The 72,089-nt window shown below is 41.0% G+C and overlaps 2 protein-coding genes across 3 annotated transcripts; one reads left to right on the plus strand and one right to left on the minus strand.

The window, feature by feature from the left end:
* Window positions 1-11,212: 11,212 nt before the first annotated feature.
* LOC132365100 (P2Y purinoceptor 4-like) lies at window positions 11,213-12,400 on the plus strand. Its single transcript, XM_059921800.1, is given in 3 exon segments — window positions 11,213-11,884; window positions 11,887-12,188; window positions 12,190-12,400. Coding segments are annotated over 3 exon segments (1,185 nt in total).
* A 9,743-nt stretch (window positions 12,401-22,143) lies between these two features.
* Window positions 22,144-45,281, minus strand: MFSD1 (major facilitator superfamily domain containing 1). 2 transcript variants are annotated; one of them, XM_059920033.1, is made up of 16 exons: window positions 45,001-45,281; window positions 42,785-42,837; window positions 41,730-41,842; window positions 39,901-39,943; window positions 39,521-39,588; window positions 37,931-38,039; window positions 33,786-33,888; window positions 31,546-31,644; window positions 30,914-31,025; window positions 29,935-29,991; window positions 29,430-29,586; window positions 28,045-28,142; window positions 27,306-27,418; window positions 25,261-25,308; window positions 23,931-23,988; window positions 22,144-22,781 (listed from the first exon to the last, which is right to left on the minus strand). In XM_059920033.1, exons 1-16 carry the CDS (start codon window positions 45,275-45,277, stop codon window positions 22,778-22,780), a joined length of 1,512 nt encoding a protein of 503 aa, XP_059776016.1. In that variant the 5' UTR covers window positions 45,278-45,281; the 3' UTR covers window positions 22,144-22,777. The 2 variants fall into 2 exon arrangements, with proteins under 2 accessions (XP_059776016.1, XP_059776017.1); XM_059920034.1 differs by lacking the exon at window positions 22,144-22,781 and having other exon boundaries at window positions 23,927-23,988.
* Window positions 45,282-72,089: the final 26,808 nt, after the last annotated feature.

Here is a 72,089-nt window from a genome sequence, read left to right on the forward strand (position 1 = left end):
AAGATTGTAGTCCATAGATGATTACAATAAACCTCTATAATAAGGAAGGGAAATATCCCAGGAGAATTCTTTACCTTCTCAGCAAACATGCCAGAAATTCAATTTCACAAGAAGAAGAGCAAGTATTTATAGATCTAACCTTAACAAGACTTTTAACCCACCTGGCAAATACACTTTATGTTTTGTGCCTTTATGGTAACTACTTGTAAATATTCCCCAACCTTATCCCTTATCTTTGGAGCAAAGGATAAGGAGTAGCTCAGTGCTTTGCTTTCTCAGGTACACTTGTGTCAACAGTCTTCCTTCCTCTTAAGATTTCCCATTTAAATACTGTTTCTCATTAAATTCCATGGCCTACAGTCTCAACTACCATGTGAGCCAAGGTTGACTCAAAGTGCCTTGGGCTATGTCCATCTTCTTTCACAATGGACTGAATGAAATCGCCTTGAGAACAAGTATAGCCATGGAAGGTTAGAAGCTCTGGAGCTGGGCCCTGGGGATATCCAACATGAGAGATCAAGTTGAAGTGGATGACACAATGAGTGAGACTGAAAAGAGAGAAGTAGGAGGCATATTAGGAAAGTGTGGTATCAGAGAAATTGCTCTGGGCATTTGTTATTTTTGCTGTCTAGTATTCAGTCCCTTTCTTGTGGTAACAGGACCCCAAATATGCTTTAGGGGAACCACCCTTTCCTCACTCTAATACATGTGATTTGGGTGAAGCCAATTCTCCCTTAGGTCCTAGGGGTGGAACACTTAACCAAGGCCTGGGCCAATCAGTGCATCCCATACCCTGGCCATAGTGGTTGGTTCAGGGATGGACACTGAGCTTAGGACAAGACAACAGGACCAATCATTGCTAATCCCAGGACTTTCTGGTTGAGGCATAATTTTTCCTGCCAGATTTGCATATAATTAAATGGAAGAGTGGAGTTCATGGCAGCCGTCTTGTCACTATGAGGGGAGAGTATGTATGAGAATGGAGCCAATTTGGAGAAAATGCAACCAAGAAATATATATAAAGAAAGCAGTCTTAGTAACCCTATCTGAGCTCCTGCATCAGACCGTGCCTAAAGCCAGCCTCCCCAGGACAGTGATTACATGAGCGAATCAATTATCGTTTAGTTTTGTCACTTTTGGCATGGGTTTCTCTCACCAGCAACGAATCTTAACTAATGGAGAAAGCAAGAGAAGAGATGCTTCAAGGAGTGCTCAACTGCAGTATGCTGATTAGAAGTTTAAATTGAGTCAGAAAAGTATGCAGAGAATTTGGCAGCATGGGGACCATAGGGAACCTTGAAAAGACCAGTTCAGTGCACTGGTAGGTTTGCAACCAGATTCAGGTGGTTCTGTGGAATATCCTCCAAGCATGTGTGTTATCAGTCATGGTTCCTAATTGATAAAATGGAGCAGAAAGAGCCCTGCATAGAGAACTGGGAGATCTGGACCTCAGATACAGTGCAGCCACTAACCAGCTGTGTCTCCTTGGGCAAACTGCTCACTTAATCTCTTGGGGTTTTACAGCTGCCTCATCTATCAAGTGATTACCCCTGCCTTGCACCCGGGGGCCCTCTAGCTTTAAAATTCTCAGTATTTTGTTATTTTCAGCAAACTTGTTCTGTTCTGAAACTTAGTGGAAGTCATCCAAATTGGCCCCAGCCCCATTAGCATTCTCTACTATGCTGCTAAATTAAATTCTCCTTGGCTTGGTTTTCATTTCATAGAATCATTTCACTGAAGTCCACATCACTGATGTGATTGGCTTGAGCACAGCACTGGAGTGTGCTCCCTGCCTCTGGCATTCCAGACAGAGTCTCTTCTCTGTGACCATCCAAGGCTGACACTGTCCCCACATGTTCTCTCTGTTTTGGGGTCTCCATGCCGCTTCTGCTCTCACTGTTGCTCTCATACAGAAGACACAAGTTATGGCTCCACAATATCTGTCCAGGAGAGTTTCACAGTCCTTCTGACCTTCTAAAATGAAAAGATATTTGCTGATTGGCTTCTGTGCTTGGCAGAGTCTTTTCTGGAATGTTGAATATGCCCTGCTCTTTACTTCACACCATGGGCCAATCCCATCGCAAACTGGACATTGGCCGGGAAGCAAAACATGCACCAAAGGTCAGTGGCTATTAAAATGAATCCCTCTTACTTAGCTCAGTCGGGAACAGGACAGGAGAGGTTAATTTTTCCACAGAGTAACATACCGTATATATCAGGACTAACAATGAGGTTTTATTTCCCTGAGTCAGCTTTAAAAATAATGTTGACTTTTATGGTCGATACATTATAGATCACCATATTTATGTCAGAACATATTGGCATAAAAATATATCAATGAAGATATTAATACATGAGGCTTGTGTTTAAATGCAACTCCACACCTTCCCCTCGTATTTCACTGTAGTGTTTTCTGAGACTTCACCTCTGATGTGTTTTACTGAACATGACATCAAGGCCTGTTTTCACTCTCTACAACTCCTGTTTTTAATATGTCTTGCATATAATGAGGTTCAAAAAATATCCAGTTGGTTCTTTTACCATAAGCATACATAACAGCATTCCTTCATTAATAGGACTGTCAATTCAAATGTATGGTTTATGCATGAACAAAATATCTCAGAGTCAAAACTCTGACTGGTATACTATTAATAAATGAAACTCTGTGTTGGAGACCATCTTCAAATATTATGTTTGCTATCTACAATCGCTTTAAGAGTCATGAGAAGTTTCTAATATAAGTATGTGTTTTAGCAAGCAAGTTCATAATTTAGACATCATTAAAGAAAAATCGGGTTTAGTGAAAAAGAAAATCCATTCTCTTAGGTGTATCTTCTCTTTCTAATGCTCTTCTGTACTCAGAGAAAACACACCAAGTGCCAGCTGCTCACAGCCCTCCTCTGAGGGGAACTGTCTTTCTCAAAACCTCCACAGAAAAAGCAACCCTTAGTGCTCATCCATCAAGTGTGGCCCTGCTCCTAACTCTGTGATCCCATCACAGCAGCCCCTGGCCATAATGAAGGGGCCACCCAGGCAGCCCATGTCTGTGCAGACCCACAGCATGCCAGAGGCCTGGCTGTGGCAGTCCTATCCAAACAGGAATAATGGTGAATACCTGGGTCAATCAGAGCCTCTTGGGAAATTTTCTATGGCTCTGTGGGCAGAGTTAGCCATCTGCAACAGTACTAGAAGCCGAAGGAAGCCCAGAGGGAAAGCCAAGTCAGGAGAAGCAAGGAGGAAGCACAAACTGAATGGAGAAGCAATGAAATCGAGAAAAAAAGAAAAGGGTGAGTGCATTGGTTAGAGCAGCAGAAAAAGGGTTCACTAGGGGTAGTCCTCAGCCCCTCCCCCATATGTAATTCACACCAAGTCACACTCATTTCCCTCCTAAATGTCCACTGAATACACCCATTTCTCTCTGTTCCCACCCTCACCACTCAGGTCAAAGCTACCATGATGTCCCTTCTAGACTAGAGGAAATGCTCCCTCACCTGTTTCCAATACTCCCTGCTCTCCACACAGCATTTAATCTAATCATCTTTCTCTGTGTTTCTTAGATACACACACACACACACACACACACACATTAAACCCTTTAGTAGGAAAAATCAAATAGACCTAAATGGGAAAGTCTTTCATATGCTAATCCAGAAGAATATCCTTATGACCTCAGGGTAGAGAAAGAGTCTTAAACCAGATACAAAAAGCACAAACAAAAGGAATATTGATCATTTCAACTATGTTAAAATTAAAAACTTCATTCCTTAAAAAAAACTAAAATATATATATATATATATATATATATATATATATATATATGCAGTTAAGTCAGGGAAAGCCAGAGTAGGAAAACAAATAGTTGTAACATGAGTAACAGAAAATATTTTTATTGAAAATACGTAAAGATCTCCTAAAACTCAATAACAAAAAGACAGACAACTCAATAGAAAAAATGAGCAAGAAGAAACTAGAAGAATCACTTCATACAAAAGGATTCCAGTCCAGGTACAGCAGGAGCCCCTCATCTCCCACGTAGAAGCAGCACAGAAGTGTGTGGGGAGGAAGGGGGAACACCTCACAGGGCAAAAAAAACTGGGGTTTGGTGAGAAAACCTGATGCCTGAGGGTAAGAGTGGATGAAGGCAGGGTCCCTCCTTCGCCGGTCACTCCCCGTGCCCCTCACCCTGCTCCCTGGGATTGCACTCCCAAACATGATGGTAGCACACCCTCCTGCCTCTCACCCCCTGTGCTGAATGTCCAAAGCCATCGTGGATTCCTCTCCCCTACCCTAGCAACACCCTAGCAACAGGAAAGACTCTTGACAGTGGACCGCACATCCATCAGCGTGTTACTGCTGTAAAGGGCACTTTAGGGAAGCTGTGGGCGGAACCTGATGCCTAAGGGGAAGAGTGGATGAAGATAGGGTCTTAAAATACAAGCCCTCTACTCTGCAGATGCCTTGGGCAACTTTACCATTAGTCCTCAAGCCCCAGACTCGACCACTGATCTCCTCTCTTGCCCCAAACCAAACCAGCTTTCTACATTTCTGCACAGAGCACACAGGCAAAGACTCAGTCGTGACGCGTTTAAATATCTTTGATGCCAAATGAAAGGAAAAGGAAAAAGTTTCATAAAGATCTCCTTTCAGGGTCGTGAGCCCAGAGGCAATGATGGACTTCCAGAGCCACAGGATGTTGTAGCCAAGATTATTTTTACTGCACCATTAATGCTAAAAATTCTGATTTCAAAGTCAGTGGAGGGGTGGTATTACACATTTGTATAGATGAAGTAAAAAGATTATTTTTTCAGTAGTGATTATTTTTCCAGACAGAGTAACGTCAGTTTCAGGGCAGCCACCTTCTCTGTTGTGACAATACAATGTCAGAGTGATGTTTCCCAATCCCTCCCTGTGTTTACACTAATTTGAAGCTGCCAATTATGTCAGATCCTTGTCAACAGAAAACAAAAATGTGCAAGCTGCTAAATTAATTATTGAAATTAAGCACTCACTGTCTCTCGACAGTCTTCTAAATTATTTAAAGGATCCAATTTGCTTTTCCTTGTGAAAAATAAAAGCCCTTGGGCTCTTAGGTTTGGAGACAATTCACACATGGAAGAGGGATCTAGGTACACAGCAGGCGTAAGCCCACACTGGAAAAATATAATACAAAATCATTAAAAGGCTAACGAGTGCCTTTTATCTTAAGACTCAAGGTACACTTTAAAACGGGGTTGCTGGACTTCCCTGGTGGCACGGTGGTTAAGAATCTGCCTGCCAATGCAGGGGGCACGGGTTTGAGCCCTCGTCTGGGAAAATCCCACATGCCGCGGAGCAACTAAGGCCGTGAGCCACAACTACTGAGCCCGCGCACCGCAACTACCAAAGCCCGCGCGCCTAGAGCCCGTGCTCCGCAACGAGAAGCCACCGCAATGAGAAGCCCACGCACCACAACAAAGAGTAGCCCCCGCTCACCGCAACTAGAGAAAGCCCACGTGCAGCAATGAAGACCCAATGCAGCCATAAATAAATAAATTAATTTAAAAAAAAAACTGGGTTGCTAGGTAGATCTCGTTCTTGACAGTTTTTTAAAACTCCGTTTTGTCCTCTTTCTCTTTACCATTATCTCTAGACCATGCTTTTTGAGCTAGGGTTCAGTTATCTATAACAAAGGCACTACATCTAGTGACTTCAGGGATGACCTGCTCTTTTATTTCCTTGTCTTCTTTCTTTGTTATGTGGTTAGGGGGGTGAGAAGGGGGAAGGTAGCTAAAAAAAAAAAAAAAAAACATTCCCTGGAAATCTGGAAATTTGCTGAGTCTCTGCTTTGTAAAAGAAGCCCAGGCTTTTCCCAAATCTTTGCAGATAAGACTTCCACTGAACCTCAGTTTGCTCAGCTGTATAATGGGGGAAATAATGCTGGCCATGCCTATCTCACAAGATCTTTTTAAAAATCAATCCCAGCAAGGCTGCTTTCAGCTGATTGCAACACCATTTCATTGTGTGAACCTAACATAGTAACTTTGGACAAAAGACCAATAGGAGGTGGTTTGGTTGCTGTGATTTTCTGTATGTCCTCAATGAATTATATCTTATCCACAGCTGCTATGGCTGGACCTGAGCCCAGTCCCAATTTCTGCTTCCTCCTGGAGGAAAAAATTGTAACCTGTCTGTCAGTCTTCATCGCCACCCAGTGGTCTATTGGCCAAATAACACCAAACGATCTAGTGGATTTGAAACACATAGGAAAAGTAATTCAAAGTAAACCACTGACTATTGTAATCCACCACCTAATTAAATGTACCTTGGGGCTCTATTTTTTAAAACTTATTGAAAAATAAAAAAATTATGTTGTGAATATGAGTATGAATAATAAATTTCTAATTCATCTTTGGAAATTAAGAAATGCATATATTACAGTGGCTTTTTGAGAAACCTCCATACTGTTTTCCACACCACTGTGGGCGGGGCATATAGGGGTGGGGAGTGGGAGGTACAAGCTATTGGGTGTAAGAGAGGCTCAGGGATGTATTATACAACACGGGGAATATAGCCAATATTTTGTAATAACTGTTAATGGAGTGTAACCTTTAAAATGTGTATTAAAAATTAAAGGTAAAAGTAAAAATTTTAAAGAAATGCATATATTTATCAACAGTTTTAAGGAATAACTTGTAAAAACAAATTTACTGTCTGAAGGCATTTATGAGACTCCATTAAATAGCTCCATTTCTCTAAGAAAGGTCTCTAGATACAAGTAAAATATTAAATATTAAAATCAATTTATAGATTTAAACACATTTATAATACAATAGTGGCATTTTAAAAATGAAAATAAGCAATGCCTACTCCTTTGACCCAAAATCTTTTTTAAAGGGGATCTTATTTTCTCAATTCAACAACCACTCCTCCACAACTGAAAGGCAGTTAACATTTCGTTGCTACTCAAATTTATTCATAACTTTTCCCTTTTCTGAACTCTTGAAATATGTATCTTACAAATACTTATTAAAGGAGAGAGAATACCTCTTTCTTCATCTTAGCTGAGTCATTCCTCTGGGTAGTAATAACTATTTCAAACCATGAAAATGATAAAGACTTCCCTGTCCCCTTGGGAAGATGTCCACCATGGTACTCAGAGGTCATTGCTGCTCCGGGGATGACTAGCTGAGACCCCTGTTTAGCAGGGAGCCAGAAACAGGCCCAGGCTCTTGGAGACCCACAGTGGGAAGAACTCTAGGCTGAAGATCAGAAGTCATGGTACCCATTTAACCCACATTCAGGATTCTCACTTCATTATTTTCTCAAGGCCCAAATCCCCACTGAGTCCAACAGTGAAACAAATTCCAACTCTAAACCATGTCAGTCTTTTTGAAAGCTTGTGAAGAAATGCTGACAAAGAGGGAAAACTACATGTTACAACATACACTCACTTTCTAGAAGTGAGGACATCTCTCTTCTGAGAATTCCATTCATCACAGCAACCGTCCCCCAACTTCTCTTCTCTCTATTGTAAAATTCCAGCCTGCTTCTCTTCCACTGAGTCTTTTCCTTTGTTCTGTGAATAGCTAATAGCCCCTCAATGCTGCATCCCAATGAATGGAGGAAGCTAGGAGTTCTAGGGAGACAGGAGAAAAGTCAGGGGATTGCAGAGGCTAGAAAAGAGGCTTCAAGGAGGAGGTGGTCAACGTCATCACAGCTTTTGGCAAGTGAATTAACCCTTTATGGCCTGAGTTTTTCTCCCTCTTCCTTTCTCCATAATAGCAGCCTCAATAATGCACTGGTCCAAACACTGTGTAGTTCTCTTACACAATGTCTCGACTAAGGATGGTCAATCTCTCACCAAAAGCTGTCCCTCCAGACTGGGTAGGCCTGGAAATGCATGGAAGATATCTTAGTCTTCTCAAACTGCTGGAACAAAATGCCACAGACTGGGTGGTTTAAAACAACAGAAATGTATTTCTCACAGTTATGGAAACTGGGAAGTCCAAAATCTCAAGAACTGCAGGGTTTGGTTCCTGATGAGGGCTCTCGTCCTGGCTTACAGTCCACCTTCTTGCTACGTCCTCACAAGAGAGAGAAAGCTCTCTGCTGTCCTTTATTATTAAGACACTAATCCTACTGGATTAGGGCCTCACTCTTTTTTTTTTAACATCTTTATTGGAGTATAATTGCTTTACAATGGTGTGTTAGTTTCTGCTGTATAACAAAGTGAATCAGCTATACATATACATATATTCCCATATCCCCTCCCTCTTGTGTTTCCCTCCCACCCTCCCTATCCCTCTAGGTGGTCACAAAGACCGAGCTGATCTCCCTGTGCTATGTGGCTGCTTCCCACTAGCTATTTTACATTTGGTAGTGTATATATGTCCATGCCACTCTCTCACTTCGTCCCAGCTTACCCTTCCCCCTCCCAGTGTCCTCAAGTCCATTCTCTACGTCTGAGTCTTTATTCCTGTCCTGCCCCTAGGTTCTTCAGAACCCTTTTTTTTTTTTAGATTCCATATATATGTGTTAGCATATGGTATTTGTTTTCCTCTTTCTGACTTACTTCACTCTGTATGACAGACTCTAGGTCCATCCACCTCACTACAAATAACTCAATTTCATTCCTTTTTATGGCTGAGTAATATTCCAGTGTATATATGTGCCACATCTTCTTTATCCATGCATCTGTGGATGGACACCGAGGTTGCTTCCATGTCCTGGCTATTGTAAATAGTGCTGCAATGAACATTGTGGTGCGTGACTCTTTTTGAATTATGGTTTTCTCCAGGTATATGTAGGCCCCCATTGTTATGACCTTATTTGACTTTAATTACTTCCTTACTCCAAATGTAGTCACACTACAGGTTAGGGGTTCAATACATGAATTTGTAGGTGACACAATTCAGACCACAGCAGAAGGTCATAGCCAGGAAGAAAAGTGACCTTGTCAGTTATGAGGTGGTAAAGTCACACTCGTCCTCCCATCCTTCCACATAAACCAAAGAGCTCAGGCTTCCAGGGCACCATGGTCTCTAGCAGAAGAGGGAAGAGGGGAGGGAAGAGAACCAAAACGTGTTGGGTCACTCCCTTGTGAGTGTGCCTTTCTTCCAGCTAATTCTCACAGCAACCTCACCAGAGACACTGTCCCATGTTACAACTGGGGAGGCTGTCACTCAGAGAGATAAGGTAACTTGCTTCTTCAGACTGTACTCATGGTCCCTGGCAGAGCTGGGATTTCAGTGCTTTTCACCACAGCTGTGAGGGGGCAGAAGCCCACAGCCCCCATCAGGAGCAAACCCACCAGACTGGAGGGCTTAGCGAGCCCCACCAGGGTGTCTTCTCTGACCCACGATTTCCTCACAGTAAAATGGAGCTATGCTTCATCCACACGGTTGTTTTGAGGACTAAGCAAAATCACGGTGTGAACTGGCAGACCCGAGTCTGCATTGGACAAGCCTGGTTCCCCTCCTCAGCCTCCCTCTGAGCGCCCACACCGAGCTGGGAAGGCAGCTTCGCTGGAAATAACTAAGCATTTGCCAGCCCTCCACGTGGAAGGTGATGGGACAAAATGAATGAAAACGACATTCTTTTTACTCACCCAGCCAAAAAGCTTTGCTCTCCCAGTCAGGCAGATCTTCAAGTCAGGTGACGAGGTGGCGAGCCCCTTGGCAGGCTGCAGCACGTCCCCACCACCTCGGAGCATCAGTCCCAGGCTTCAGGCTTCAGCTCAGGCACTGGCCTCACCGCCTGCCCGGTCTCAGGGACACCCTCAACACCTCCTCTGGCTCACGTCCCACATCCAATCTGTCCTGTTGCTCCTGCCTCAGCAGTGCCTCTGGAGTCAAGTCCTCTCTCCTCATCAACCCTGTATGGCCTCACTTGGGGTCCCGAGCATCTCCCACCTGCATGCACTGCTCTGGCGCCCTTACAGTCTGACTGTTCCAGCCTTGGTTCCGTGCTGCTGCCGGGTGTCTTCCTGCCACACAGCCTCATCCCGTCACTGTCCTGCTTAAGCACATCCATCGTCCTCCTTATGCCTGCTCAGTTTTCACCCTCCACACTGGTAATCCTGCCATCCCAGGACCCTTCGGCTCTGTCTCCTTGCATGTGCTGTGCCCCCAACCCTGCCCCAAATGCCCCTCACCCTTCTTTCCCAGCAAGCTCCTCTTTGTTCCCCCAAGCAGCTCCCATGGCACTAGTCTAAGAAGCCTTCACTCGACTCCCTCAGCACCCTGCTGGTTTTCCCAGCATTTGGTTGACCATTTCCCACATTGCAAGGCAATGTATCTGCTTGTCTTCCCCACCGGACTGTGAGAGCCTGGAGAGCGAGGACCGTGCTTTATTCACCTTTTATCCCTAGTGCCTGACCAATAGATGCTCCGTAAGTGTTTGTTGACTGATAGAATGCATGAGGTCTCTGTTCCTTCTGTTGTGAGTAAACATCTATATGGTACAGTTTACAGCCAACACTCAATGTACCCCAAAATTACCCAACTTAAACTTTTCTCTCTTGTGCCGTATTAACTCATCTTTCTGAAGGTTAACCCCTAGAAATCAACTTCATTCCACCCCTGTAGGCTCCATGCTGACTGGCCCACTGATTTCTCAATGCACCAGAAACTGCAGGCTCCACACACAGCTGCCTCAGCTCTGTTGGTCTGCCTGTTGGATCTGTTTTGTCAGCAGGGACAGGGGTAGGAAAGAAGATGCACCTGGCTTCATGGCTCAGATCTGTTTTCTTGGATGTCCGGGATGCTGAGATGGTTAATAAGCAAATCGGCCTCAGAATTCAAATATGCAGTTAATAAATCCTGAAAGAGATACAAATCAAAATCCTCCCACAGAGCCTGCAGGCAAAACGTGTGCTTTCCCTAATCCTCCCTAACCCCCAAGGATCACTTTCTACTCCACCATGGCATGTGGGGTGAGAACAAGTCACAGCGTTGGAGGTGGTGTGTCCTGTTCAAATGACAGCAGCAACTTCCTGCCACCATTTATATCTGAGCTTCCTACCAACCCAGCCTGGAGCCAAGAGCATACAAGTCAGGGTAAGGGCAGCCCTGTGGACCTGGTAAGTCTAGAAGCCCTGCTTTTGAAGACTGCTTTGCCCTTGGGGTTAACTCTTTTTTTTCTGGAGCTGGTCTCTCTCAGACAAGGACTCTGACCAGACTTTGGGAGTTGCATGCCAAATCAAGGCAGACACTAACACCCAGCTGAGGTCATGATGCTCTGCCATCCATTTTGCTTCTCCCCAGGGGAAGGAGAAGCAGGAACAGCTGTGCTCCCAGAGGGAGCCTCCCAGGAGATAGAGAAGCTGGATACCAACATCTCAAAGGAAGAAAGATTCTGCTATTTCTCGGAGGACTACAAACCAATCTACCTTCCCCTGACCTACAGTATCATCTTCATGCTAGGCCTCCCCCTGAATGGCACTGTTCTGTGGCTCTCCTGGCACCAAACCAAGCGCTGGAGCTGTGCCACCATCAATCTGGTGAACCTGATGGTAGCCGACCTGCTTTATGTGCTGACATTGCCCTTCCTCATCATCACCTACTCCCTGGGTGACAGATGGCCCTTCGGGGAGCTGCTCTGCAAGCTGGTGTGCTTCCCGTTCTACACCAACCTCTACAGCAGCATCCTGCTGCTGACCTGCATCTCCGTGCACCGCTTCCTGCGCATGTGCCACCCGCTGCGTTCGCTGCCCTACCGGACCCGCCGGCATGCCCTGCTGGGCACCGCCGCCACGTGGGCCCTGGTGGTCCCCCAGCTGCTGCCCACGCTGGTCTTCTCCCAAATGGACTACATCAACGGCCAGATGGTCTGCCACGACATGACCAGCCCAGAGCATTTTGATGAGTTTTCCGCCTACGGCGTGGTCCTGATGTCGTCCTGCTTTGTCTTTCCCTCCTTGGTCATCTTGGCGTGCTACTCGCTGATGGTCAGGAGCCTGACCAAGACAGGGGAGACTCTCATGATGGTGGGCAGCGCGGCCCAAGCCAAGTCCCTCCGGACCACCCTGCTGGTGTGCGGCCTCTTCACCCTCTGTTTTGTGCCCTTCCACATAACACGCTCCCTCTACCTCACGCTCCGCTTCCTACCTTCACAGAACTGCCAGCTCTCGATGGTGGCCAGCCTGGCCTACAAGATACGGAGGCCTCTGGTGAGCCTGAGCAGCTGCCGCAACCCAGTCCTGTACTTTCTGTCAGGTGGGCACAACAGAGTCAGGCTCTTCCAGGAACTGAGGCATGACAAGGTGGGTGAGCACCCAGCTGGAGCCAAGGGAGAGAGACCCAGGGGTGGGCACAGCTGGGTGCTGTCAAGAAGAGGTTCAGGGGAAAAGCTCCAAGATGTTGACAATGACCTGTTTGAACACAGGCATGTGCTAGTGGGAGAGGGGCTCAAGATCTCCTAGTGGTGTCCTGCTAGAAAGGATTTTATATTGATAAGAGATTTTTAAATAAGAATGTTTGAAAGAGTCACCAACACAAAGGAAAACTTTCTTAATTTAATGAGAGCTGACATTTATCTCTGGTCATTCAGATCTCAGCTCAAACATCACCTCCTCCAAATCCACTCCTGCCACCCTAGCCAATGTCGACCTCTCTCCCCTTAACCCAGTCACTCTCTATTTCCCTATTTATTGTCTTTGTAACACTTATTAGTACCTAGACTTGTTCATTTGTTTGTTTTTTTATGGTCTCTTCCCCCTAAACTGTAGGCTCCAATAGGACAGGGACCTCTTCTGTCTGAGTGCTGTACCCCTAACACCAGCCTCCACAGCAGGGCCCAGCACATGGTGAGTGCACAACAGGTAGGGGCTGAATGAGTGGGTGGATGGATGCATGGATGGAGCCCTCGATATGTAAGAGCACTTTATGAGAAGTAACTCATTTAATCCTCACAACAGCCCTTGGATACAGGAGCTACTGTTAGCCCCATTTACAGATCAGGAAACTGAAGCACAAAGCTTTAAGTAGCTTATCCAAGGTCACCCAGCTGGAGAATGCTCAGATCATAGTGTTGGATGGAAGCTTTGAACCCAAGCACTGGCTCTGAAGCACATACCCCTAAGATTGAAGCAGATGGCCCAATCCAAACACTGATCACGAGCTGGCTGGCACTATGGAGAACAGTATGGAGGTTCCTTAAAAAACTAAAAATAGAACTACCATATGATCCAGCAATCCCACTACTGGGCATATACCCTGAGAAAACCATAATTCAAAAAGAGTCATGTACCACAATGTTCACTGCAGCTTTATTTACAATAGCCAGGACATGGAAACAACCTAAGTGTCCATCGACAGATGAATGGATAAAGAAGACGTGGCACACGTATACAATGGAATATTACTCAGCCATAGAAAGAAATGATATTGAGTTATCTGTAGTGAGGTGGATGGACCTAGAGTCTGTCACACAGAGTGAAGTAAGTCAGAAAGAGGAAAACAAATACCGTATGCTAACACATATATATGGAATCTAAACAAAACAAAACAAAATGGTTCTGAAGAACCTAGGGGCAGGACAGGAATAAAGACGCAGACGTAGAGAATGGACTTGAGGACATGGGGAGGGGGAAAGGCAAGCTGGGATGAAGTGAGAGAGTGGCATGGACATATATACACTCCCAAATGTAAAATAGATAGCTAGTGGGAAGCAGCTGCATAGCACAGGGAGATCAACTCGGTGCTTTGTGACCACCTAGAGGGTTGGGATAGGGAGGGTGGGAGGGAGACGTAAGAGGGAGGAGATATGGGGATATATGTATACGTATAGCTGATTCACTTTGTTGTACAGCAGAAACTAACACACCATTGTAAAGCAATTATACTCCAATGAAGATGTAAAAAAATAGAATTTAAAAAAAAGAGCTGGCTGAGTTTTCCTTGACAGCACCAGCTCACTTGTTTACATAACTGCTGTTACCAGCAGACCACTGGGTATGCAGTGAGCGCTCTCTTCCTACACTTCTTAACCAGTGTTCTGGCTAAGGTCAGAAAAAGCTCTGCAGGGTAAAGTGGCTGTGTGAATAATGGTCCACCTTATTCTTATTTGAACATAATGTCTCAGTTTGTGACAGAAAAGTTTTACCACTGTCTTAAGTCATAATGTAATGTTCATCCTCTTAAAAAAGAAAAATCCAAGGTAATCCCAAAAAAAACCCTTAAAAAAAACTCTCATATTTAAACAATAATGATCTCCAAGGAGTTCTCAGATCTAAACATACGTTATTTAATAATTCATTATAATCTCCCTATGAAGAGGTACATAAGCCTTTTTCGTAAAAACCAAAGTGAAACCCCTCATTACCACCCCACTCTATTTACAGGAACTGTCTGAGTAAACCACGTACATATCTAAATTATAAAATTTTATTCTAAAAGTGCAGTTTATTGCTTTCAAGGGCACACAATAATTAGAAGTAAACTAAGTGTTGCCTAGCAGAATTCCTTAGGATAATTAGTTTAATGAATAGGCAAGGATGTTTTCTAATTAGCAGGTCAGCTGTTTCTACATAAGTAAGTGCTACTATAGTAGCTGAGAGAGCTTAAAACTGTTTGCTCTTTTGAATATTCTCTCAGTTGTCTCAGTTGTCTTATATTATTAATTTTTGTCCCTTTCTTCTCATCAACACACAGGGAAGATTCAGCTGACCTACAGTCCTATCACCCCTTACAAGTGAGCAAGGTTTAACATTCCTGGAGACCTGGTACATAGGCTCCCCAGTAAAAGCTGAAAGCCATTCCACGTGCCACTTAGCCATTACCTCTAATGCCCACCAGCCTGCCGACCCTAGAAATGGAAAGAAAATTAATCTAGACTCTTCAGGATGCATCGCCTTTATGTAAAAAGCAAACGCTTTATACCCTTGGCCAAAGTTTTCCAGCCTTTAGTCCTTGTTAACCTATGTGCTTGCAATTATTTCTCTGATCCATATAATGCTCATTTTGCTTCTGCAGAATATTTTGACCTACTTAACAGCAAAGTATAAGCATCCACTTTTAACTTATTTCTTGCTAGTTGGTATCAAAAAAGTTTAACTTAGTTGTCATCGTATCCTGGTTTTCAGGGATAGCTATCTCAAGAGACAAGAATCAAAGCAGACTATTCCCTTTGGAGAAAGGGCCTTATTGAAAGGGGAGCTGGGAACTCACTGCCCAACAAAAGTCAAGGGGATACTCCTGACTCCCCTGTGGTTATCAAAAACCTATCTACACAAGGGGACAAGGAGGCTTTAAGAAACAAAGGTTCTTCCTGAATCTCCCCATTCAATGCCCACCACCCTGGTGAAAGCCAGCATCCTCAAATGTGTTGTCACCCTGGGCCCCGAGCATCTTGCATAATCTGCCTGGCTGCTTGGACAGGTTAAAACAAAATAGAAGGTCAGCAAATATCATGTTCGAGATACCACGACTGGGGCAGTACTGGATGCAAATATGATGGCTGTATCCACCTACAAGTGTCAAGCACAGTGCCAGCCCGTGAGGAGATTACAGACTGTTGGAGAAACAAAACCAAAACATACAAACAACAGTATGAGCACTAATTAACAACTTCAGCAGCTACAGAAAAAAATCATGTCAGTTGTTGATTAATCAGAAACAAACCACACCATCAGTATGAGGGAAGTTTCGGCAGCGGGCAGAGGGTGTGGGGACCATGAACGGCGTCATGAGTATGCTGAAGGCTGGGTGAAACTGCCATTATTAGAATTTCCCAAGCATTGGAGAGAATGGAAAATTTGTGTGGGGACCAGTGGTTGGTTCCTGACGGGTAGGAGGTGGAGACAATGCTGGAAGGCGGGCTGAAGTGTGATTACGAAGCGCCGTCCCAAAGCCAGCAAAAGAACCGCTCCTCGAGGCACGGGGACCCACCAAGGGCATTTGGGCAGGAGGGTGACAGGATCAAAGCTGTGACTTAGGAACTTAATCTGGCAGCCATTGTGTTTAGAGAAGAGAAACAAAATGTCACAGCAGGCTTCTGTGAGATCTCCTAATTGGCCTTCCTTCCCTTCAAAGCCAGCCTACACACCACCTCCAGATTTTCTTTTAAAGGACATTTTTCATAGATCATACTCTCCCTATTTCTGTCCATTCCCTCTCCCTATATCCTTACTTCTAATGGGATAAAGCCTAGATTTCTCATGCTGGTCTACCAGATCCATCACAGTCCAGTTCCAGCTAAACTTTCAACTCACAGGTCTCCCACCATACCATGTGGATTTCCACCTCTCACATGTTCACCATGGGGCCACCATTTACCACTCAACACCCTCCCCCAAACCTTCTCCACATGCCTAGGGACTCATCTTTCCCAGATCTTGGGGTCTACTTCCTCTGATCTCACAGTGCACTGCTGACTCACCCACTGGGCCTATCACCTTGGAGTTGATAATGGGCTCCTTTATCATTCAGGTCTGTTTTATCTCCCCTTCTACTCCATTTATCAGTCTATAGCCTATGGCATCCTAGCAACATTCTGAACATGGTGGACACTCAGTAAGCAATGGTGATGCTGACGATGAAGAGGAGGAAGAGGAAGGTGATCACCATTCACAGGACCACTGCAGTGATGCAAGTGTACAGATAACGGGCATGAGTAGAACTAAAAAGATTTTAAAACATATTGGAAAGAATGAAGATGACCTAAATGGGAAGGAAATCCAAAAAAGAGGGGATATATGTATACGTATAGCTGATTCACTTTGCTGTACAGTAGAAACTAACACAACAGTGTAAAGCAACTATACTCCAATAAAAATTAAAAATAAAATAAAATAAAATGTGGTCATAGAAACAAAGAATGAAGAGAAATGAAATAAATTATTGAGACATGGGTGGTAAGGGAGACAGAACAAAAATGGCTCTGAGACTCCAAGCCTGAGGAATCAAAAGAATGATCAACTAGCACCTAGCACATGGTGGGCACTCAACAGTTACTGGGGAAAGAAAAAGGAAGGAAGGGAAGGAGGGAGGTGACGAGCCTATGTATCATGAGGGAGAGTTCAGGCAAGTTAAACGTGAGCTGCTAGTGAGGCCTCAAGTTGGAAATGTAGGATGGAGGTTCAGAGACAGCTTAGGCTCAAGTTCTGGGTTTAGAGTTATCTGTCCAGGCAACTATTCAAAGCTGCAGATGGAAATTACATCTCTGAGGAAGAAAGGAAGAGAAAGAACAGAGGACCTAGGAGATACAAGAACCGTAAAAAAAAATCCTTCCAGGCAACACAGGGACAGGAGGTGGTGCTGGATAACAGAGCGTTGGAAAATCAAACGAGGGCACAGTTTTGAGAAAGAGAGTAGTCAAGGGTATCACATGAAACAGACTAGTCGAAGAGAATGAACAGCTTTCTCTCAGCAAACAGCTCAAATGCCACCTCTTCCAAGAAGCCTACCCTGATCACGCATCAGAAGGCTCTTTCCCTTCTCTGACCCTTCGTCCACATCTATTAAGGCACATCTCCCTTCTACCAAGTATGAGCAGCATTATTTAAGTCCCCTTATTTCCCCTCCTACAGGATCTAACAGAGGCTTGAATATATGGGTACTCGCTAAATTTTTGTGGAGTACTCCTGTACTCCTGCGTATGCTTTTCTGGAATTACTGCCTGAACCCAGTTTATGAATGTGTGCCTATAAAACTAAATCACAAATCATTTGGGATTTATTCTTTCTCACACTCACCAATTGCAATTCAAAGCAATTCCAGAACACACAACACCTGTAAGCATTCTCACTTTTTAGCCCATATTTCAAGGACAGTAAAGATGGGAAATTTTTCACAAAGTCGTTTGCAATTAAACATAACCTAAGCTTATAAAGTTATGTATTCCCATTGTCTTTTACTTTCTTGTAAACAAGCCAAATCTCTTGCAATTTCTCAACTTTTTGTTTTGTTGAGGTTTTTTGTTTGTTTGTTTTTAATGTACCAAACAACTTCAAAGGTAACCGCCTCAAGAACAATTCCATGATAAGAAGCAGAACTTATGTTCCTGCAGCAAGCTGTAGCTGGGCATTTTTATAGCGGTTAAATCATAAACAAAAAGCAAAAAGTGCCACTTAGAAAATTAAAGAATCAGAGTCTGAGAATGTTCCATTCTGCAAGTAGAAAAACACATTAGCCACAAGACCTTTAGAAAGCATTAACCCAACAATCAAAGACACAGCCGCTGAACACTCTTTTTGTTCTCTCTTCTTTTATAGCCTAGTTTCTTGTGAGAATAGGCTACAGTTTTTACTGCAATTTCTACCTTGAATTCATATGCCAAATCATTATGAGCCGGCTGCTGCCCACCCCACCATCTCACTCCATTGAAATTGCTCTCGACAACACACCAATGGCTTTCCAGTTACAAATTGAATGGTCAGGCCTTATCCTGCTTGAGCTTCCATGGCATTTGTCACTGTCACCCACTCCCTTCTTAAACTCTTGCTTCCATAGAATGCACTCTCTCCTGCTTCTCTTCACACCTCTTCCTACTCCAGCCCCGTTAAGTGTGGTTGGGTGGGCCCAGAGCTCTGTCCTTGGCACTCTCTACTCTATCCTCACGCTCCTCCTGGGCGATCTCACTGACTCCCTGATGGACCCACTGATGACTCCCAAACCTCTCTCCAGGGAAATCCTCTTGCATTTCAAACCCATGCTTCTGTCCATACAGCAGTCCCTTGGGCACTGAAAGTTCCACAAAGCCAAAACTGAAATCACCTTCCTCCCAAACCTGATTTCTTTTTTTTCAACGTCTTTATTGGAGTATAATTGCTTTACATTGTTGTGTTAGTTTCTGCTGTACAACAAAGTGAATCAGCTATACGTATACATATATCCCCATATCTCCTCCCTCTTATGTCTCCCTCCCACCCTCCCTATCCCAACCCTCTAGATGGTCACAAAGCACCGAGTTGATCTCCCTGTGCTATGCTGCTGCTTCCCACTAGCTATCTATTTTACATTTGGTAGTGTATATGTGTCCATGCCACTCTCTCACTTCGTCCCAGCTTACCCTTCCCCCTCCCCGTGTCCTCAAGTCCATTCTCTACGTCTGCGTCTTTATTCCTGTCCTGTCCCTAGGTTTTTCAGAACTTTTTTTTAGATTCCATATATATGTGTTAGCATACAGTATTTGTTTTCCTCTTTCTGACTTACTTCACTCTGTGTGACAGACTCTAGGTCCATCCACCTCACTACAAATAATTCAATATTGTTTCTTTTTATGGCTGAGTAATATTCCATTGTATATATGTGCCACATCTTCTTTATCCATTCGTCTGTTGATGGACACTTAGGTCGCGTCCATGTCCTGGCTATTGTAAATAGTGCTGCAATGAACATTGTGGTACATGACTCTTTTTGTATTATGGTTTTCTCAGGGTATATGCCCAGTAGTGGGATTGCTGGGTCATATGGTAGTTCTATTTTTAGTTTTTTAAGGAACCTCCATACTGTTCTCCACAGTGGCTGTATCAATTTACATTCCCATCAACAATGCAAGAGGGTTTCCTTTTCTCCACACCCCTCCAGCATTTATTGTTTGTAGATTTTTTGATGATGGCCATTCTGACCGGTGTGAAGTGATACCTCATTGTAGTTTTGATTTGCATTTCTCTAATGATTAATGATGTTAAGCATCCTTTCATGTGTTTGTTGGAAATCTGTATATCTTCTTGGGAGAAATGTCTATTTAGGTCTTCTGCCCATTTTTGGTGGGTTGTTTTCTAGATATTGAGCTGCATGATCTGCTTGTATATTTTGGAGATTAATCCTTTGTCAGTTGCTTCATTTGCAAATATTTTCTCCCATTCTGAGGGTTGTCTTTTCATCTTGTTTATGGTTTCCTTTGCTGTGCAAAAGCTTTGAAGTTTCATTAGGTCCCATTTGTTTATTTTTGTTTTTATTTCCCTTTCTCTAGAAGGTGGGTCAAAAAGGATCTTGCTGTGATTTATGTCATAGAGTGTTCTTCCTATGTTTTCCTCTAAGAGTTTTATAGTGTCTGGCCTTACAGTTAGGTCTCTAATCCATTTTGAGTTTATTTTTGTGTATGGTGTTAGGGAGTGTTCTAGTTTCATTCTTTTCCATGTAGCTGTCCAGTTTTCCCAGCACCACTTACTGAAGTCGCTGTCTTTTCTCCATTGATGGCCCGTCTCCAGGCCCACCTCCCCACCACCTCCAAGTCCCAGGCCAGGCTTCCTGCTGCTCATATAGGCCCTGTTCCCCTTGCAGCTGATTCTCTCATCCCAGCTCTCCCAGCCCTGTTGCTGCCAGCTCAAACCCACCCTCTCTCCTCTCCCTCTCATCTTCCTCCCACTTCACTCCATCAACCGTTTGACCACCTCTTGTCCACTGTAGCCTGCAAAATCTGGGCTCCACTGGGGTGGGGAAGGGGGAGAGGGATTCGCCTTTTGTCCTGATACTTTTATTTACTCAGGCAGATAGGGTCTGCTTTGAATGGCTAAAAACTACCTGAAAGTGATAAGACACAGACCCTGGAAATAATCAGATTTTCCTTGGGAAACTGAACCAGCCTCAATATTCGGGGAGGAGCAGGGGGGAGGGGGTTGGAATGAGCCTGGCAAGAAGCTTGAAACTCTCACCATCTCACACTTTTGGCTGTTTCTGAACAACCCACTCTATCCTAGAAATGTCCGAGCATGCTTCATTTGCTTGCCAAGGCCCAAAGGAATCTGAACGCCATCCTAAGAGGGCCCATCCTGTCCAAGCCATCAACTGAATGCAAGGAATGGATAGCTATTTCTCTAGACAATGTTTTAGGTCATCCATCAGTGAATACATATCTAACATATGGCAATTAACCATACTTATATGTTTCATAAATTAAGAACATGAGTGGTAGAAGGAACTCTAGTGATATTCCATTTTGCTAATCAGTAAATGGAAGCACAGAAAGCTACTACCCTACTAAATCTTAAGAGACAGCACCGAAAGCAATCCTCTTCAAAAAAACAAAAAAGACAAACTCCTAAGAAGTAGATGCAAATCCCAAATGGAATGCCTCATAAGTCCACTGATTTTCATTACACAACTGATTTGCAGTCAAACCTATGCGGGAAAAAAATCAGTCCAGGGAGCAGAGTAAGTTGGGCAGGGTAGCTGCCAAGAACTGGGACTGATAAAGATCCACCAAGAAGAGGACACATTCACTTGAGTGCATGACCATATATAAGAACACCTCAAGGGTATAAGTACTAATGATTCTGTAGTAAGTTTGGCTGTCTGTCCTGCCTGTATGATGTCAAAAACTTTTCAGTATTTCTTACAAAACACCAAAGTTTTCCCCATTGCCCTCAAGGCAGCAAATCTCTGCTCAGAGCTCCAAGAACCTGCAAATGGCAGAAGTCAAGGGGGCTGAGGCTGAGGCTGAGTCATTCCAGAAATCACGGACAGCTTGCAGACAACTTGAAGCTGCTCTCTGCTACCACTGGGACCAAAATATGAGTGCCTTTACCCCCTATTTTCTATCGTTTTTTTCACCTGTGGTTCCCTTCACATTCAATTTCCTTCCTGTCAATGCAAATTGTTTCTCACTCAGGGCCTGTTTAACTCCCACCTACATTCCGAAACTTCTTTGGAAAACGCTACCTGTTACCTCCATCCCTTCTGAACCCTAACTACCACTTTCTTCAAACAGTAGCACTTAAATTTCTGTTGTATTTGGTTCTTTGTGGGTTTTTTTAAACTCTTATTATACAGTAAGTATTTACTGTTGAAAAATTAGAAAATACAAATAACCAAAAAAAAGTCAGCACCCAGAGACATTTAGGTACATATCCTTCAGACATGTTTGTGTCTGTTTTTACAAAAACAACAGCACTCTGAATCTTCCACATAATGCCACCATTCCACGTCAATATGCTCTCTTATGAAACCATGTAAAGACTGCTCAATCTTCCACTTTAAGCAAATCATACAACATACCTAACAAATGGTTGTTTCCTATCTTAGGCTGTTATGAACAACCTTGCAACGAAGATACTTTCTTAAAATATATTTATGTGTATATTTGTCTGATGGTTTCCTTAAATTATTAGAAATGGAAGTGCTAAGTCAAAAGACATGCGGCCCACCACCATCCTGCTTTTTAGGTCTTTTTATTCATATTGCCAATTTACCCTCCAAAAAGGTTATTCCAAATTACTCTCCATTTTATTTATCCATCATTCAAAAAATATTTATTTTGTGCCTAATTTGCGCTAGGCTCTATCAACACAATCATTATCAACATGACAGACACAGTCCCTGCCCTCATGGGGCTTACAACCTAAAGGAAGAGACAGAGACCCCACACACCTCATCCCAAATTCTTCATTATAAGCAGAGGTAAGCTTAGAAGGAAAAGCTTAAACAACAAATGCCACTGTTTATTCTATATAAAATATCCTTTCTACTCCCTTAAAAGCTTTTTTTTTTTTGCTTTAAGATAAAGGCCATATCCCTAAGATACACTTTGTGAAAATTATCTCAATACAAGATCCAAAGATTTCCATTATTTAGTGTCCTTACTCAAAATCACCTGCATGTACCAGATGCAATTTTCTAAACTTCATCATTGATGAGCCTATTCCAAAGCAGAATTCTTCAGCAATACAAAAGACACAGGCTAAAACAGTCCTCACATTTATACTTTAAAATAGATATATTCAAAATATAAATATAATAATTCTCCAGACCATTATTTTTCCTAACGACTAAACTCTAAAGAAAAAAAAAAAAAGATTGGAGGTTTTCAAACCAATGATATGTGCAGCCCATTCTCATGACACAGTCACTTAAACTTCTCACCTGCAAAACACAGTGCAATACATTATCAAAAAAGGGAGGAAAAAAAACATGAAACCCCATTATTACAAAATGAAAACCATAACCACTATAAAACATGCAGTGCCAAATATTAAGTTACACATTTTGCTGGATAATCTTTTCACTTCTCTTGATCATAAAAGTAATAGAGGATCGACGCAGAAAATTTGGAAAATATAGAAACGCCAAGAAAAAACCTCTTCTAACCCTACCATTCAAATGGAATTGTTAATATTGGGGATTTTTCTTTCAGCATTTTTTCTATTATATGTAAGTAATGGATTTAAGAAATACACATGCCTACAAACTTTTTCTTGAATAAAATTAGGATATTATATTTGCATTTTTACCTTTTGTTTACTTAACACATGGCATGTTGAGTATCTCTGACTTCAAAAATCCTTCTAAAACATGATTTTAACAACATTTGTTTATAGAAGAATTACTATGTGAAAAGGGAATTTGAGATGGCCAAGAATCAAGCCCCAGAAAACACAGCCTTGTTCTACCGGATTTTAACCTACTCAAAATTCATAAAACTTACAGTCACGTGGCATATATTTACAAATAAATTTTTTAAATCATAAAAAATACAATGTCTAAAAAACTAGAAATAACAAGAAATAGAATCACTACTATGCTTTAGCATGCACTCATGGAAAAAATTAATTTAACTTAAACCCCACACTATGTACTTTAATCTGTTCCAATTGAGTCAGAAAACACATAATGGCATGTTAGTACCAGGAGAAAATAAAAGATTATCTCAACTAGTTAAGAAAAAGAAAATACGAGAAAGAATGGAAGGGTGAGCCCAGCACAGGAAGTCAGGACAAAGACCTTTCCTCCAATAAATTACAAATACTGCAGGTCTCTCTCTCTCTCCTCTCAGAAGGCAAGCTAAAGCCCAATTTGTTCTTTATCACCTTCATTTTAACCTTTGATATCCACCCTTTAAAATTTTTCTAACACAAAGAAAAATTATGTTACAGTAGTTCCAGAGATAATCGTTGGCTCTCAAAACTTAAGAAAAAGACTAATTTCTTAAATGTCTAAACCCAATATCTTGAAATAAAATGCTGTTTTAAGATTTTCATAATAAAGACAAATTTTCTTTCTTTCAATACTTACTCTGCATGAGAAAGTTTTATTTCTTCCCTTTGTCTTGCAGAATAATTTAGGTTCCCACCTAAAATACAAATAAGCATAGAATCTTTTCAACACAACTATCGTAAGTAGAATTCAAACATGCACATGCGCACACGCACACATACAAATGCTTTCAAGTAACAAAAAAGGCTATGGAAGGTGAGAAAGAAATAGTTTATCTCCTGGAAACTTCCCAAGGGGGAAAAAATGTTTTTTAAGAATCCTTATATGATACAAATAATCACTCCTTAATGTTAGCATTTTTTTTAAAAATTTGGACTTATGTATTGCTCGAGGTTTTGTTCTTTGGGACACTGTATCAATATTCAATAATAGTGAAAATTAAGAGGCATTCAAGTAAATGACCTAAAATTATTTAAACAGCATATGTATTCATTCTTCTAAATACATGACAATGCTTAGGGGCAAGCCAGTTTAGAAAAATTAATAAAGGTAATATCAAAATCATATAAATAACAAAAAAAGCAAAAATAAATGTAGTAGATATGAGCAAATAAAAAAAATCTATAATTTCTCATTCTGTATTAAACACTTTCAACCTTAAAATGCAAACTGCAGCTATAAATGTGTTTACTTCTCATTTTTAAAAAATATAAGACAATAACATAGGAAGGGCTTTAGGTTATTTTTTTAGAAGTCATACTAATATGACCTTCTGCTAATATAAAAAGAACATCTAAAATTTTATATTACAAAACTTAAATTGAACTGGCCAGAAAGAACATGACAACGATTTTAATAAATGGGAAGGTCCAAAATACATAATTATATGCTATGAAGTAAAATGTGTTTCATCACTATGAACAGAATGTCATTAGATGAAATAAAGCCTCTCCTGGATGGAGACAATCCAGGAGCCCCACAAGATGATCCACTGTGGGCTTCCCTGGTGGTGCAGTCATTAAGAATCTGCCTGCCAATGCAGGGGACACGGGTTTGAGCCCTGGTCTGGGAAGATCCCACATGCCACGGAGCAACTAAGCCCGTGTGCCACAACTACTGAGCCTGCACTCTAGAGCCCGCGAGCCACAACTACTGAGCCCGTGTGCTGCAACTACTGAAGCCTGCACGCCTAGAGTCCGTGCTCCACAACAAGAGAAGCCACCACAATGAGAAGCCCGCACACGGCAACAAAGAGTAGCCCCCGCTCGCCGCAACTAGAGAAAGCCTGCGTGCAGCAGCAAAGACCCAACGCAGCCAAAAATAAAACAAATTAAATTAAATTAAATTAAAAAAAAAAAAACGATGATCCACTGTGGTTTAAGAAGAAAATACCTGAACTTCTACTTACCTTGGGCACGATTCACCAAGTAGAGTAAGACCACAGATAAAAGTGAGACTGGAAATGAAAAAAACATAAGGTCCTTAAAAACATGTACTTTTTCCCAATGATTCCTATGTAATCATAATTACAAAGTAAAGCTTAGAAAATCAAATCTTTATTAACTAGCATTTAAAAATGAAAACACTCTTCACATTATTTTCCAAAAAGCACTAAAAATAAGTTACACACCATTTTCTCCATGAGAAATGTATTTTTAAAACCTGAGCCCAGGGATGGCAGGGACAGAAAAAGAGAAACTGAGACCCATCTGCCCCCAGGAGAAGGGGCCAACCCCCCCACGGATCATTCCTCTTTCCTCTCCCTTTGTAATGCTGGTAGTTCCCAGCACTTCCCCAAAACCCTGCCAGCTGCTAGACTGTTTATGTTTTTACAGAGAGCCAAACAGAAGTAATCCTTTGGGGGTTTTAGGTCTGAAAACACCATGTTCATTTTACAAATTAACCAAATATTAAAATGTGGTCATTAAACTCCCAGAAACCCAGAGCCAGTAAAGGCCTCAGAAAGTCAGGTACTTGGCTTTTCACTTTAACAAGTGTGGCACACTTAACTTACTTTAATACGTCAACAAAAACCTTTTTAAATGGAGTGGTGTTTGGTTTGAGAACCAAATTTATAAGGAACCGTTGACTGAAATTAAACCACACGTTGCGGCATCAAAAATAGACAAAAACGGGTTTCCCTGGTGGCGCAGTGGTTGAGAGTCTGCCTGCCAATGCAGGGGACATGGGTTCGAGCCCTGGTCTGGGAAGATCCCACATGCCGCGGAGCAACTGGGCCCGTGAGCCACAATTACTGAGCCTGCGCGTCTGGAGCCTGCGCTCCGCAACAAGAGAGGCCGCGATAGTGAGAGGCCCGCGCACCGTGATGAAGAGTGGCCCCCACTTGCCGCAACTGGAGAAAGCCCTCGCACAGAAACGAAGACCCAACACAGCTATAAATAAATAAATTAAAAAAAAAAAAAAATAGACAAAAACACTTTCACAACCTAGTACTATGAATTCGTATATGGCCCACTATTTAAGAATATATTTTTAAAATTTGATGTGCTAATTTCTAAAATTATGAGATAATAAAATGCATTCAGGCTATTATTCATAAGCAATCATCTGCAAATACCACATTTCAAGTATAGACAGTCTTTATTCCTGTAAATGAAAATGAAGTCGGATAAAATCATCACTCGGGCTTGCCATTTTAAACACAATTTATCGAAGTATAAAAGACATCTGATATGTTATGTGAACATTTTTTTTCAGATGAACACAATTGATGTGTAAGGCGAACACAGTGAAAAAATACTGATTTATTTTTGTAGTTTTCAGCAGTTTCCTAATGCTTCCTATTTTTAACCAATGAATCATTACAGGTAAAAATTAAATAACAGGACTAAGTATAAAAACAATTCAAAATAGACTAATGAATAAACAATGAGCACTCACACCTAAGCCACACTAATGTCCACACATTCACACCAGGGGCATACTCAGGACCCTTCAAATGGTTCCACTCTAAAGAGGAAAGTGGTTTTTAACAACCATAAATATTTATAAAACAGACAAGATGAGTATGGGATCTGGGTGGCCTGTTCTGTATGGCTTTTTTCACTAAGGATGTTTTTAATGTTCACTGATATTGTAACATGTATCCATACTACATTCTTTTTTCCATTATAATTAAAAATACATAACATGACATTTACCATTTTAAAAAAAAACATAAATATTTAAAACAGAATATAGAGCAGATTCCATTGCTGCCTTTAAGAACAGGAATCTCCTGAAAAATTCCTGTGAATCTTCAGAAAACTAAAAAGTCACCAGCTGAGAAACTGATGCACAGGCTGAGAATTAGGCAAATCTGAATGATACATCTTAGGGATTTGGTTTAAAAAAATGGAATAAAGAACAATAACAACAAAAACCTAAAAGTATAAATGAGAACATTCTGCTGCATATTAAAAGAAACTAAATGTTGCCAGGTGGCGCACTTACAAGAAACACAGGCAATGAAGAAAACTTCTAAAAACAGATATCCCCAAGTATCCAGTATCATGCCAGCAATGATGGAAATGACTGCCAACCCAAGATTCTGAATGGACTGCATGCTACAATTAAAGAAATTTAAAAAAAAACAAACAAACATTTCAATTCTAAAGTCTTCACACACACAGTACCAATTCACTATAAATATTAGTATCTATAAACCACATTACTATTAGTGTTAAGAGGGTTTTCAACCAGGAATGACCTGATTAGATTTGTTTCTTTAATCCCATGACTGTTTCCACTACTAAACTTTAGGCTCAAAGGCAAGGGAGTTTGCCTTAGCAAGTACAGTCTGAACTCAACACCTTCCCACCGAATGAACCTAAGGGCTAAGCGAATACCAACCAGAGATGTGGGTTCTCTGTTCGGCCTTTTGTGCTATAGAGATGGGAACTCAACTTCTCACTGAGAAGCCCTCAGATAAACGGGCAGTGGGATGGTCATGTCAGCAAAGACCTCTCATTCATGGGGTAGCTTATCTCCAGCTCTCTTGCTGGAGGCTCGGAGCATTTTTTTTGCCACAATAATAATACAAATAGATTAACTGATTTTCTGGTTATTTCCAGGTTCAGAGCTGTCCCAAAAGCCTGAAGACGACTAGATTCAGGAGACCTGGAGTTTTATAAGATAATTAAATTGACACAGCAGAGAGAGACATTATATGATCCATAGTGCAAACACTTACAAGCCATATGCAGTTCCCAGCTGATGTTCGGGAACTACAAATGCCACCATTGGCCACAATGCACAGGCAAGCAATGAGTAGGAGAGTCCCAGGAGACACTATAGAAAGCAATATGGAAAAGAGTAAAGAAGTCTTATATTTACCAAAAGGTGATTTTCTTTTGATGCAGATTAGCAAGAGTGACATAATAACTAATATATGAATATCCATGCAAATTGTGTTGCAAAATAATTAGGCTAAAAACTCATATTCAACACAAAACGGTCTTGGGCCTCTCTAACAGTATCCCTCTAGGGACAAGATACACACAACACTGTCTTAACCATTTTATATTATATGAATACATAATTGGTTGGGCCCAGGGTGCAGTCAAAGACCAAACAAGAAAATAAAGCTAATTTGCAAAAAGTCAGTACCAATGTTTCAGGCAAGCTAGTTTCCCAGTATTCATTAAGAATTACAAATTAAGCAATCAAGGTAACATCACGCCAATAGCCCATTATCTTACTTCTGGGTCATCACCACCCAACTGGAGAGCCAAGCAGAGGACCACCAACAACCACCGCTTGATAAACATCACCTAATGCTAACTTTTTCTTCAATTAAAGAAGAAACCTTATGACTTAAGTTAAAATAAGATCATTTATCAGATTGGCAACAATTAAAATAATGCCAACGTCTAACAATGGCAAGGATACTAAAAAACAAACACATTCATGTATTATTGGTAAAGCTATAAATGGGTAGAAAGTTATTAGAGGAGAGGTTTCACAGTATCTATCAAAATGTTAACTGTGCAAAGCCTCTGCTCTAGCATTTCTACTTCTAGGAATCTGTCCTCGAGAATTCTAACAAAGTGCACAAATATGTATGTTCAAGATATTCTTTTATTAACAGGTAAGAAATGCCAGCACTTTGGCCTGTGGTCTTAAAAATGACATTCTGAAGAACAATTACAAACACTTGATGAATTCATTATTACTTTTTGACCTACTAAGAGTCAAAGACAAAAGAACGCAAAATCATGGATACTGGGATGACAGATGTTTTTGCCACCTATGATGGAATGACTTCTTTTAATGAAGTACTGAAAAATAAACGGAACTAATAAGCATTTGGCTTTTATAAGACTATTTTATTTCAAATTCTATAGCAGCATTGAGGGTACTATTGTATAGGCCAAATGAAATCAAAAACATCTTATGCACCAATGATTACTATTTATATACTTTAAAAATAGCTATTCTGCAGAAACTGAAATTGTCATTGTTTTTCCCACTGTCACAAGCACTACTATCAGAAGAGCGGAGCGCTGGCTTCTGATACGTGCTGTACAGAGTCCTCCCTGAAGCCCTGAGCCCCCCAGGTGTTCGCAGCGACTTTACCATAGCAATCCAAGGGTTCCACAGAGTGAAGGCCAGCATCGTGTGGGAAGCAAGAGTGGTCACCACTGCACACAGAACCCAGATGATGTTCTTTCCTGTTTTATCCACCAGAAGCCCAAATACTGGGGACATGGGAGCTGATATTACATATACAATACTGCCCAGAAAATATAAAAGATATTTAATAAAATATATCACAGGAAAAAAAAAATTAAAAATACAGAATGTCCTAAATCCTAAAATGATTAGGTAAAGCAAACCCTAGCTCATTTAATTTAACATCCTTCTAAAATGGTCAGCAGTAAATAGAAATATAAATATATAAACAGTGGTCCAAGACTTCTTTGGTTTTCCCTTAATGCAAAGATGGCCATTCAGAATCAAGACCCAAGACAGCCTTTGTTTCACACTGTAGATGTTAGTTCACGTATGTCTTTTCTGTCTCTTATAACATCGGGTTATAATTAAAGACCCACACTAAGCACTTACAGAATTAATGGAATACCTGTTAATAGCACTCGCTGCCTGGGAGGAAAATCCAAATTTCTCTGTAAAGAAAACTCTAAAATAAAAAGAGAGAGGAAAAAAACCAGACACTTTAGAAAGAACTATTCTGTTTTTTAAAAATAAAGGCAAAATAAAACTGAATAAAAATAAGTTTAGTCAACTTTCCCTTCTTTATACTGTTTTCCCACCTTATTTGATATCCATCTTCGAGCAACTGGCTAAAGGTTTAGTATTTACGTAAGTACTTCACCAACTAAATAAAATATATCAATACCTATTTTTTCCTCTTTTACGTGTACAGTAAACAATACACACAAATTTTCAGAAACCCAAATGTATTACTACAAGGAATTAAGATGGCTTCTTTTCCTTAAAAGCAATACTGGACGGGTTCTTTGCTAAATAATGCATAAGGTTCTTGTCTCAAACTGTAAAATGACAGCCTGAATTTAAAGGTTATAATTACAAAGATGCATCTCAACAAACACACTCACACTCACACACTGCTCTGTTTAAGTAGCTGCCCATGAAAACGGAGAGAAGGTAGAAGATAAAGCAAAGAAGAATTTGATTTAAACCCTGAATTTGAGTCTGGCAGAAATGCAGTCCTAACAAATGGAGATATGCCCTGTCACTACGAGCTAATGCACTGTCTCCTTTCTCAGTAAGAGGCTTCCTAACAAAGAAATAAAGAGGAAATAAAAAAGAATACAAATCCAAAATCAAGCATTAAAGTAAATCAATATTATGTATCAAAAACTGTTTTAGGTATTTCTTCAAAAACCTAAAACAAGTATTAAACCGACACTAAACCTTAAGCTAAGAAAATCAGTTGTGTCCCAGGATGTAAAACAATTCCTGTGAAAATATAAACCATAACAGAGAAGCAAAATTTATATCTTAAAAAAATTACATTTATGTGATTGAATTCTCATTATTATTTAGCCAACAAAAACGGAATGCTAGAGAATACTCACTTTCCAAGTCCAATGAAAGGGAACACAGCAACATAATAGCCGACACAGATGATAAATATGAGCCACAGGGGGAAGGAGAAGTCCTTCACATCAGTTAACTTGATAACTTCACCTTACGGAAGAAAGGGAAGATGCTGTCAGTGTAATTCTGCATTTCTAAGTCAAGATTATTTTTCTTTTATCATGTGATTAACCTTTGCAATTCAGTTAAAAAATACTTTTCTCAGTAAATCACTAGAACATAGTTTCTCGGATAACCTAAAAAGACAACAGAAAATGCAAAATCTAAGATTAGTATCTACCTTCCTTCTCTCTTCCAGAAACACTCATCACTTTGCAAATATACAAAGTACAATCAAGAATGTAAATTCTGCCAAAACCGCTTAAGGGGACAAAAAAAAGTATCCAAAAATTTAGACAAGTGGAAATAGATCTGGAAATAAAAGATTTAAATAAACTATACGTCCATATAAAATTTAAAAATTTTTTAAAGTGGAAAAAAAGAGATTTAATAAACATGTATTAAGCCTCACTGGGTTTACAACACTACATTAGGAACTTACCTCATTGTAAATTATCTCAAAAAGGCCATAATTCCTAAAAGCCTAACTTTTTCTTGCATTTAGACTAACCTGTTTTCCCTTGTTCTTTATGAAGGATTCGTTCTGCTCTCTGATCCAAGTAAGCAAGGGCCAAGGCACAGACTAGTGAAAGAATACATGTTATACCCCCTATAATAAAAAAAAAGAGATTTTTAAAAGAGAACCAAAATGAAGGTTCCTAGAAGGCAGCACATTACATTAACAGCAAAATACTTAGCAACTTAAAGGGATGGCATCTAGACACATATATGAAAAGCCTACAATTACTAAATCAGGACAGAAGGAAAGGAAGTGCATTGGGAAGCACTCAACGAACAGGAGTCGCTATTACTATTGTATATTATTTCCCGGTAGAAGGTTGGAGATTAGAGGGGAAAGACTAGAACAAACTAGTCTAGTCTTATAATCAGAATATAGATTGAAGAAAGCTGATGACCAGCTAGCAAATTAGTCCTAATTTCTTAATTCAGTCTAAGCACCAATTATTGATGGATGCCAGGGGGAACAAACTGTAAAAGCAAAGTCTGATTCTGTGATCACCTCATGTTCCTTCTGATTCCTTCCCAAGTCTAACTCTTGCTCCTACCCTGTGGCAGCCCCAAGGGCCCCAATCCTCCCACAGCACAGCCCGCTCACTCTCCTTCAGGTATTCGGCATTACTCACTAATGCTGACCTCGTATCATTAAAGCGAATCAGGATAAACAGTGAATAAAGTGGACACTTCTCAAAATTTTTAATAAAAAGAAGCTTAGTAAAGTAAATGAAATCTTTAATTGGCTGACATAATATGACATAATATGAAAAACTGCAAAGAGTCGGTAGACGTGGGTTCTACTTCTGGCAGTAACAAGCTGATTGATCTTGGGCAAGGAATTTAACCTCTCTGGGCTTCAATTTTCCCAAGTGTAAAATCAGAGGCTTTGATCTGATGGCACAGATCTTTTCTGGCTCTAAAATTCTCAAATTCTCCACTGTGAAGAGAACTAGAAGGAACACTGAAGAGAATTTGAAAGTAAGAAAGAGGTTTTAAGTGGCAAAGGATTTGATAGGGAGGGGGAGAAAGAAGGAGTCTCTAGACACAAGTTGCCCATCTAGGATTACCTCTCACTGTCCTCCCTTTACCAGCCTGTACCAAGGAATATAAAGAATAAAAGACGGCACAGAACCTTCAACCCAGCACCCACAGGTCTCCCTAGGGCTCTGCAAGCAGCTCTCCACATTCTGTGGGGCTCAGTTAGACAAATTCACTGCTCAGAGAAGAAGCACAGGTGGTAAATCCAGAGAGCATCATCCGCTTCTCAGTGATACACCCAGCAACCGGCAGAACCCAGCCTTAGCCAACAGAACTTAGGGTCAGAAGGGGCCTATACAGTTTTAGTCCAACACCCACAATTTTACAGAGAAGAAAACTGAGACACAGAGGTTAACTTCCTGTCCAAAATGAGCCAGGACCAGAACCTAGACTCCCGGCTCCCAACTTAGTGGATTTCCCATCACATCCTATCACCTCTGACTTCTATAAAATCTAAGCTCCATAAACACATGAAATGAATTTGATCAAAAGGAAACAATTCTCCCTTCTGCTACAGACTATTAATGAACACCTTAGAGGTACAAACTCCCTGACTGTTTTCAGAGTTCTCACATACACTCTCATTTGCTCATCACAACAATACCGAAGCACAGGGACTTCCCTGCTGGTCCGGTGGTTAAGAATCCACTTTCCAATGCAAGGGACGTAAGTTCAACCCCTGGTGGGGCAACTAAGCCCGTGCCCAGCAACTACTGAGCCCGTGTGCCACAACTAAAGAGCCCACACACTCTGGAGCCCACGCGCCACAACTACAGAGCCCACGCCCTCTGGAACCCACGTGCCATGACTAGAGAGCCCATGTGCCGCAACTACTGAGCTTGCACGCTCTGGAGAGCACCACAACTAAGACCCGATGCGGCCAAAAATAAAATAAATAAATAAATAAATAATTTTAAAAATCTATCCTTATTTTAAAAAGAAAAAAAAAAAAACCTGAAGCACACATGGCGGTATAAGATCTTTATTTTAAGAAAGTGGAAATAAAAACACAAATGGGGTGAATGATTGCCACTATGTTCACTGTGTCTAATTAGGTCCAAAAACTAGTGAACTGTACGGGCAAAACTATAACCAAGTGGTCTAAGCGCAATTCCCGTGTTCTTTCCTCTCTGTCATACCATTTCCTATGACAAGCTTTCAGGACAGATAAAAGGTGGGACTTCAGGATTCACTAACCGATCATAAGTGCGACCCCAAGGGTTGTGTGACCAGGAGAACCCAATGAAGCTTCAACCTTAGAATACAGCCATCCCATGAGGTTCATGTTTACTGTACTTCCCTGAAAGAGAAGGAAAAAAAAACAACATAATTTTCATTTCTATCTGTCTTGCTCAGAAAAAAAGGATGTCAGCTTAGAGAAATAGGTATAATAGGGTTCAGATTAAACAACAGATAATTTTTTTAAAAAGCACTACAAAGAAAGAGCTAACAACCTAGGATAAAGCCACAGATAAGATTACCACACAAAAATGCCAATTTATAGAAAATGCTAGCATTCAAAACAGCACAGTACATCTAGATCTTCCTAGTAGCCTAAACAAAAATGAAACACAAATGATAAAATTCACAGGGTACCCAAGACAAAAATAAACTTTGGCTCAGAAAAAGCACAGCTTTTCCTGATCCTGACATCTGACAAAAAAAATTCATCCTCTGATCGTCCTTTAGAAGACAGTAATAGTACTACCCTCATTCATTTATTCTTTCATTTAGCAGTTATTGAACCCTGATTACATGCCTGTCACTGTTCTAGTTACTGGGAATAAAATAAAGAACAAAACAGAAAAATTTCCAGCTCTCATAGAGAGCAACCCCATTTTAGTGGGGTAGAAGAGGTAAAATATACAGTATATGAAACAGCAATGAGTGCTTCTAAAAAATAAGGAAAAAAAAATAAAGCCTAGAAGGAGACTAAAAAGGGGTAGAGACCTTGCTGAGAATGTGACTCTGGGTTAAGAACTTGAAGGAAGCTGGGAGGCTACCGGAAGAACAGCACAGCACTCCAGGCAGAAGGAAGAGCCAGTGCACAGGCCCCGAGAGGGAGGCTGTCCGGCGTGCTCAAGGCAAGGAGTGTAGAGACTAGAACAGTGTCAATGAAGAAAGGAGAGGATGAGACGAGGTCCCCAGAGAGGAACTGGTGGGAAGGCGAGCTATTGGTAATAAGAACTTCTGGCTTTTACTCTGCGTGAGATGGGAAGCCATTGGGGTTCTGAGCAGAGAAGGGGCACAATCCCTTACGTTTTAAGAGACTCACTCTGGCTGCTATATCCAAAGCAGACTATAAGTGAGGACGGTGCAGAAGCAAGGACATCAGCTGGGGGCGGCTGCAATAATGCAGAACAGAAACGATAGGTCTTGGACTGGGGACACTGGCAGCGGGCACAGTGGGAAGTGGTCGGAATACAGACATATTCTGATGGTAGAGCTAACAGGATTTGCCAATGGAAAATACGTGGAGAGTGTGGGGTTAGGGATGGGGGTAAGGAGTGGCCCAGGGTGACATCAAAGTTTTTGCCTGAGCACCTGGAAGAACAGAGTTGCTCATAACTGAAGATGAGAAAACTTCAGCATGAGCTGGTTTGGAGGACGGAAGGTGAAACATTAAGAGCTGGGCTTTGGCTGTGTTGAGTTTGATACGCCTACTAGACATCCAAGTGGAAATGTCAAGGAGGAAGCTGCACATACGGGTGTGGAATTCAGCGGAAAGGCCTGGACAATGTAACTTCAGGAGCAAAGACACGCTATTTAAAACTTCAAAACTAGATAAGATTACCAAGGAAGTGAGTGTCAAAAGAAATGAGAGGGTGTCCAATGACCAAACCCACATTTACAGGTTGAGAAGACTGAGGTGGAACCAGCAAAAGAGGTAGAAGGAGCAGACAGAAGGGCAAGAGGAAAACTATGAGACTGTAGAGCCCTAGAACCCAAGAGAAGAAATCAAGGAAAGGGGAGTGTCAACTGTGCTAAACGCTACTGATAAGGAGACTGAGAAATGAACATGTCCTCAACCATATTCCCACAGCAAATACAGCAGCAAATCGCACATGGCTATTTCTCACAAAATGTTAGCCAGTGGTATTATTCAGATGCTCATCTGAATAAGGTATAAATGGAGACCTACTGGAAACTTTCCTCAATATCAGCAAAAATACAAGCCCCTCAAAAACATATTGTCTTAACAACCCTTTAATTCTAAAATGCCTAACATGACCTGGCTTAGCAAGTACTCAATAAATATTTGTTGAAATAAGGAGTTTTTAAAAGTAACAAATTACAGAGGAAAATCAAAAGAGTGCTGGACTTCCAACCCCCAGCTAAGACATGAATAATAAGAAAAGTGAAAAGTCCACTGCCTGAATGATAACAGTCCAAGGGTCTAAAATCAGACAAACTCACAGCTCAGCCAACAAAAAAATCACGGCGAGGTAAAGCCGGAACCTCTATGATCATTCTGAGTATGTGCAGGGCCAAGAGAAGCACAAAAAAGACTGAACCTCTATCCACCCCAGCAACTCTGTAATGGAGTCCTTTGGTCTCCTGCGTGCATCTCACAAGGACCCTAAATACACCAACCAGATCAGAGCCGAGCCACCCTGGCTGACGGAGAGGTGGCTGCCTGAGATCTGGCTCCCTCCACCTCCTCCTCAGGTCCCCCCACCATTCCCATAACCTCCACCCCGCATCCTAGAAGCCCCTGAGATTCCTTTCTAGAAACTTAGGGCTCCTTGGGACGCAGGTGAATGGATTATAACTAGTTTGTGACCACACAGAAAAGAACGTGAAGATCACTAGTAACCACAATGGCATCCCTGAGAATGAGTCTTGCTCAACTGCTCCTATTTCCTTCTTTTAGAAGTTATTAGATGATGAGATCCACCAGCTGCCACAGACGTGTCTTGACTTGCACAAGATACATAAGGAAGGACCAGGAATGTCCTTGCGGATAAAATTTAGAAAATGTGGAAAACCACACTAGTTATCAAAGAATTACAAATTAAAATAATGTTTAGGTGTTTCCTATCAAATTGATAAAATGACTTTTTTAAAGTACTATCAAAGCTACAATAAAAAGGATCCTCTCATATCCCACAGATGGAGATGCAAACATGTCTGAGAGGAAAAGGTGGAAATATGTCTCAACAGCCCTAAGAAACCCTAACAAACCCTCTGACTCAGTGATAATTCCATTCCTAGCAACCTAGCCTCAGGAAATAATCAGAGATGCAGACAAGTTTTGGAGTGTTGCACAACAGCTCTATTTATAATACTGGAAAATTAGAAAGAGCCTACATGCACAAAAATATAGAAATGTTATATATGTATGACATACATATGTGTTATATATTTCATAAGATGAAATATTACATTAAAAATATTTCATTTGTACTGGATTTTTTTGTATTGGATTTCTTCCCTTAAGACTATGTTCCAAGCATTTTCATGCCATTCACAGTCTTTAAAACCTTGATTTTTAATGGCAAGGATCTTTTTAAAAAACTCTATTCACAGGAGTTCATAAAGGAAAAAACCTAACAGGGTTTGGGATGGCCAAAACACCTTCCAGGTTGCATTTATAATAGCATAATGTTGTTCCCCTGGGTACCCTCTACCAGATCCCCTACCATGAAACACCATGATCACTTCCAGGTTCCAAATGCTGCTAAGGAGTACTGACCACCTGTGATGAAGTCCAGAGAGGCGGGAGCACCACAGTCAGAGAGCTGAAACCCATGTCATGTGGCTTAGACAAGCACAGGAAATGAGCATGTCTGACCAAGACCTTCAGAGTTGTCTTCATAAGCCAAGTGCTGCTGAACAGCAGAGAAAATGAACACTCACTAGAGGGCAAAAGTTGGAACAATCACTAAAAGCTACTTGTACAGGCAGATCTCATCTCTATGGGAGACTGAGCTTCACAGAGTTAATTGTAGTAGACGAGCGGTCCCATCACAGAGTGAGCTTCTAATCACTAGAAATGTGTGAGCAGAACGTGGATGACCATATGTAAAGACTTTCATTGCAGGAACGCCGAAAATGGGTAAAGAAATTAGACAACAAAATGTATATGATCCATCCCAATGCTCAGGTTCTCTGAACTAACGAATGCTCAATTAGCCATTTTAGACTGTTTCCTAAGTGAAATAAGGTTAGAAATGCCTTAATTAAAGTCAGGTAAATGGTATACTATGGTCTAGAAAAATATATAAAAAATCAATACCTAACTTATACACAAACACATTTCATCCTGTAATCTTTAAGAGATAACTACAACATTCAATCTTTTGCTTCCCATTTGGCTTCATTATCTGTGTCATACTTACAATTCTAGCCATGCTAAGCTGGAGTCCAAACACCAAGTTTAATTCTTTGCCTTTAAACCAACTCACAGCATATGTATTCTGGGCAACTGCTAAGGACTCCCCACCAATCCTAAAATAAGGAAAGAAAAGTCACAGCTTTTAAAGAAATACCCCAGTTGGCAAAGCAGCAGGTGTAAAATTTTGACACCCCTCCCGTCAAGAGGTTGGGTCTATGTCCCCTCCCATGAATCTAAGTGGGCTTGTGACTGCTTCAACCAGTAGAATGTGGTGGAGGCAGGGTTGTGTGATCCCAAGGCTGGGTTATAAAAGGTGAGATGTGCCTTTCCATTCAAGCATTCACACTTAGAACCCTGAGCCACCTTGTAAGAAGTCCAACTACCCTGAGTTCGCCACACTATGAGAAAGCCAAGAGAGGCCCTGTTTAGGTGCTCCAGCCAGCAGTGCCAGCCTTCAAGTCATCCCAGCTCAGGCTCCAGACATCAGGTGCACAGACACACTGTGCACACTGTACCCTGTCCAAATTCCTGACCCACAAAGCCCACAATGTAAGGGTTGTTTTATACTGCTAAGTGTGGGTAATTTAATATACTGCAATGACAACCACGATCAGCAATAAAAGGAGTTTGAGCTACCACATCACCATCTATGCTATATAAAATGTTCATGTGGGGAGAGCGGTCCGTACTTGTGAAAACACAAAAATTCACACTTTTCAGGCCAGTATCTTCCATATTCGACATTCTCCTACTTCCCGGATTTTAATTTTCCTTCTGTAAGTTCTACACATTGACCTTTACGTAGGCGCTTCCTCTCCCCTGCATCCTAACACTGAGCCCTCCTCATCACTGTCCTCGTCCAAAAGTATTTCCCCTCTTCTACTAATCCAAATCCTATACTGATGTCAAGGCCCACTTCATCCACGAGGCCATTTCTGACCACATTTCCATCTCTGAATCCCTTTCATATGTTTATATACATTTTTTTTCCTTCTCTCTCACTTAGAGCACTTTTGTGGGTGTGTCACCTATGTCTACATGTCCCTGGTACCTGTAAAAAGCATAAGTTATGTCATCTGAATCCCTCTGGGCAGGAAGCCCAAGGCTGAACTCAGAATGGGCTTACTGAATAGACACTGAAATTCATTAAGAGCAGTTAGTCTTCTGGTAATTTACTCCTTCAAGCCTCTTCAACATGGTTCAAAAGGACCTACACATACCCGCTAAGAAGCAGCAAAATGTCCATTAATCACCAACCTAGAAAATGATTGTCTATGTTTTTCTACATGAGGTTTAAATCACAGTCTTCAATACAACAGAAAAGCAAAACACTTAAGAAAATTATCATTTCTGGAGAACTATTTAATATTCAAACCCTACACAGAGTTAACTATGACCCCTCAAAATTGTTGCTTACTTTAAAGGAAAATTAAGACAACCATTGAACAATCTTACAAATATAGCTAGATTTCAAGGATTTGAAGTAATTCTCCAGAAGATACAATAATATATTTTTTTGTAAATCTTTAATAAATTGACAGATGAACAGTAAAACAGTAATATGTTGGGATAAGTGAAATCATGCATAACTTACCCAAACACAAACCTTCCAAATTCCATCAGCCAAAAAGCACGAAATATTCCACCCAGAGCAAAAACAACCTGTAATGTAGAATATAACGTAAGATCAAAGAAAAAGTAAATTCAAGGAATCTAAGAGAAATAAGTGACTTATGATGAAACACAACCTCTACAATGATTTTAATATTCTTTCTTAGTAAATCTGTGAAATTTAAGTATCAAGGTTCATCTGTCTCAAGGCTTAAAATGGACTATGCATTACATTACACGGGAATTTGTGAGCCCTGCTTAATTAAGTCAGGCATTCACTAAACACATCTTTGCTGGTGGAATGAGACAAGAATTCAAGAGTCACTGTCACAATGAATCAATGAACGTTTTGTCTTTTCTTACCTGTCCAACGCAAACAAAGCAACTAAAAATAATGGTGCCCCACCTGTTAGAGAAAGAGAGACAATGAAGGAAGAGTATATCACCGAGTCCTTCTTGGGTTTCTCTGATCCCTCTGCATTCCCTCCAGAGAAAGGGGTCGGCCTCTGAAGTCAGCAGCCTTCCTAGGCTGCATGGTGACCTACAGAAGTCCTGACCTCCAAGGGGATTCCAGAGGCTTTAGTGATGGCATACGCTTGTTTAAGCCATTATCATATCTTAAACACAACTTATTAAATAATCTTCAAGAAGTTCCCAGGGTTCCCATTTAAAAATGGACATTCTTTATAAAATTTTTATTGATTTTAGGATTGACTCCAAGGAATTCTAGATTAAGTAATTTTAAGTGGTTATAATTCTTGATAACTGAAAACTACATTTAAAAGGAAAAATAGCAACCATGCAAATACACTTATAAATCTGCCTACTCTAGTATCCCACACTCTGAATAGCTCATTAATGTTTCCCCAGAGTAATAAAATACCAGTATTAGGAGAGTTCTTAAAGATCCTATGAGTAAATCATTCTTCTGAAACTCAAATCCCTCCAAAGATCCTTGTGAAATGGTCATACCAGAGTCTCCTGAATGTTCTCTAGCACTGGAAAACTCACTGTGGTCCCAAGGCAACTCACAGCCCCACCTGTCACCCTGATCAAGCAAAGTTTCCATCATACTAAGTGGAATCTGGCTCCCTGAATTTCAAACTTATTCTACCCCTTTAGACCAAGCAAAGTAAATTTAAGTCCTCCTTTATACACTCTTCAAAATGTTTAAAAGTTAGTCCCCAAATTTAAACACTTATAGTTTCTTCAATTCTTTTCTACCAAACATGGTTGGAAAACCCCTCGTCATTTTGCCCTCTGCCTTCCGAAAATATTCCCAGACTACATCCCTCCTAAAGTCCCCACTAACAGCACACACACAATCAATCATTAGGATGAAAACTGACAGAGCTTATAATGTATGCCTTCCTCAGCTAAGAGGAGTGGTCACAAAAAGTTTGATGCCTAAATAAAGGCAAAAGAGAAAATCTCACTGGGGCTGGGAGAGGTAAACACTAACTACGTGCCAAATACTGTCCTTCCATCTCTCTCAATCCTTATAACCACCTTGCAAGGCAGGAATTACTATCCATATTTTACCAATGAGGAAACTGAAGATCAGGAAGCTAGGAACAGCTCAAAGGAGCTAGGAAGTTGAGCAAGTGGCAGCAAAAGGATTCAGACCCTGCTTTGCTGATTCCAAGTGAGGACATAATTTACCTTTAGATAACTGAGCTACCATATTCCCTGAGCAGCATTTACCTTAACTGAAATACCAACCAAGTTTCGAAAACCAATTCCAGGGGCTTCCCTGGTGGCGCAGTGTTTAAGAATCCGCCTGCCAATGCAGGGAACGTGGGTTTGATCCATGGTCGGGGAAGATCCCACATGCCGCAGAGCAACTAAGCCCGTGCGCTACAACTACTGAAGCCCACGTGCCTAGAGCCCGTGCTCAGCAACAAGAGAAGCCACCGCAATGAGAAGCCCACACACCACAACGAAGCGCAGCCCCCGCTTGCCGCAACTAGAGAAAGCCTGCACAGCAACAAAGACCCAACGCAGCCAAAAATAAATAAATTTATTAAAAAAAAAAATTCCGGAGATATAAAAATCACACACACACAAAAACTAATGCAGATTATCACAGTCAATACACAAGTTTATTCAGTTCTTTCTAGAAATACTTAATCTAGTTCTGTGTTTTCTTAATAATCGTATTTACCCGTAAGTGAGATTTTTCCCAAGCTTACCGTATTCCAAATACGCGGTCTACCAAAAAGCCACCAAAGAAACACAAAACTACATTGGGCCAAGAATACCAGGCATACAGCAGCATGAATTTCGTGGTATTCACTTGCATATCCTATACGGAAAGAAAACAAAACTATTTTTTTCCAGTTAAGTTTAGCAACTAACAAATCAAAACATTCTTTCTGGAAGGGCAGGCGTTTCTTAATCATTTGCAGTTGCTAAGTGCTTTGAGACTCTCATGACAGCTATGGCCGCTACCCAAAAAAAATGGTCACACCGAGGAACTTCCTGAGTGTGCAGTCATTTCAGAGGCTTCATGGAGTTCAGGATCAATCAGCTCTTCCACTACTGGGACCACTTCTGTCTGCATCTGCCTGTATCTTCTACATTTTATTCCCCATGTACAACCTGCTGTGGGGTTCTACACCCACATGAAAAAGGGCGATCTTAGCTTATCCCTTCCCTCCTCTCCACTAATTCCTATCTTCCTTCCCTTTCATTCTAGAATGTAAAGGGCCAATCTATGTATTTCTTCCTGTCCAAAGGTGAAAAAACTTACAAAGGAAAAAAAAAACTATCTAAATACACAAGAAACTGTAAATATCAAATATATTTTTATAAAGCCAGACTAAAAATACTGACACGGACAATCCTCTGGAATCAGTAGCCGCATTTTAAAAATGAAATAACAACAAAAACATATTTAAGAAAGCAAAATGCTATCCTACCAAATCATTTGTCATTCCAATGATTACACAATGAGAGAAATGCAAACAAAAATCTGCCAAAATACTTTTTGGCAATACTGTAGAAATAGCAATTACTTATCTAAGATGTGAAACGATATCAAGTCACAAGTGCTATGAATGAATTTTTTGTGGCCATTCATTCCAACTCAAGAATACTCCTTGCCCACACAAATTTGGTGACAATGGATGTTAAAATGGATCCATTAGACAATGTTTCCGACCCGGCAACCTGAGAGCTGATGATGCCTCAACAGTATACCTGTTCCAGAGCCAACAAAAGAAACAAAGGTGAAAAGTCAACTTACCCGTTTAACCTGAGTCTGAAGGGCAGCAGGATTATCATAGCAAAAGTAGCTGCCTAGAAAAAGGAAAAGCAATTTTCTTTTAAGTAATAATACTCTCCAAATAAAAGTTTCAAGCTGCAATTACTACTCAAGTGCTGATTCTAAATGTCTATACTAGGGGCTCGAAGACTGACACTGGAACCTTTTTTGGACCACTTCCTTGTCCACCAATATTCTCTAAATTGCAGCCAAATAATCCACAGAAAACATGCCAAGTTATTTACAAATTATGAGCCTGCATACACAGCAAATACTGGGAACCTGGATTAAGAAGTTAATCAACAACTAATTGTTCTTCCACCTTACTTTCATCATGTTTTGTACATGTATTGTTTTATTAGCACCTTCATGAAACAGCTGTATTTTCCTTAAAGCTACCAAAACACACATACACTAAAAATTTCAGAAACATCCTCAGCAGTTTCCTAGTAATGTTACCTAAAGCCACCACTTACCTTGAGAGCAGAGGAATGGAGTTTAACTACTCTGACTAAACCTGTTTTTAAAACAAGAACTCTAATTCTACAAACAGCATGCCCAAGATCAAATAATTTAGCAAATATAGTGCCAGGAATGAAGAAAAATAAAACAGAGTTCTAAAGGGTTAAATTAAAACATACTAATAACGTCTTTTGGAGGGTAAGAAAGAGAACTGGAGAGAGATTGGACATTCATGCACTCAGATTTATTTTTACAGTAATAAAATCGACAGATTTTTTTATAGGCACAGGATAATGCCGCCTCCATTTCTCCACGAACTCTGTCTAGAAGTATACATTAGAAGCCACCAGTTCAAAAGAAATAAAACTGTCATTAGAAAGGTATGACTCTGGCTTCTGAAACCCACCCAGGTAACCATAATTTACTAAAAATAAATTGCTTAAGTACGTGGTATTTTAAGTGTTTCGTGTTGTTCTTGTTTTTTGTCCCTAAACTCAGCAATTTATGATTCCTGCTTTAATCACTGTCAGGGATACCAATCTCAGGTTTTAAAGCAAATGAATGGGCACCATCTTTCCACAAAGTGAGAAGAGGGGGAACAAAAAGAGATGCAAAGAAACTCAAGCGCAAAGCATCCTCCATGCCTAGTTATATATTCCAGCAGTAGCATAAAGTAATCCACCATCATGTTCCTAAATCTGTTGATTCCACCGATTCCAGCCAGCCCATGAAAAACACATTACTACTTTCATACCAAACTGATATCGACATTAGAATGTTGCTGAATAAATTAGTTGCTGGAATATAATAGGCAGATATTTTAAAAGTTATCTCCAGAAACTAACTGCTGTCAGAGTCACCAAATTTCATGACTGAAACCAAACACCAGTCCAATCCAGTTATGACTGCTTCACATTGGCAGAGCGGAAGAGTACAAGAACACATCTACTCACTGAAGCTATCAAGACACACTCATACGTTTTACCAAAGAGGGCGAGAAACATATAAATAACTGCCAACGAATTATTCAATCAAAAATTTTAAAGTATGTGTGGGGTTTCTTTGGGGGAAGGGGGCCAGTTAAATCTTTATGAATTCCTTCTGAACAAAGTGTCATGAGAGGGTTACCAAGGGTGGAAGGGGGGGAGTGGGACGAACTGGGAGATTAGGACTGACACATATACACTACTATGAATAAAAGAGATGAGAACGTACTGTATAGCACGTACTGTATAGCAGGGAACTCTACTCAATGATCTGTCGTGACCTAAATGGGAAGGAAATCTTAAAAAGAGTGGATATATGCATACGTATAACATTCACTTCTCTGTACGGCAGAAACTAATACAACATTGTAAAGCAACTACACTCCAATAAAAATTTTTTTTAAAAAGGATTAAAAGAAAAGTATCATGAGAGTAACCTTGACGATCTAGGAATTCCTTCGTATCTGTGGCCCCAGGGGCCAAGTTGCTAGCCTTTGGGACTTCTTGGAGAGCAAAGGAGTGGGACAAAACTCGCCCAGCTCAGTCCCCTGACCCCCACCTTCGGGACGCTGAATAGCTAGCAACGTCCACAGGCTTGGATGCGGTCGCGAAAGGAAAAGAAGGGAAGCCCAGGAGCTGAAGCAAGTAGCTTCCCTGAGGCCGCGTGGCACCTAGGAGCTCAGCGCAGCTCCGAGAGAAAATCGGGAATTCCTTATTATCAACCCCACCCCACCAGGCCGGCCGGCTCACCGAAACCAAGGAAGCACATCAGCAACAGCACCAAAAGCCGGTGCGCCAGGCGACTGGGGTCGCAGAGGGCCGGCAGCGCCCCGGGGGCAGGGGGTGTAACGGGAGCGCCTCTGCCGGCCTCGTTGGGGCCGCCAGGCAGCAGCGCCCTCGCTTCCTCCTCCTCCTCCTCCTCCATCGGGCCGACGGGAGACCGAGAGACGACAGCGACTTCAACTCCGGGAAGAAGCAGCCGCCCAAGCCCAGCGAAAACAGTGCTCACGTGACCGCAGTTGCTCATGTGACGCCGCGGCAGGTCTAGCAGGGTTACGCTCACGTGAGTGGGCGTGATCACGTGGTGGGCAGGGCCGGCAGGGAAACAGGGGAGGCGGCGATGTTCATTTTCATCACAAGCTGTGTAGGCGTGGAACCCCAGCCTTCCACCGTCGACCGCGCTGTCCTCTCATTTCTTGCCCTGCTCTCGTTGCAGCCCTCGCGCCGCTCCTTCGGAGTAAGTGCGGGCCTCTCCTCGGGCCCGACGCCAGGCGTGATCCCACCTGCGCGAAAAAGGCGAAAACGCGCGCCGCCCTTCTCGCAGCATTGCTCTCCGCAGCCTGTTTGGCTACTCTTAATAACACACAGTTGACTGAGCACCTTATGATGTATCAAGTTACGTGCCAGGTACTGGGAATACAAAATGGAGTGTGACAAGCTCTTGGACCTCAAAGAGTTCACGGTTTAGTTGGAGAGATCGACAGAAACTGATACTTTAAAGACCAGTTTGGTGAATAGATGAATGTAGTGAGAACAGCGGCTGCAATGAGCACTGAATTCTATAGGAATGCCTGGGAAAGGCGTTTGGGAAAGGGAGAGTAAGTGTACAGTTTAGCTTTGGGGGTAACGTGGCGGCGGAGGGGGTGAGGAGTGGAAACAGATTAAGTATTTCGCAGGTGAAATGGATGACGTTGTGAGTAATAGCTTATGAGGTCTGAGAGAAAGGCAGGTTTTGAGAACGTCTCCCAGATTTCTAGCGTGGGCTCCCCAATGGAGATCAGAATATAGGAAGAGAAGAGAGTGGAGGAGGATGCCAGAGAAGATAGATCAGTTTGGAATGTGTTGCCTTTGAGATGTCTGCACAAGAGGACTCCACTTTCCACCTCCCATGGTCTCTTCAGCTCCAAAGGAGGAGCCCTCGGTCTAATAAAGCTGACTTTTGTTCGATGACTAACAACTCCATCTTCCCAATCACAGTGGTCACTTCTCTGTCCTCATCTTACTCCACTTCTCAGCGTCAGTTGATGCAGTTCACAGCCCCCTTCTCATGGCCTCCTTGACACTACACTTGCCTTGTTTTATTCCTAGTTTACTGGGCTCTCATTTGCTGTCTCATTTGTCAGCTCCTCCTCTTCTACCTGAACTCTAAATGTTCAAGTGCTCCAAAATCCAGTCCTGGGCTCTCTTCCACCCATCCAGCCCCATAGCTTTCAATATCATCACTGTTCTGTACTGTCCAATAGGTAGCCATCACCACATGTGACAAGTTGACACTTGAAATGTGGCTAGTCCTATTTGAGGTGTGCTGTAAGTGTAAAATGCACACCAGATTTCAAAGACTTAGTATGAAAAAGTGTATAGAATTTCTCATTGGGAATTCCCTGGCGGTCCAACCGTTAGGACCCCCAGCTTCCACTGCAGGGGACACGGGTTCGATCCCTGGTTGGGGAACTAAGATCTCGCATGCCGCTCAGCGCGGCCCAAAAGAGAAAAAATCTCATTAATTTTTATATTGATTAAGTGTTAAAATGATAATATTTACACATATTGGGGCAAATAGAAAATATTAAAATTAATTTCACCTGCTTTTACTTTTTAATGTGGCTGCTAGAAAACTTTAAATTACGTGTGTGGCTTACATTATATTTCTATTTATTGGTGTAGATTTATATGCTGATGGCTCCTAAATACCTCCATTCCAGACTCCTTTCTTAAGCAGTAACACTCCTATTCCAACTGCCTATTTAACAGCAATACATGGATGACTAATAGGCACCTCAAGGCTTACACATCCAAAACAGAATCCTTGAGCTCTCTCACATGTTATACCTGTTCCTCCCTAATTGCTCCCCAGGAAAGTAAATGGCACGTCTCTCCACCAGTTGCCAGCCATGAGCCTAGCGGTCATCCTTGACGGCTTACTTACCTCATCACCCACAACTACTCCACCTTTGGAGTTGTCAGCTTTCCTCCAAAACATATCCTGAATCCGTGCATGATCTCCACCACTACTGTTCTTAAAAGACTGATATCACCTGCACAACTGCAACAGACATTTAAATTTTTTTATTTTGCCTATTTTTAAGGAGAAATGCAAACACTTAGTATGACATTCAAACAGTACCAAAGAGAGCAGAGCTCAAGGCAAGTCTTTTCTGCCAGTTCTCTTGGGAAGCAGTCACCTTTATTAGATTCCTTTGTATCTTACCAGAGATATCCCACACAGTTTTTTTTTCTTCTCTCAACCCAACAATGTAACAGAGATTGGCTTCATTTTTTGTAACAGACGCAAAGGATTCTGTTGTATGGATGTGTTATACTTTACGTAGCAAGTCCCGTGTTGATGGACATTGAAGTTGTTTCCAAACTACTGTACACAGTCCTGCAGTGAATTGCCTGGACAATACTCATTTCACATTTACCTGTAGGATAAATTCTTAAAAGTAGAATTGCCAGGTCAAATAGGTATACTTTTAAAATGTTGTTACATAGTGTCAAATTGTTCTCATTAAAAGTCATACCAGTTTACACTCCCACCAGCAATGCTGGGAAGAGCCTATTTCCCACACCATCCCTAATCAAGCTTGTTATCAGATTTTTGGTCTTTGCAAATCTAATAAGTGAAAAATGACTATTGTAGTATTGTCTCAATTTGCATTTCTGTTAGAGTGCAGGTTGAACCTCTTTATATGATTAATAGCCACTTTTATTTTCTAGGAATTCTCTTCATATCCTTTGCTTCTGTTTTCAGATGAGTCGTTTGCTTTCTCTTACTGATGAAATTGGCTTTGTCAGTGATGTGAGATAATTTCTTTTGACTATGTTTATGGTATATTTTTCCATATAGTTTTTTAGTGTAAATTGTGGGGGTTTTTTTTCAGAACTCCAGGGATTTGCTTCCCACACAAGATTTTCAGCAGCCTTAATTGGGTTTCCTACTTCCACTGTTGCATTTCTATGATATGTTGCGCACACAGCAAATCAGAATGATCTTTTCGGTTAGTTTTGGGGTTTGGTTTGTCAAAGGATAATGAGACAACCATCCAATATGTGAACTAAAAAAGGCAAAACTGGAGTTACTGCATACTCTTGTAAGGGAGAGCTGTGTGGGTATGCACAGTCTCACCAAGCAGAGCAGGCTGTGGATCCTGTATAGGACTTACGGGAAGTACAGAGTTCAGAGACAGGTACATTTAGGAGGCAAAGGGTTGGGCATCATTAGTCTAACTGCACTGGCTAATACCTTCAGTTCAGCATTAGATAGCAGTGGAACTAGTGCACATTCTTACCTTGAACCTGGGTCAATACTAAACAAACAAACAAAAAAGGGGGAGAAGGGAAAGCTCTTCCTTACAGTGGAGACCCAACTAACAAATGTAGAAGGAACAATGGAGGTAAAACATCACAATTTAGCAACCATCATAGTACTGATTCAGGCAAGAATCATCAATGTTTGCTGAAATTAGTAAGTGAAATTTTGAGGAGGGGTAAGATACATATATAGTCTCAAAATATCTCTTCACAAGACACTTATTAATTATAAAAAGAAAAAAATAATGGAAAAACCTGGCACACACCACCTGAACCAGGTGATCAAAGTTAATATGACCAGTACTGGGATAAACTGACATCATGTGCCTCCTGATATTATGCACTGAAATGGATACAGCACTCTGTAGTAGACCTACCAAAAGTTCATGCCTAAATCTACTCATGAGGAAACATCAGACAAACCCAAATTGAGGGTCATTCTGCAAAATAACTGCCCTGTACTCCTTAAAAAAGTCAGTGTCATAAAAGACTAAGGAACTGTTCCTGATTAAAGCAGGCTAAAGGGTCATGACCACTGACCACAACACGTGATCCAGAATTTCTTTAGTTGTAAGAAGCATTATTGGGTCAGTTGACAAATTCCGAATAAGGCCTATGATTAGATAATTTATACTCTATCAATGTCATTTCCTTATTTTGACTATCACACTGTGGTTATGAAAGAGAGAATACTTCCTTATAGAAAACGCCCACTGAGATATTTAGTACCAACTTACCTGAAGCTTACTTTCAAACAGTTCCAAAAAATGTGTGTGTATGCATACATGTATGTATATGTTTATATGTATGCAGAGGGAGGGAAAGAAATCAAATGTGGTAAAATGTTAACATTTAAGGATCTGGGTTCAGGATATATGGGAATTCTTTGTACTAGTCTTACAACTTTTATGTAGGTCTGAAATTATGTCCACCAGACTTTAACCTCATGAGAGCCTTGTGCATCTTTGTATCTCAAACACCTTGCACAGGACCCAGCTTGAAAAAATGCTGAAGTGGATGGATGAGGCCCTTAAATCCAGGGAGAGTTGCACCAGCTCATGGTGTAATAAGGAAAGCATACTGCCATGGAAAAGCCCATTCCTGCCTATACAATAAGCATGCTTATTCTACCTGCATCAACCTTTTATGAGTCAAGCAAATCACACTTAAAATTACCGAGTGATGGAAAAATAGGAATGAGGGTGTAGGGGTAGATTTTATCATCTGGCCAGGACACAAGCCCATTAGATTGACCAGCTGGTTTCATTGGTGTGGGGATGGCTGTAGCCTCTGGAGCAAAGTTAGCCCCACAGGCAGAGAAGAAGGTAGGGTTCTCTCAAAAATCTAAGTTCTAGATTCAGCCTTCACCTGCCTTTGCTTCCTACCACTAATCCTGAGGGCTGTGTGGGTCAAAACATTCCCCTAAACCCATCCTATTCGGAAGCCAAGCTGGAAACCACATAGTCCTCGTCAGTGTCTTCTTTCCCTCCTGGGTCTGCCCCAAACCCACCTCTCCCCACCAGCAGTGTGAGTTTCTAACACGGGACAAGAGAGAGGAGTGTCGAGCTCTGCTTGGGAGCCCAGAAGCAGTAATAAGTGAGCTTGATCTCAAAGAACAGAGAAGATTGAGGGAGGAGGAGGAGGAGATTGAAGGTATTTCAGGCAAAAGCGACATCGTATGCAAAGGCTTAGAAAGAGATTCAAAAGCACATCAACTGGGCTTCCCTGGCGGCGCAGTGGTTGAGAATCTGCCTGCCAATGCAGGGGACACGGGTTCAAGCCCTGGTCTGGGAAGGTCCCACATGCCGCGGAGCGACTAGGCCCGTGAGCCACAATTACTGAGCCTGCGCATCTGGAGCCTGTGCTCCGCAACAAGAGAGGCCGCGATAGTGAGAGGCCCGCGCACCGCGATGAAGAGTGGCCCCCGCTTGCCACAACTAGAGAAAGCCCTCGTACAGAAACGAAGACCCAACACAGCCATAAATAAAATAAATAAATAAAACAAATACTTTAAAAAAAAAAAAAAAAGCACATCAACTGACATATCAGCTTTATTCAGTTCTATGTGGAATATGTGCCAAGGAAAGCTTTGGATATAATATAAATAATTTTTAGGTTGATTTAAGTCCTGGAACTAGAATTTAAGTCTGGTTTTTCTATTTATCAACTCATAACAAATATTTTATAGGTCTCTGGTCAAGTTTATACAATCAGAATGAAAATTTTGTAGATTCTTATTTGAATGAGGTACCAATTTTTAAAAGAAAAATATGTGCTTTAGTAGTATAAGATTGCCTTTATATTTTAGAGTTTAATTGGCAAAACTCATGGACCAGATCATGAAAAGGTATCCACTAGGAGGTCTGGGGAGCCTTAGCTAATTCACCTACTAATCATTCTTTAACTGCCTTCGTTTTCTTTTCTTTTCTTTTTTGGCATTACCATCCGTGACCTGAGAACCTGTGTCTTTCACACATTTTGCCTGTTAACTTGCCTTTGACTGTCCCTGGTATGGAGAAAGCTCTTCCTTCACCTCTCAGCTCTGGGACTCAGGTAATGTTCCTGTTCATTCATTAACATTTCTCTCAGCAATACATTTGCAAGGAAGTCCACTCTGAATATCTACTTCCTTTGTCCAGAATAGATAATTCAGTCTTTATAAGGAACAATAGCATAACATAAAATTGAAATGATGTCCTCATAAAGCATAATTTTAAAAGTTGCTTGAAATAGAAGTGCTTTTTTCAATAAAAAAAGATATTCACTATATGATTTGGGCTCATTTCAGATTTTAATTTTCCTATCAGTAAAATCATATTTATGACCTGCATAATTCACTGGGATGCCAAAGTGATAGTGGAATTTTTAAGCATGTCCATGTCCTCATATGGAAAAATATGAACAATAAATACTAATCTTAATATCTTTTGGGTACAAAGTCTTGAATCTAAAATAATTAAAGCCAAAGAGCAGTCTTTATGGATCACACCCTCTGCAGCGAAACTTTTTTTTTAAAGGTCTGAAAGAATGTTTGCATGCTCAGTAAATAATGCTTTTTATTATATAGCAAAATACATAAGAATCATTTAGATCTATTTTATACACTTCCCATGGAATAATTCTGTTTTCCTCATTTGTTTATGGCAAACTCGAGTCCTGAAGGAATAGAATTTGTTGCAATTCAAATTAGTGAGTGAATGAAGATTAAAAGTAAAGTACTGTATAACTTACTTCAAACCACTGGTTAAAAGAAGGAAAGGGATTGCAAAAGATATTACATTATTTATTTATATATATATGACTATTCCACTGAATGAAAAAATTCATTAAAAATGCAAAAATCTATGGAAGTATTGGAAATATGTGAAGAAATATGACCAAACAATAATAAAGAGATACGTAATACAGAATTACAAAATGAAGAAGAAAAGATAAGAAAAAATTAACACCAAAACCAGCCCCTTGTAAAAGCAGCCTTAGAAAGTAAATATGAGTATGCTGGTACAGCAGCATATGAGGGTTCCCACTGGGAAGAATAAAAATTGGGAAGGGGAAAATTCTTACACCTCAGGGCTCAGAGCCTCTGACCCTCAGATGCCAGCATAACTGTTAGAGCTGTAAGTACATCAGTGTGGAGTCTAAGAGTAAATACATACATGTGTTTCCATTCATACAGACGGGCACATTATTATCTGTTTTGAAAACTAATTAAAAACTACGGGACCTGCTCCCAAAGATACTAAGTTGGTGAATATGTCAGGATGAAGAGGAGAAAAGTCTGGCTTATGGGGCACAAAGATAGGTACAATGCCTAGGATAAAATGCCATCCAAAATTGCCCCAAATTTCTAACACCAATCATTAAATTTATGTCCTACAGACTTCAATTTTTAATAAAGTTATATCTCTCTTACTATTAGCGTTATCTATATATGCATTCTTCTTTCAAACTATTTCTGTTTTCTTCTTTCTGTATGTGTCCAGCTATGCATTCATTCATATGCCTATACATTTATCTGCCTATTTGTCTACTATAGTTGTGGAAGTCTGTTTTACAGTCTAATTGCAAAAATAAACTCACCATATTTTTCCTCCTTCATAACACGTGAAGGGAGTCAGGAAAGAATAGGTAATGTTACACTTTCTAATGGGAAAAATCTAAAGGAACTCTCCCTCTTGGTAAAATAAAAAAATATATGCACATATACATATGTATGTGTATATATGAATATAAGCAATAAAAAAATGTGTACATGCTTATGAATTACATATTGAGGAAGAGAAAGACAAAGGATGAGCAGATATTTTAAGAAAGAATTAAGCTGTTAGAGGAACCGCCATAGGAAGTATATATGGACACTGCTTATGAAGGTTATGGTTTTACTGTCTGAGCTCCAGTTTATCCTTTTCACCTATTCTGCGATAATTTAAATATGCTTCCTTTGCCAACTGGCACCAGTTGAGATTTGTCAGTAGATGGCGCAGGAGAGACATCTCAGACGGAAAGGGTTTTGCCCCCAGCTCTCCTGTGCTCGTTCTTGGGCTTCTGAGGGCACAGGCTCACCAGCACCCAGTTCCTGCAGCACAGGTGTTTTTTTTTTTTTTTTAAGGGAAAATATTAAGAAAACCACAGCTTAATAGAAGAAAGAAATATAGTACTATAAAATTAGTACTGTTACAAAACTATACAATAAAGATACCTCTGAAATTCTAAGTGAGAAAAAAGGATGAGAAAAAAATTACATTAAATTAGATTAAATTAAATATAATTTAATTTAAATGGCCAGCCTGCTGGAAGAACAATGATAGAAAGGGAAATATGAGCATACCTCTACAGAAGCATGGCAGATTTTACAGTCTGGGAAGCAGTAATGTCTTCCCTACTCTAAGCTTGAAATTTGAGTCAACACACACCCATGTCAAACAGATCAGTGTAAAATCTTGAAGTAAACAATCTTACTAGACTCTGGTCCACCTGCTGTCATCTGTTCAAGTGTGATTTGTCTGTAAATACTGCAAATGGCAGAGTCAATGTGTGATTCAATTCATATACCTAAACCCAGACATTTTTATTATCTGCTTCAGATATCTTCAGATATCTATCTGAAGCAGATATATCTACGTATGTAGGTATGTATGTATCTATCTACCTATTTATGTATGTATGTATGTATGTATCTATCTATCTATCTATAGAATGACTACCCCTGATAGATTGCATTAGTGAGTGTATCAAGAGGGCTGGCCCATGAAAGACAAAGACAGGTATCACAGGTATCATACCTGGCTTGAAATGCTTTTCTCATCCATCTTTACCATGCCTGATTCACCACAAATTTCTAGCACTAAAAATTTAAATTATCTCCTGGATTAGGTAAAAAAAAAAAAAAAAAAAAAAAAGTATTGTTACCAATGTCAGTCATTAAAAGTGGTTTCTCTCTGCCTAATGATCTATCCTGAAAAGCCCTCCATATCAGTTCATATAGATCTTACTCTTTCTTTTCTTTCTCTTACCTGCATAGTACTGTATTGTATGTATGTACCATAGTTTATTCAACCACTTTCCTATACTGAGGCATTTATTAAGTTTTCAATATTTTGCAATTATAAATCAAGTTACAAAAAATAATTTTGTGCATATGTATTTTTATATTGTCGGAATTTTCTCAGGCTAAAGTGCAATTGCAGGGTCAAAGAATAAATGCATATGTGGTTTTGCTGGATATTACAAAATTTCCCTTTAGAGGGGTTGTAACATTTTGTGTTGTGAAAATACCTGTTTTCCCACAGCCTGACCAAGAGAGTATATTGTCAAGCCTTTGAATTTTTGCCAATATGGATTGGCATATGCCGCATAGATTTGTAAAAATAATGTGAAGAAGTGTATGCAATAGTGGATATAAATTTTTAAAGGTAGAAATCATTTGCTTTTGGATAGATGTATTCAGCTGTGTAGAGCATCTGTCTTCGAATGTTCTCTTTCTTTGTCACTCCTCAGAGGTAAGCTTTCTCCCCCATAGTCACGAAAGCTGTTTGGCCAGTGGATGTCACTCTTGTGCTACTTTAAGGGATAGATTCTGGTACAACTCTCTCAGTTCATATATTTTAGGACAATAACTCTCTTTTAAAATCCACCCCATGTGTTCATTAGATAAACTAGGCAAGAGTTTCTTTTTTTTTTTTTTTGAAAAGCCCAAGACTATTATGCTTAACAGGAGGGAGCTTTTTGAAGGGCTAAATTCAGCGTGTTCTGATTTAAGCTGTGTAGTAGGTTTGAGCTGATACCTAAAATCAGCTAAATTAAGAACAAACTTCATGAGCAGTGAGAACTAAACCATGATCATGTGGCTCTTTGATGTATGTAAATATTAAGAGCTTGGCATTTTTGTCCTTGATGAAATGTCCTGTACAGGTTCAGAGAACTAGATGAAGAGGGTTTACCTGCACTTCTGCAGACCCCTCTCCAGCCGAGGGCAATGGCTTTTTCACTTAGGACAGTATACAAACACGAAATGCACATCTTTTAGCTTAGCTCTTGCAGTCCCTCTCCTAACACTACCTTCGTAAAATTGATCTTTAAATGAATTCCTGAAGCACTTATACATTTTTTAAAAACTGGCAAAGTCGATCTTAAAAGCTGGGAAATCCTTGAGTTAGTTACTTTGTGCATTAAAGGGAAAGAGAAATCTTAGCCAGTCTAGGGCAGTTAAATATTCATTATTGTTGCTCTTTAGGATTCATTATTGTTTACTTCAAAAAGCAGGTCATTTTCAAATCCGAGAGAAAGAAAAGGTTAAATTCAGGGATTAGAGCTGTGTTATTTGTCATCAATCCGGCATATTTGTTATCAACATTAATTAAATATAGTTGTTATTTTTAAATAGATATTTTATCAGGAGACTCCCAGCAGAAAGATGATGGCATATTCAAATTAGGATACATCAAAAAAGGTTCTAAGGATCTTAAAGACCACAAAACATTAGTTGGGATAGCCCAACTCCCCATTCTGGTATAAGCTCAATATTCAGTAAACATAACCATGATTAGTAAAACCGACAACAGTGATACACACTGAGTTCTGATATCAACAGGTAAATCCCTCCGGATGACAGCCCTCAGCCAGGTGTGGCCGAGAGGTCATCTCCATTCTGAATCTCTCCCTCCACACTGGGGAAGTCCTGCCACACATTGTCACCTGCTGGCTCAGTCCTGTTTGGACATTTGTTGCAGTTGCCAGGCCGCCTGAGGTTCTTGCTTGTGCTCTTGTTCCAAGATCACCTGAAGCGCAATCTTCACAAGGGAGTTCTCAGGAGCATCCTCTTCCTTCGGCTGTGCTCGCTGAGCGTTCGTTGTTCATCACGTGTGACCACAGGACTGGCTGTCTCACTGTGCCCATGAGGCCCTGTGGCTTCTGTGTGTTTCTCATTTGAGCATTCTGAATTTTTTGGCCGTGGCCTCTCTGTTCTCCCCACAGGTGGTTATGGAGGGGGAGGAGTTTTCAAATCTGTTCTGTAAATATTGGACATTTTTTTAAAAAAGAGAAGATTAAACTGTATGGATAGTAGAGGGTGACAGTGAACTTAGCAGAGTTACCACTTTATTACCTTCCATTCCTTGAGCAAGAATTTCACTAAGTCTGCCTAGCAACCTTGATTTTAGGAGTTGAACATGTAAATCACTCACAGCTGTTTGAGAGGAATAGTATTTTACCTAGAACTTCTGACAATTTTGAAAAAGCTGAAATTGGAAATTGACTGAGAGTTCTTGAAGAATCCATTGCCACGCTAGTCTGCTGATGCATTGCAAGGAGCAAGTTGAAGCAATCTGGGCATTCTATTTCTTCTAATAAATACACATCTGCCAACTAGTTATAAATATCTAATAATAATAATTAACTCTACTGAGTGCTTACTGTGTACCAAGCACTGTTTTAGGCACTTGACTTGTATTATCTGACATAATCCTCGTGGCAACTCTCTGAGGTAGATACTCTTAATATTCCCATGTGATGGATGATGAATTTCTAGCTACGTAAGTAGGAAAAGGCAGAATGAGGAAACTGTAAGTAAGCCAGAGAGCTCTGGGGGGTGTGGGAACTCTACCAAGAGCAGACAAGGTAGATCAGCCCCAGTGGACCCGCACAACACCCAGACAGGGAGACTATCCCTCAGTGTGTAGCCTGATGCAGGGGGCTCCGTCCGCCTAGGTGCCCCTTCTGTGGGAGAGGAAGCATCCCATTGACCTACTCATTAGACTGAGCTAGTAAAGAGGTGAAACAAGAAACAGTAAACCAAAGCAGGGCTTCCTGTGCCCAGGACTTGAGGGTAGAGAGGGAAGAAGAAGGACCACATCTCTGTCTCGAATAGATAAGGCAACCTCTCCCTTGTGCTCATGGTGCCCCGGGCGAGGCTGCAGCTTACAGCGTCCTCTCCTGGGAAGCAGGGGCTCGCTGGTGGGAATGAAGCACAAGTAATCCATCCTCCCTGTGTTGCTAAGGCAGAGTGATGAGCACCTTGGGAAAGCCTGGGCAATGGTCCTACTTCATGTTTGATTTCATGCCTTTTAGGGGCTGTAGCAGAAGTGCCCCACCATATCCTCCACAGGTACATAGCATTTCTACGCGTGCAAGCCCAGCTTCCAGCTGCAGCTCTTGGCTTCAGGGCTGGCTGTGGCCACCAGAGCCCACTGGGCCCATGCACAGGGTAGGCTGGAAGTTCCAGATAATTAATACCAACTCAGGAGTTGGTGGATAAATATTACATCCCCCCTTGCCACATAAGTGCATGTTCTACAATCGTTCCAAATTGCCCAGAAGAATTTTGTCCCATTCGCCCACTCTGGTAACTTATTTGACAATATATCCCTTTAAGGCCATCATCCCTTCCCTTCTTAGTGTCTCCTGGGATCACCTCCTGTGTTGAGGTCTCCAAGATCACCCCTAGGTTCAATGATTCTGTAGAAGGACTCACACAACTCAGAATATGTTCGTACTCGTGGTTTTGATAGATTACAGCTAGAGGACACACAGCAAACTCAGCAAAGGGAAAAGGTGCATGGGGTGAAGTCCAGAGGACCAGGAACAAGCTTCCAAGACTTCTCTCCCAGTAAATCACACAGGATGTGCTTCATTCCCCCGGCAACAAGTTGTGACAGCATGTGTGAAATGCTGTCTGCCAGGGAAGCTCTTGAGAAGCTCACTGTCCAATGTCTTTCATGAGAGGTGGTCACATAGACACCCTCTGCCTGGCCTGTGCCCAAATCCCAGGCTCCCAAAAGGAAAGCGTGTGTTTAGCACAAACCACATTATTTGCACAGTTTAGGCACGGTGAACCATTCTTACAAGCGTTTTGGGATCATTCCCCAAATCCAAGTTCTCAGATGACCTCCAAGGGCCTCAGGATAGCAGTCTCAGGCCTGCATGTTAATGCTTTTCTCCACCTCTCAGGTCCCTGTCTCAGGGTTCACTTAACCCAGGCTAATCCTGGAGCATGCCCCGCCTCTGAGGGTACTGTCCAGTAACTGTGTCATAACATATTTGCTTTTAAAACTCCTTCATGTTTCACTCGTTTTCACAATGCTTTGGATTTGTATTAAGTGATACTAGACAAACCAAAAAGAACTGAATATGTGGTATAGTGGCCAGACCCCTGCTCTGGGAGTTAGGGCTCTTACTTTGTCATCCTTATGCACCTCACATAAGGACTGGCTCACATTGGTGAATTGCAGTTTGTTACCACCAATAATCCCTTGTTAATTCCTGTTTTAGTCCATTCAGGCTACTATTGAATAAAACAGAATGCCATAGACTGAGTAGCTTATAAATGGCAGAAATTTATTTCTCACAGTACTGGAGGCTGGCAAGTTCAGGATCAGGGTGCCGGCAGGGACAGTATCTGGTGAGAGTCTGCTTCCTGGTTCTTTTCACTGCATGCTTACATGGCAGAAGGGGCAAGGAAGCTCTCTGTCTTCTTTGTTATAAAAGCACTAATCCCACCTCCCAAAGGCACCGCCTTCTAATACCATCACGTTGGGGATTAGATTTTAACATTGAATTTTAGAGGGAAAACAAACCTTCAGTCTGTAGTAATTCACTACCTCCATAAACCCCACATTTCTTTGATTTTTGTCTAAAATTTTTAATCACTTTTATTAAGGTATAATTTACATTCAGTAAAATGTATACCTTGTCACTGTACAAGTCAATGACTCATGACAAATGTATTCCATTATGTAACCACCACCCACATCAAAACATCACCCCCCAAAAGTCCTTCATGGCCCATTACAGTTGATTCTTTCCTCTACACCTGTCCCTATACATCCACTGATCTGGTTCCCTTCATTACAGTTTGCCTTTTCTAGATTTTTATATAAGCAGAATCACAGAATATGTAGTCGTCATTGTCTGTCTTCTTTCACTTAACATAAGCTGTTTGCGACTCATCCATATTGTTGTGTGCACCAGTAGTTTATTCCTTTTATTCCTTTGAAGGGATATAGAATGGTTTGTCTATCCAACCACCTTTGATGAAATCTTGAGTTCCTTCCAGTTTAAGCTATTATGAATAAAATTGCTAAGGACACTCATGCATAAGTCTTTGTAAAAACGTAGGTTTTTATTTCTCTTGAGTGAATATCTGTGAGTAGGATTGGTCAGTTGAATGGTAAGCATATACTTAAGTTTTTAAGAAACTGCCAAACTACTGTGCAAACTGGGTGTGCCTTTTAGCATCCCCAACGGAAATGTATGAGAGATCCAGTAACACCACATGCTCCTGCACACTATGTATTGTAAGGTTTTTTCTTTGATTTTAGCCATTCTAAAGGATATGTAGTAATAGCTCTTGGTAGTTTTACTTTATATTTCCCTGATGACTAATGATGTTGATTGAACAACTTTTCATGTGTTTATTTAGCATTTATAGATCTTCTTTGGTGAATTGTCTATTCAAATCTCTCCCCCATTTTTTAAAAATTCAGTTGTGTTCCCAATATTTAGTTGTAAAAGTTTTTTTATATATTTGGGATGTAAGTTCTCTAATCAGATTATATTTTGTGAATAATGTTTCCCAGTCTGTGGCTTGCATTTTTATTTTCTTAATGAGGTCTTTTAAAATAACTTTATTGAGATACCACTAACATACCATACAATTCAACCATTTAATATGTGCAATTCAATCGATTTTAGTATCCCTACAGAGTTGTGCAGCCATCACCACAATCTAATTTTATAACATTTCCACACTCCAGAAGGAAACCCTTTACCCATTAGCATTCACTCTCCATTTCCCCTTACTGTCCCCTACACACCCAGGCCTCAGGAACCACTAATCTGTTTTCTGTCTCTATAGATCTGTCTATTTGGAACATTTCATACAAATGGAGTCATACATGTGGTATATTATGATTAGCTCCTTTCATTTTATAAAATGTTTTCAAGTTTCACCTGTGTTGTAGCATATATCAGTACTTCATTCCTTGTAACTGCCAAATATTAGTCCATTGTGTGACTATACAACATTTTCTTTATCCGTTCACCACTTGACGGACATTTGAATTGTTTCCACTTTTTGGCTATATTGAATGAAGCTGCTATGAACATTCTTACACAAGTTTTTGTGGATATATGTTTCAATTCTCACTAGTAATGTATAAGGGTTTCAGCTTCTCCACATCCTTGTCAATGCATGTTATTGTCTTGTCTTTTTTATTATAGCCATCCTAGTGGGTGTGAAGTCATATTTCTTTGCTTTGCATTTCCTGATGGCTAATGATATTGGGAATCTTCTCATGTGCTGATTAGACTTCATAGATCTTCTCTAGAGAAGTATCTATTCAGATCCTTTGCCCATTTTTAATTGGATTGTCTTTTTATTATTGGACAGAATGAATAGTTCTATACATTCTTTTCTGGTTATATAGCCTACCCAAAATTTAGTGGTTTAAGCAATAACCAATTGATAATACGTGGAGGAAAATACTTTATAGCTGGGGAAGCCTTGTGAAAACATAAGGGATTATTACTACTGATGGTCCAAGGCTAACTTAAGTTCTCACCAATTCCAGCCAACTAACTGGGAAAGGAGTAAAATAATGTCTAATAATGTACTAATGGCACAGTTCTGAGCAATTGTAATCCTGGCCAATGTCTAACCAGCAATGTCTCATGTATACTCTAAGGTGAAGTCACCTATCAGAGAAGGAACTGGGCATAAATCCCCCTCCCCTCTCTCCAGATGAGGCAAGCTGTGGCAGCCCAGTCCCCCTGAGAAAGAATAATATGGAAAAGAAGAAGCCAAGGCAAGATGACACAGGGGAAACAGGGACAAGGAGAAAGGTAGCTCGTTCATTCCTTCCTCCGAAAGATCCTGGATCTTGTCAAACATTCCTGCTTGGCTCAAGGATGATCCAGGTTCTAGCCTGGCCCTACCACTAACTTCTCTATCACCTTGGACAAGTCCACTTCACCTCCCTGGGCTTCAATTTTCCTATTCCCCCCGCCCCAGCTTAATAGTGATATGATTGACAAATTTAAATTGTATTTATTTAAGGTATACAATGTGATGTTTTGATATATGTATCCACTGTGAAATTATTACTACAATCAAGCTAATTATTATATCCATCAACTCACATAGTTATCATTTTGTGTGTGTGTTGTTAAAGCACTTGAGATCTACCTTTCTAGCAGATTTCTGTTAGTACTTTGTTATTAACTGTAGTCACTATGCTGTACATTAGGTCTTCAGAAATTATTCATCTTGTAACTGAAAGTTTATCCCCTTTGGTCAATATCCATTTTCTTCCACTCCCACCCCTGCCTCTGGTACCCAACCACCTTTCTATTCTCTGCTACTATAAGTTCCACTTTTTAAAAAATTCCACATATAAGTGAGATCATGTGACATTTGTCTTTCTGTGTCTGGCTATTTCACTTAACATAACGTCTTCCAGCCTTATCCATGTTGTTGCAAATGGCAGGATTTCCTTCTTTTTATGGCTGAATAATATTCCATTTTATATACCTCACATTTTCTTGTCCATTCATCTGTCAACACTTGTGTTGTTTCCATATCTTCCTACTGTGAATAATGCTGCAATATAAAATGAGGAAATTTAGCTGAGTCTATGTGATTTTTTCCAGTTTTAAAATTTTATGACCCAAAGGCAGTACAGTCAGCCCTGCATATCTGCGGGTTCCACATCCACAGGTATGAAGGGCCAACTGCAGGTCTTGAGCATCCATGGATTTTGGTATTCATGGCCGGTCCTGGAACCAATCCCCTATGGATACTGAGGGACGACTGTAGTTGCTAACCGCCTGTTAGTAAAACAGTTTGAGTGCACAACCCTCACATATGCATATTTATTTAGTTTCAAAATGTATGCATGTATCACAGTACTAGTACCTTATAGTAATGAACACACACACACACAACTTTTAAAAGATGAGATTTTAAAATGAAATAATATTTTAGATATTTTGTTAACTGGGATGCTCTATATATCATTATCACTATCTCAAGCCACAATATAGACTTTGTCAATAAGGATAGTGAATGTGAATCCATTTTTTATAGTATTTTTAATCTTAAAGTTTTATGTGTTGATTTTTATTGTTAAGTTTGTTGTAGCTCTGTTTTCTTTTTTCTCCTGCTAGGAGAAAGAGGCATGTCTGCTAGTCACTTTCTTCTTCATTTGTTCCTGCCTTGTTATGTAGCTGAGAGTCAACAAATAACCCTTATCTGTTACCCATGTGTGTTCCAAGACACAGTAGTCAGAGAGATGGAGATCAAATTGATAGGTGTTACACTAAATGGCCTTATGTACAGAGAAGAGTTAACATAGCATGCCTACGCTGCTTAACTTGAAAACGCTTGCAAGGTTGGCCGTTGGCTGGCATCTGGGAACTTAGATTTCAGGAGGGTTCCCACCCATTAACTGATAAATGAGGCTCACTGTGCCAAACCGTTTGTACAAATGGTGTAGTTTATGGTAAACATGTCCTTTCCTTTCGGGAGCCTGGAATTGGGATATGTGCTAGATAGAGTGCTGTGTGATCAGTCTCCAAGGAAACCTCTAGGCACTGCATCTCTAATGGACTTCCCTGGTTGGCAGCATTCCATATGTATTGTCACAACTTGCTGCTGGGGGAATTCAGAGTGTCCTCTGTGACTCCTCTGGGAGAGAACTCTTAGAAGCTTATGCCAGACTTCACCTCATCCACCTTTTCCTTTTGCTGATTTTGCTTTGTGTCTTTTCTCTATAATAAATCACGACTACAACTTATCTTGTGTCCTGTGAGTCCTCCTAGAAAATCATTAAACCTGGGGACCTCATGACATGGCCTGCTAACACTCCCTGAAATGAAATTGTACACCTCCCTTTGTTGAAGCATTTGAAAAGAAAGAGCCTTTATCAAACTTTCAATTTATTTATGAAAACAAAAATAAGCCCACATTCAATATCTTAAGAACAATAGCAAGGAACACACAAGCTAGTCAAAGGAAAGCAATACAAATCTGTGCCTTCGGCCCATGCAAATTTTCTTTTTCCCTTACTTTTAGCCTTACTGTATACACATAGCCTGAACTCAATAAATGCTTACATACTAAAAATATGCATTCTGCAAATGAAAATGGAATCTTCTCCAAATTTTTCATAATTTCTTTCAAATGTTTAAAACATCTCTTAAATTAGCATTAGGGATATTGGGTGTTTTTTTAATTATTCTGCCAACCACCTCTTAGATGAACTAAATGCATTTTTGTCTAAACTTGTTTTAACACTGTCTAAAAATAAACATTTTTCTCTCATTAAAATGGACTCAATTATAAATAATGTTTCCCTGTTATGAAATTACTTTGAATTTAGACTCTCTTTACTTTGGTTTGTATTGAAGTAGTTCTTAAATTAATTTAATTATGCCAGCGTAGTTGTATCCATGCTGGCAAAATAAGCATGAGACAATCCACATAAAACTAAACAGACCTCAAGGGAATTATATTTGAATGGAAAAAATAAAAACCAATCTCAAAAGTTTACAAACTGATTTCATTTATACAGCATTCTTGAAATAAAAAAATTATAGAAATGAAGAACAGATTAGTGGCTGCCGGAGTTGGGGACTGGGCGAAGTAGGCGGGTGTAAAAAATAAACAGAATATGATTATTAATCAGAAATGTAGAAAGATGAAATCCTATATATCATTTATTTGAAAAATATTTATCATTACACATTTAATCTTTTTCATTTCCAACCATATATAGTTTTCACCTTGGTGATGACCTTGCTGATTGGGAAACATAATATCTTTAATACATGAGTTAAATCTAAGATGATGTTCAAATGGACTGCAGGTAACCGTTTATGTCAATAATAAATACAGTAGATTACTTTAAATACCCGTACTTTGGGCTTTTTATTACAGATGCAATTGCTGACTTACCATAAATTAATGTGCTTAAAGTGCCATATGATATCAAATGTTTAGCTTAACAGCATAAAATTGAGCAGAAACTGTAAAACACGTTTTATAGATGCTATAAAACCCTGGGGCTGGAGGTCCCGCTTTTTTGCATTACTTTGATCCATCAGGTCCACTGAAAATTCCAGATAGCCAGTACACTTGGGAACTGAAAATTGGCTTTCAGAGTTTTACTCACTTCGGTTATTATGACCTCCAAGGAGAGCATTTTATGTTTCCTAACATGAGGAGAGAAGCAGAGGCTAGTGTAGGACCCACTGAGTGTTAAATCATTGTATCCTTTGTAATGCTATTTGTTACTAGTCCTTCCTGTTGTATCAGGTCTCCCCTACCCCCAACCCCTTGCGGGCCTTTAGTATCTGAAAAGAGGCTAATTGATATGGCAAGAGGGTAGTCTTGTTTGGCTTAAAATGTTTGTTTCTGTGAGCATTCATTTAGCAAATTGAGGCATTAAGCACTGTTCTGTGGTTTAGCAATAGAAAATACTGGGTAGAGGCAGTAAGAAAGAGTTTGGAGGATGTGGATGGATGTGAGGGACCTTTAAAATATAGAGGCAGTCAGATTTGGTGATTAAAAAGAGATGAGAAAGAGGGGGAAGTCAAAGATGATGCCCAGGTTCTAGGCTTGGCAACCTGGTGGATGGTGGTGCTATTGCTGAGATAGAGTACAGAGAAGTGAGCCAGGGCAGAGGGGGAGGATACACTGAATTTGAGATACTCATGGGTAATCCAGTATAAATTTCCAATAGCAATTGGTGATTGGATCAAAACCAGAAGGCAAATTAAAAGGAGTTAACTGTTGTAAACACCACTGATGGTGTTTTCCTTTGTTGCAAATGTAGTCCCTTCCATGTAAAACCATGTATCTCATGGATTCCTTCAAAGAATTACCTAGTTCAGCCTTCCATTTTTATTTATCCATCCAGCCATTAATTTCTAAGCTTAAACCATCTATTGCTCACCTCTTAGCACTCAGAAAGTTTGCTACTTTTCCTCTTCAACCTATGAAACCTGGAACTGAAAGTAACGCCTTAGTATGTAGCCAGAGATCAGCACTGAAGACATGAAAACACTAAGTAAAGAAATCTATGACATGTTAATGAAGGGGTAATATGGAATGATAAAAAAATGTTTCAGTCATTCAAAAGAAGGAAGGGAAAAAATTTAAATGGAGCATAAAGCAGGCGGGTTAATTAGAAAACAAATAGTAAGATAGTCACTATAAACCCAACTATATCAAGAACTAATATAAATTAACCAAGTAAAAAGCTAAAACTGTAATACTGTATTAAAAAAATAGACACATTTGAAATATAGGAACACAGAAAGATTGAAATTGAGAGGATGAGTTATCGTGCAAATGTTTACCACAAGGAGCTGGGGTAGCTCTCCTAACATCAGACAGTAAATTGTGAGGCAAGAAGCATCACCCAACAGGAAGCGGGACACTTCATAATGACCAGAGGTCAATCCACCAGAAAAATAGCATAATCTCAAATGCTTACACACACAATAACTTAGCTTTAACTTAAAAGTACAAAAAGTAAAAAATTGACAGATCTGACATCCACTGAGGGAAGTCAACGATCAAGTTCAAAACTGATGTGAAGAGTGAGTCACTTCTAACTCTGAACTCATTATTGCAAACCACCTGACTTTCTTGAGCACCACTGGCCTTGAAGTTGCCTCAGGGACAGTCAGGAAGGGGCAGTGGCTGGACAGTGAGCTGCATCCATCCCACTAGATCTCTTGCTGCGTGAGACCCCTAGGAAACATCTCCGGGCACTTCAAGTAAAACACTATGTGTTTATTACATCATTAAGTGAGACTGTTGCATTCCATCTGCATTTTTCTAAATGAATTCTAATCAATGTCAGCAGATCACCAGGGCCCTGTCCTGCCTTGGGATCCTCTAGCTCCTAGTCTTGTTGTCAAAGGACCAGGTACCTGGTCCCTCAGGAGCCCTCCTCAGACACTTAGAACAGTGAAGCGCTCCAGGAATACGGTCCAAAGGATGGTAAATATGTAGAGGATTTTAAAATGCTGGTTTCCTCCCCAGCAAGGAGCTCATCGTTCGGTTCCCTATGTCATCACTAATTTCTGCCCCAAGAGCTATTGTTACATGAGGATCATTTAACTCTCTCCATCGAGTCTGCAGAGTCCCCTGGTGCTTGCCACCGTAACACACACTGCCTACTCAGGGCACAGTCTCAGGTCAGAGGTCACAATCTCTGCATTAGAATCCCTTTCTCTAGGAACAGGATATTACTCTACCACATTTAACCATCAAAGAACTTGCACCATTCTTTTGAGGTGTCCCCTCTCCCTGACATAGGGCTTTGGCCCTAGAGTTCACCCACTTCCTCTTCCTCCAGGAAAAAAGACCCCCTTACTCTTCTTTAGTGCTGGGAGAACTCCCTGAGATTCCAGCCACTGCCTTCTCCCCAGAACTCCCTGTATTTCTGCCATCTCTGCAGGATCCCACATAATCCACCTCCAGCAGTTCAGGAAGTAAACCCAGCCTCTCTTGCTGAGGGTATGGCTGGAGGGGTGAATTCAACAATGAGTAGGTTATTATTAACAAGCGTGGCGAGATGTTACCTTGAGATATTAGTCTGTGGATTTTTCTTTCCCTGCTTCCTTATACAGTGACCAAGTGACCTCATGGAAGAGTAAAGTTGATAGAAAGTGATTGAAAAGAGCCAGAAATAGTTAATGTTGAGATTTGTGACTCCAAAACAGCTTTAGAAAAGCAAAAAGTGAGGCTTAGGGCATGAAGCGTGTAGAGAAACATAGAACAAGGAGAGAGACTAGAGGAATTGCCAGACAACTGCACCCCAGTGCCTCCCAGGGAGGCCAGAGTAGGTCTGCTGGGCTGGGCAAGGGGAGGAGCAGGGAAGAGCACATGGAGAGGAACAGGTCAGCATCGGGAACCTGGAGAGCCCCTTAGAGGGCTCCCCATCAGCACCCTTCCTCCTGGGAGGCTTTTGGTGGCTGCACACCCCTGGAGATGTTTGCTAAGCCCTTTCCACACTCCTCTGATTGGACACCCTCCCCACTTCCACGTTTCAGGACTCTCACAAGCCCCATGTATCTGTTAGGAATGCTTTCAGTTGCAAACAACAAAAAAAGTATATGATTTGCAGTGCCTTAGGCACCAGAGGTTTCTTTTTCTTTTTCTTTTTTTTTTTAATTTTATTTATTTATTTATGGCTGTGTTGGGTCTTCATTTCTGTGCGAGGGCTTTCTCTAGTTGCGGCAAGTGAGGGCCACTCTTCATCGCGGTGCGTGGGCCTCTCACTATCTCGGCCTCTCTTGTTGCGGAGCACAGGCTCCAGACGCCCAGGCTCAGTAGTTGTGGCTCACGGGCCTAGTCGCTCCGTGGCATGTGGGATCCTCCCAGACCAGGGCTCGAACCCGTGTCCCCTGCATTGGCAGGCAGATTCTCAACCACTGCGCCACCAGGGAAGCCCCTCTTTTTCTAATGTAACAAGAAGGCTAGAGGTGGGCAGTTGCTTCACTGAAATGCAACTGCATTTCAGGACCCAGTTCCTGACAACCAGATTCAATTAGTTCTGGAATAACCTGTAATTATGTGGGGATCTGTAATTCTAGAAGCTTCCCAAGTGATCCAACCAGATGTGGAGCCACTGTTCCTGAGCTCACTGAACCTACTGTGCTCTCCCCCCTTCTGAGTTTCCAGAGTCCTTTAGCTTCCAAAGGAGCCAACGGCACTACCAGTAAACACCTGATTCATTTATTCATTCAAATAGTCAACCAGCAGTAACTGCTCACCTTTTACATGGCAGACAGCTCAGTGTGGGTCATGAACTAGACCTATAGATGTGATGATTTAACAACTTTCTCAAACTAGGTGAACTTGTCATAGAATCTATTTTAAGTACTTTTTTTTCCATTGAAAGATAGGGTAAACTTCCAAGTAAACATGATGGATTAAACACCCTCTTTTGCCTCCATTCTGTCTCAAAACCTCATTACGATATAAAGATTTTGTTAAAGGCAACAAAATCCTCAAGGACAAAGCTAAAAGAAAAGGCAATAAGAATGGAGAGAGAGATGTGAACAAAATGTTGGAAACTGGAAAGCAGATAGCAAGTAAGAAGTGACTTAGAGACCAGGCATGAGTTGCAGATAGGGGGCAGGAAGCTAACAGATTGGCCCCATAGAGACCCTGAAAGGCACGGGATTGGAGGCACCAGGAACCTCTCAGGAGGTGCGGTGTGGGTTAAGAGGCTGCACTAAATGCAGGGGGACCCCTAGATCACTTCTCCACCCCACCAGTGAGGCATCTACTTCATCCAACAGAAAACATACTGGAGAAGGAGCTTAAAGGCAAGCTGGCATGCTGAATGAATGGTGAGAACCACCAGCAACTTTTTTTCCATTGCATCTGAGAATTCTGGTGGCCCAGCTTGGACATCTGAGGCAGCAGGTTGGAATGTTCTTCTTTAGGGTAACTGAGCTCAAAGAAAAGATTTATAGACCATGATTATTGGGAATCCTAATCAAACATAGAAATTCAGAGGAAATTAAGGCAGCCTAAAGAACAGCATAAACTTTCAGGAAAATCTTAATTAATATCTTCGGAGAGGTAATGGAAGATAATTGCACCAATGAAAAAATACTACTTATAGAATAAAAATGAGTTCTCAGTTTTAAAAAATATAAAGACAGAAAAAAAATTCAATAGAATCCAAGCAGGCTTTATTGGGAAGCTACTGGAGGCTGTGTTCCACCCAAACGAGGGAGTAAACCAGGGAAAGAGAAGACATAGGATTCAAGAAACAGGGATTCAACACAGGAGAGTTGGATGACACATCAGAGCAGGAGGCCAGTGGGCTCCAGAGGGGCTGTGTTAAAAGTAAAACATCAACAGATTACCTGACACCTTTGACTATTAAGAGGAGATTAACAATTCTGGCAAAGAGTTGAAAGAACATCCGGAATAGTTATAAATCACAAGATAATTTTGAACTCCAGGGAGAAAAAAAAATGTTGCATTACAAAGGAAACATTATCAGTTCGCCTTAGCTGGGGAAAATATTTACAATAATCACCACAGTGTTAACCTTGACTATGGATTTAATAAAACAATTATGAGACAGTTACATTGGAAGAATGGGCAGAACAAGAGTGCCACATCCTCATCTTTCACAGCAGGAAGTCAAGAGTTTATATCTAAATCTGAAAAATCAATACAGAAGCATATGATTTAGACACATGGACGAAATATCCAGAAGAAGCAGCAGAGCCAGTTGAAAGTGAGACTTTCATTTCTCTGAAGAGGAACATGTGGGAAATGGTAATCTGTCAGACCACAGGGAATTTTCTGGTCAACTAGTTCCAGACTTTTGTAATTCTTTCCCCCTAGTTCACTGGGTTCAGCCAAAGTTCTCCCTTGAGGATGGCCAAGTGTAAGCTCTAAGGAAACATACAAACACACACAATGAACTTCATTTGAACTTTGTTTTCATCCTTTTTTTTCTAAGCCAAAAGCGTCATAACAAATAGGGAAGGCGCCAGAGCCACACGGATAGCTGGGAGTGTCTGTGCAGAGGCTCTATTCCCTGAGCCTCTTGTCAACATGAGACCCATGAGTGTCTTCACCCAACTTACAGGCACTCAGTACAGGTTTGAATGAATGAAAGAATGAATGAATGAAAGCAAAAGAAAACCCCACTATTTTTCATACATCGTGAACGCTTAACAAATTTTAGGACCAACACTGTTTGCCTCTAGCGCTTCTTTCTGACTCGCTCAGAGATTTACTGGCCTATTGTGTGTTTTGATGTATATGAAGTGTGCATCTCTAATGTGCAAGGGACACTCCTGCCTTCAAATATATTACTATCTGTTTGGGGAGGCAAAATGTGAACAAAGGAAAATTTAAGCTTATGGCCGTGGGCAGTTGAGCGGTGGGTGCAAAGGAAGAAGTTACCATGGGACTTGAACCCATAAGCTGAGTGAGGGCGTGGCGCAGGGAGGACTGACTTTCCCGACACTGGCTGCAGAGTCCCTCTATTATTTCCCAAGTATTTTGTTCACACTGAGGATGGAAAGAAGGGAAGACTAAAGTCAACAAAGTGCAAATTTGGTTGGCTTCCCGCAAGCATTCTCATGTTTACCTTAAGGCTTTCACTCTAAGTCAGAGAAATAAGTTTCTCTGGTGATGAAATCTCACCAGTCTTTCCTTCCTGCCAGGAGGGCAGTGGGAGGAGTGCTAGCCAGCTGCCTGCTCTGCTCACTCCTTGGCTCCAGATATCAATTGATTTCCTCCGTTTGTGTATTTCTTCCCACTGGAACAAGCATTAAACCATTATCCAGGAGTAGCTAAGAGAACTTTCACTGGTCTAGGCCCCTACTTTTGGTGTTTTCTAATTCTGCAATTCTATGTCTCCACTTCTGTGTCCTCAGGAATTTACTGGGTACAATGCCAGACACACCAGTTCACATCAGAACAGCCCCTTCCACATTCTAGGAGGAATGTCCCAGTGGAGAATTCTTGGTTTCACATTCCACTTGTTCAGACTTCCAAGTATAGTGTCTTTATTTCTTTAGCTCCAGTTACTTTGCTTTTATTTACTCCTGTAAAAATATCTGGAGGAGCAATACTCTCAGTTTTGTAAATATTCCTTTTTAGCAAAAGGCATGCCCTTGACATTTAAACATCCCTGACTTTGGGAAATAAGATAACTACAACAGGCGTACAATCTTAAAAGGCTCTTGATCTCTATAGGTTGTTCACTTCTAGGGACCTGGTTCCTTGTATGTGTGTGTTGGAGTGCTCAGTTCTAGCCCTGTGTGTCCAGAGCAGAGCCTTGCTTAGAGAAGTCCCTCCATAAAGATTTTTAGGTGAATGAAAAATAAAAACATTGCATCTGATAGCCGTAAGCTTTTTCTACCACACAAGAGAGTGTCAGAGAGTTCTATTTTGTGTTCTTTTCAAATCCACTTGTCCATCCTGTGAGCTTACATAGACTCTACCTATTTTGTTTGAGGCTGGCCTGGAAGCCCATGTATGCTGATTAATCTAGTGGTTCTATGGCTCAAATGTAGAGGAAAAGGCCTCTCTCCTGGCTCTTTTCAAATAATCTCCTTTGTGAATCCAGCTCCTGGAGGCTGGGGCTCAAGCTGCCATTTTCCATGAATTACACAGGCTATCTAGAGTGGTTTATGGTATAGGAAAATCTGTGTGGACAGAAAGCAGGTCTCCCCTTAGAAGTCATAGGAAGAAGGTCCGCATAAGCTGTGTCCAGGCCATGCTCCATTTAATGATTCTCTTGTGGGTGCTGAGCACCTACTATGTGTCAGTGGTAAACAAGACAGACACATTTCTGCTTTCAGGGAACTCGAAGTCTAGTGGAGGAGCTGGAAGTTGTAGAGTCTTATAGGGCTACATAAAGGGACGCATGGCCCAGACACCCAGAGAGTGATCTCTAAGAGCTGAAACCAGGCCAGAGCAGGTGGGCAAGGAGAGTTCCCAGCAGGGGAACAGCCCATAGGTGAGAGATGCTGTGATGTGTTTGGGCTAAACCTGGAACAGAGAATGCACAGAGTGCAAGAAGCTGCAGATGAGGGAGGGTGAGGGAAGCAGGGGGAAGATCACAGAGGCATCATATTAGGAGGTTTGGGCTTTACCCTGAGAGAAATGGGAAGTCACTGAAGTATCTTAAGTGCAGGGCGAGGGGGGCATAATCACATTTGCATTTTAGAAATATCAGATGGTGATTTGAACAAGCAGAGTGACAATGGAGATGAAGAGAAGCAGCAGAATTTTAAGAACCTTTTAGGAGAGAGAATTTATATGTGGGAGGGAAAAGGATATGGGGGATGACAGAGGAGGAGAAGTCAAGATGAAGCTGCAGGGTTCTAAAACAAGCAAGCGGGTGAATGAGGTGCCATTCCCTGAGCTAGAGCTCACAGAGGAAGAGCAGGTTTGGAGAAGGTGGGAAGACAACTGATTCAGTTTTAACCTGTTGAATTTGAGTTACCTGTAGGAAATCCAAGCATAGATAAATGTC

Source organism: Balaenoptera ricei, chromosome 4, assembly GCF_028023285.1.
Source record: "Balaenoptera ricei isolate mBalRic1 chromosome 4, mBalRic1.hap2, whole genome shotgun sequence".
Taxonomy (NCBI): domain Eukaryota; kingdom Metazoa; phylum Chordata; class Mammalia; order Artiodactyla; family Balaenopteridae; genus Balaenoptera; species Balaenoptera ricei.

Coding starts and splice junctions, on each gene's coding strand:
- MFSD1 (XM_059920033.1), bottom strand. CDS start 45,277: ATGAGCAACTGCGGTCACGTGAGCACTGTTTTCGCTGGGCTTGGGCGG. Junction 42,838..45,000: donor GATGTGCTTCCTTGGTTTCG/GTGAGCCGGCCG, acceptor TCCTTTTTCTAG/GCAGCTACTTTTGCTATGAT. Junction 39,944..41,729: donor GACCGCGTATTTGGAATACG/GTAAGCTTGGGA, acceptor TTTCTCTAACAG/GTGGGGCACCATTATTTTTA.